The 59,255-nt window shown below is 39.6% G+C and overlaps 2 protein-coding genes across 2 annotated transcripts; both read right to left on the bottom strand.

The window, feature by feature from the left end:
* Positions 1-4,746: 4,746 nt before the first annotated feature.
* Positions 4,747-37,444, bottom strand: PGGT1B (protein geranylgeranyltransferase type I subunit beta; the record flags this gene model as incomplete). The annotated part of the gene is given in 10 exon segments (XM_079548612.1): positions 4,747-4,802; positions 4,805-4,936; positions 7,828-7,936; positions 9,727-9,911; positions 11,434-11,479; positions 13,642-13,774; positions 16,244-16,395; positions 24,102-24,169; positions 32,103-32,221; positions 37,323-37,444. Coding segments are annotated over 10 exon segments (1,122 nt in total).
* A 1,121-nt stretch (positions 37,445-38,565) lies between these two features.
* On the bottom strand, positions 38,566-46,976 carry CCDC112 (coiled-coil domain containing 112; the record flags this gene model as incomplete). Its single annotated transcript, XM_079548169.1, is given in 8 exon segments — positions 38,566-38,608; positions 38,610-38,944; positions 39,775-40,165; positions 40,704-40,779; positions 42,073-42,162; positions 43,954-44,075; positions 46,255-46,370; positions 46,926-46,976. Coding segments are annotated over 8 exon segments (1,224 nt in total).
* Between the last annotated feature and the right edge of the window lie 12,279 nt (positions 46,977-59,255).

The following is a 59,255-nucleotide window of genomic DNA, read 5'->3' as shown; positions in this document are numbered from 1 at the left end:
CCATCCACCTACCACTAGTATTTCCCACTGAACCATGCCACTTAGTACCACATCTAAAAGTGTCTTCTACACCTCCCCGGGCAGACCATTCCAGTACTTGATGACATTTCTGGAGAGGAAATTTTTCCTAATATCCAACCTGAAGCTCCCCAGGTGCAACTTGAAGCCATTCTCTCTCATTCTATCAGTAGTTACACAGGAGAAGAGCCCGGCCCCACCTGACCACAACTTCCCTTCAGGTAGTTATAGAGAGCCATAAGCTCACCCCTGAGCCTCCTCTTCTCCAGACTGAACGGTCCCAGTTCCCCCAGCCGCTGCCCGTAAGACTTGTGCCCCAAACCCCTCACAGCTTCATTGCCTGTCTCTGGACATGCTCCAGGGCCTCGATGTCTTTCTCATACTGAGTGTCCCAAAATTGAACACAATACACGAGGCGCAGCTTTACCAAAGCTGAGTACAGAGGGATGATCATCTCTATTAGGCCTTGTGTTAACACCTTCCCCCTTCATACCTAGTCTAAAGCCCTTTCAGTGAGCCCTACCAGCTCCTGGGCTAGGATCTATTTCCCTCTTTAAGATAAGTGAAACCCATCCACAGACATCAGGCCGGACACTGAGTTAAGCTGCTCCATCAGCTAACTGTCCCAGTGCCCTGATGTCCCTTTTGATAGTTCTCAGGCTTCTCTTAGCAATTTCATCCTAGGGAGTCTCCTGATAACGTCCCTAAGTAATGAACTCATGGGTGAAATGCAGATGCACTGCCATCTCACAGGGCAGTTTGTGAATTGTATGAAAATAGCTTTCTTTCGTGCAGTGGTAATGATGGGAACTGTCACTAGCAGAAGAAGAACTGCCATGCATGACACCTTCTGATGGTTGGAATGATTTTTGACTGATTTTTGCATTCGTCGTTCTGATGGATACTGGCAAAACCAAAAAGATAATTAAACATGTAATACTGAATACAGCTTACCAACAGCAACAAGCCACACCGCACACTGAGGCATCTCCAAGGCTATGTCTCATTGATCCCAAGGAAAGGCAAGCTAATGTTCATCAGTTTAACAGAGAGGTGCTCACATTACTGGAGATGGCACGCTGGTAGAGTCTGCCAAGCGCTCACTGCCAGTGGCAGCTGGCCAGCGGAGTGCCTCCTTGGTGCTGTGGCCATATACCTAACAGAAGGAAGCAATAAAGCATCACCTATCAAGATAAGCAAGATCATTCACGGAGGATAAAGGTACCTGGTTAGAGCTGCAGAGCACTTTCTCACAGATGAGTTTCTTCCAGCTACATGCAGATGTTAGAGGCAGTTTGCTTGTTTTCTCAGGTTAACGTGAACCTCTCCTCATGGGTTAGCTGCCTGTGCAGGCTGTGGTCTGTATTTTTGCGTGTGCATCCTTAGCCTTTGCTTCACATTTCCTGTTACTTTTGGCTGCAGGTGCTCTGGTTAAGGCAAATGCAGTAACATTAAAAGGAGAATTTCAAGTTCACAGTATTTTGGAGGAAGACTTTTTGTTCTGTATTCAGCAAAGGGCAGCTCTGACTTGTCTTCAGCCCTTTTGTCATTTTCAAGTATCCACAGGTATCTATCTATATCTGTATCTATATAATCTGTAAATATCCCTGTATCTACCTGTATAGATACCTTGATATAGTTACAGAGCTAGAACTGCATCTGCGTTACATGAAAAATTGTCTGGTGCTTTCTTCTCCACTGTCCCACATGACACTGGTACAGCCCCACACGCTCCTAACAAGCTCTTTAAGGAATATGGGTCAAGTATCCAGACTACTATAAATATTTAATGTATTGAGTATGCTATTACATATTTATACAGAGTCAGCTAAAGTATGTAATGATGCATACTATGAATAAATAATATAATTGGCATTTCTGCTACTACATTTAATCACGTTTGACAACATAATTTCAGGTATCTACGATTTTGACAAAAATTAAAACACCTGAGTACTAATTACTGGTCTTATTGGTTTAGATAATTCATCTAATTAAATCAGAGACAAGGAAATTGGGTGAAGACAAGGGAAAGATGAGCCCTACTGACATCTGTCTCTGTGGTGCAGCAGCCTGGCAGGGGCACGTTTCCCCTCTGATGCAGCTACAGTGCACTGCTCCCACCAAGTCACAGCTGCTTTCCTTTGCTGGGAAGGAAAGTCCAACAAGGCACGTGCATGTTGCTCTGCAGGGGGAGGATGCTTCCAGAGGCTTCCTCGAGACAAACGCTTCTCCCACCTGTTAGAAACGTTGCATTATTTTCTGCCTACTATTTTAATCTAGAGCTGGGATGGATGAAAAAAACTGTGAAAAAAAAGAGGACATTAATCAGCTCATGACTAAGGTCTTCTCTTGCCAGCATTTGCAGCACACAGATCTTCAGCAGAGCAGCTGACATCACAGCACATTTTACAGACAGAAAATAAAAGGCTTCCTTTACTACATCCCTGCTTGCTCCAGATAAGGCTAGTGTCAGGAAGCTCCTTCAGCCAACCACACGCAGAAGCATGGGAAAACCCAGTGCCTGTACTGGAAAGCCTTGCAGCTGAACAGCCTACCAGCAAAACCGTCCTTCACGTGAGCTTACAGACAGAAGGGGAGAAACAAAGAGCGATTAGGCAGAATGAAAGAACTTTCATTGGTAAAAACACTGGCTACAAGGGCTCTGTAGAATCTGCCAAACTGCCCCACGGCAGCATAACCCGCGTGTCTGCACGTTATTCTTGGCTGCTAGTCCAATCCAACATGAAACAACAGCCCTGCTCAAAACCATGTACTTTCCCTGGGCAGGAGGTTTATACAGATGCCTATCAGTGTGATGCTCCTCCATGACGAGGCTGAAGATAAAGGAGGCTTCATGATAATGGTATGGTAAGCAGTACAAAGGCTGGATTCAAAATTAAAATGTAACTTTGTTGAAGGAGCCTTATTTTGTAAGGTATGGTCATAATTCCAAAAAAGTTGCTAAATGAAGACTCATGGAAGTTTAACACCAAATAAATACAGCTCTTTGCTTAGGAAGATCTCCAAATTACCCTAAAGTAGGAAATTTCAACAGCATTTCAGTATATTTAGCTTCCCAGGCAGTATAACTACCATTCCCACTTAGCACTGAGGTAACAAACATAAAAGATGTGCCTTGCCTTCAAGGCATTTTCCTTTCAAGTTGTGCTTTTGTGGATTCCTTGTAAAATGATAAGGATACTCTCTCACAGGGCAGAGCCTGTGTAACACATGCTGCTGGATAGAAACTCAGCAATGGCTCTTATAGAAATATCTGCACGAAGGCCTCCAGGCTGTCTTATAAGGGTATTTTAACCCTGGCACTGCTAGCTCACTGCTGTTCTAACCTGAGAGTAGCCTCCTGGTCCCAACACCCAGACTCTGGTTATCACTGCTGTAAGAGTTCACAAGGAAGCCACCTTCACATACATCACTGACAAAACACAAGACTCTGCATACTGCTCCTTTCTCCTGCGTGTGCATTTGAACAGCCAGGTTTAGCAAATGCTCTTTCTTTGCCACAAACCTTTCCCCTCCCATGCTTTTGGAATTCTCAAAAATTGGAGGCTGAAGACTGCTCTTACTCAGATTTTCTCTTCTTTGAAAAAATTCCTGCTTATTAAGACACGCCTTTTAATTCCTTGGGATCACACTCATTCTTCAGTTACCTACAATTACCACTTTTTGTCCTCTGATGAACTTTTAAAGGCTGGTCTAGCACTGCAGTTACCAAAGAAGGCATTTCACCACTGCTTCAGAAACCAAGCAGTAGTGTGGGATTTTTGTTGCCTTTGGGGAGTGCAACGGGAGGATTTCATGCTCTGTGCTCTTTGATGCTGTTGCTGTGTTGACAGTTCTTCAGCCAGGACATGTGACAGGCTTGCAAAAAAAACCCCAAAACCAAAACACTAATATTGAAATCTACAGCTCAGTAGAAAAAATAGTTTTCTTGCTTCACAAGGCAGTGGGTCCTTGACACTTAATAAATTCAGAAATGAATTAGACCAATACAGACCAAGAAAACAAAAACTCAGCAACTATAGCTCGTGCCCTGTATCAATACAGCACACTCTCACTAATATCCCATGAAGACAGAATTTCAAATGAAGACACCTGAGCTAACAATCCATCGCATCCATGCAGCAGGCACTCAGGAGACTTGTAAAACTCATTTAGTAAGGCCACACAACTTTAGAAGTCCAGAATATTGAATAAAATAATTTTATTTGTACTTATTTTTTTTTTTAACAAAGTTTATGGAATCTGAAAGTAGACAGTAAAAGGTAACTTTTAACTGAGATTTAATATGGGAGATTCTCTACCCAAAAATATGTAAGACATTAAAATCAAAAAGATCCCCAAGGTTTTGTGCTATACTGTATGATATGTAAACAGATTTTGAAAATACTTTGCTATTATATACTTTGACACAGTATGCACAAGTTTTAAAAAATAAAATAAAAATGAATTTCAATTGCCTCAAGGAATTTCTTAGACATAAAGCCATTTGAAGAGCCATTTACAGTCTGCAGCGACAAACTCCTATGTAATCAGAGTATCTCCTTTTTTCCCACATGCAGAGTAACCTGCTGAAGGTAATCCCCTATCAAAGCAATGCCAGCAACACAGATCTGATTGCATGACTCCAGCACTTAAAAGAGCACATTGGTTATACATGGCTTTTAACCTTGGGCTACAATTATGCTACCAGAACTAAATTTGAGTCTAAATCAGTCGCATAGCGATGTGCATGTTGTCTGAACACTGCTTAGAGTCCTTGTTTTCCACACCTGGTGAAGGTGGTGAAGGCGCTCAGAGGTTCTTGTGCTTACATTCAGGGCAGGATGAACTTCACAGATACCAGCTTCTCCAATCAGCGACAAGCCACAGATCCCAAAGTAGGCATGCAAAGCATCTGAAAGCAGGACAGAAAATGAAACATGAAGTCAGGCGCCTTTTTGGTTGTAGCAGACAAGTGCTCCTGGAATCCAGCACCCTGAATAATCCAACCAGGAAAACATCTATGTGCTATGTTCGACGTGTGAGATTTGACATAAACAATTTCTGCTCAAAACCTCCAGCATGAACTCATGCTACACAATCTCTAAGACAGAGATGTTTTATGTTAGAGCAATTTTTGCCCACTACTTAATACCAAAAAACAAAAGAATTTGGAGAGCTAGAAATTATTTCCTTCAACAGAGCAAATGTTTTTTCCCCAAACACAGCAGAGCTTTTTGACTGACTATGGAGTGGACTGTTGATTAAAAAAAAAAAAAAAAAAAAAAAAATCAAAGGCAGCAAAAGCTGTCAAACAGCAAGACTCAGAAATATAAAATACAGAATATTTAAATATATGTACCTGTAAGTATCTTGAATATATATACCATCATTTTACCTGTCTTCTCTTCATGAGCAAATACCCTTAAAACAGAAATTAATGAAGTGGCTTGATAACTGACCATGCAGTTGAATATGTTAGACAGGGAGAACTTGGCTTCAGGAGGTGCAGTATATTAACACCTGCAGACAGCTGCACTTGATGTGCACTAAAAACCATATACAAAGCTAACAGTTGCATATGGCTGTTTGTTGGGTTTAATCAAAAGTTCAAGGGATGTGCAAATCCATTACAACTTAATACTTGACAGTCCTACCAAAAACACCTTTAGAAGTCTGCGTACTCATCTGTTTCACAGTATCACAGAATGGCCTGGGTTGGAAGGGACCTCAAAGATCACGAAGCTCCAACCTCCCTGCCACAGGCAGGGCCACCAACCTCCTCATTCAAACTACACCAGGCTGTAACTTCTTATCATTTACAGAAAACAAATGACATGCACAAGAGTTGCTGCACAACTGCCCAGGGTCATGCAGCAGTATATGTATTAACATAAAAGTTTATTAAATCTAGTCATGATTTACACCTAAGTCTGAAATAGTAAAAATAAAATCAAATGTTTTAGGTATGTGTTCTAGCACTTTGATCTGGGTAAGCAGCTAAACACCACACAGCTGCTTTCTCTCTTTTTCTCCTCCACCACCAGTGTGATAGTGGATTAAGTGAGAAAACTACTCAACTGAGATAAAGGTATCAACAGGCAAAGCAAAAGCAGCATGTGCCAGCAGAGCAAAACATGGCCTTCATTTGCTATTTCCCATTGGTAGGCAGATGCCCAGCCAGTCTCCTGAGAGCAGGGGTCATTACACATAAAGGTTACATGGAAGGCAAATGGTGCAACTCACAGTTTCCCCTTCCTCTTTTATGTCTGAACATGACACTGTACTGCATGGCACACTATCCCAACACAGGCATGATCAGCCAAGTTCATCAGTAAATAAAGAACTTAATAAAACACTGTTAAGTGCTCAGTTTTGTTTTGAAGAATGAATGACAAAGCCAACACCCATGCCACCTCAACAAAACAGCAATAATACTATGCTACCACTGTGATATTCCAAAGGTTTATCAGACAGAAACCATTCCTATGTTTGACAAACGTAGAGATCATTATAAAGAAAACAGCGGTGTTTTGATTCACATTGCTTTTTTCTGACAACAGAGCTTTGGACAACAGCGATGCTGCACAACACAAATGCTTGTGTTAGTGAAGTCTGAAATCTTGGTTGTGGAAAACATACAAACATTGAAACAGACAGCTTGCTTTTCAGTTACTGGGCTGTAGGAAAATCAGTTGTGTATATGACATTGAAATTACGGATACATAGAAAGAAAGAAATTTTGTAAAATTGCATTTATACTCATTCTTCAGATTAGAGATGCACTAACATTTCTTTCCTTCTTCCAAAACATGCACACAGACTTCTGACACCATCTGCCTGATGAAGGAATCTCGCAATAAACATGCTTCTTTTCTTCCCTTGGAAAAAATCCTAGAGCTTTTAAATTCAGTAGTACCAAACTGATTTTTATATCACTGATAAATAAGTAAATAACAAAAATTTCCTGAAGGTGCACAATTTTTTATAAGGCACACATTGTATAGGTTGTCATAGCTACAAAAAAACTGGAATGCCAGCAAAACTTGTGTACATTCAAAGAACAACCTGGTAACTTCTTAGTACCCTAGTTCAGCCCTCCTGTTCCCTTTCTGTTGGGCAGTCAGGACATTCAAGTTCAAAAGCAGATTACTCTTGTGAGTAAAGGTAAGACAAGCAAAAGCTTGTTGTATGGGAAACAGCAGGTGTTCAGGCAGGAATGTCACATTAATGAATGACAAACAGAATTATTTTCTCCAAGTGATTCTGACTGGTCTACATACTACAGAGCTTTAAAAATAGCTAGACCTCAGAAACCCAAGGTGGCATTCAAGGGAACAGAGGGCATCTATCCATCCATTTACCCCCTGTAAAGCAGGTTCCCTATGACAGGTCATACTTTGAGTAGATTATTTTATAGATTATTTTAAAATATAGCAGCTTCTGAATGAACTTCAAAAGGATTACCTTATCAAGGAAATAAGCAGTCTGAAATAGTTTGCTTAAACCATTCATGAATTTATCCACTGAATGTTATTTAATTGAACAGTTAAATACACACAGAAAAGCTTGTCCAGCTCTAAGCAGATAGTGACACTCCTTCAGAAACTAGAAAACCACCACCTGCTTTCCCTTTAAACCATGAAAATCTCATTATAATTCTCATTTTCTTTTTTTTTTTTTTTTCAATATAGTTTTTGAAGTAGAATGGAGAAAAATCTTTCCTTACACCCCTCAGATGTCTGACTGCTGGAATGTACTTTCAGCTTTAAGTATGCTCATAATGATTTTGAAAAGGAATTTTACCTGGATGGCTATCTGGCCACTTGGCAAATCCACCAACGAGGCGATCTTGAGTTGAGAGGATGTAGTTTCTGTTTTTCTCAAAATTTGTGTATTGGAATAAGTTCAGGAGCTGAAAAGAAGTTAGACAGTAAGATACCAAATCTTAGTGTAATATTAACATTAAAATACAGTACCTATGTAAGGAGATATGTAGGGCAATTTAGCATTAACTTGGTAAGACTGTTTGCAAGATGAAAGATCTTTACAGATCTATGCACATTTCTGTACTCATGCCAAAGATAAAACTCCTCCTTGCAAAGAAAAAATATCATGTTTAAGGATAAGGAACTGGAGATACTTGTCAACAGTTAGTGAAACATGAGCCAGCAGTGTGCCTAAGTGGCCAAGAAGCCAACAGCATCACAGAGCCATCACAGAATTGTTTGAGTTGGAAAGGACCTTTAAAGGCCATCTAGTCCAACTCCCCTCCAATGAACAAGGACATCTACAGGAGGACCAGGTTGCTCCATACAACCTGACTGTCTTCAAGGATGGGGCATCCAGCACATCCCTGTGCAACCTGTTCCAATCCTTCACTACCATTACTGTAAAATTCCTTTTTTCTTATATCCAATCTTTTATCTCCTTCATTTAGCTTGAAATCATTTATCCTTGTCTTATGACAACAGATTCTGCTAAAGAGTTTGTCCCCTTCTTTCTTACAGCCCCCCCTTTAGATACTGAAAGGCCATTCTCATGTCACCTCAGGGCCTTCTCTTCCCTCTGCACAGTCCCGGCTCTCTCAGCCTGTCTTCAGAGGGGAGGTATTCCATCCCTTGGATCATTTTTATGACCCTTCTTCTGGACATGCTCTAATAGGTTCATGTCTCTACTGCACTGAGGATTCCATATCTGGATGCAGAGTACACAGCCAGGATCACCTCATTTGTCCTGCTGGCCATACAGCCCAGGATACAGCTGGCTTTCTGGGCTGCGAGGGCACATCGCTGACTCATGTCCAGCTTCCCATCCATAGTATCCCCAGGTCCTTTTTGGAAGGTCTGTACTCTATCCTTTAGTCTCCCACCTTGTATTGATAGTAGGAATTGCATAAAACCAGGTGCAAGATGTTGAATTTGGCTTTATTAAGCCTCATATGTTCTCCTGGGCTCACTGCTTAACCCTATCTAGCTGTCTCTCTGGATGGCATCCTTTCCTTCATGGGGATGAACAGGCACTACCACCTTTCTTCCAGTTACCATGGACTTCTCCTGACTACTGTGACTTTTCAAATATCATTAAGAGTGGCTTGATGACTGTATCAGCCAATTCTCTCAGGATTCTGAGATGCATCTTGCTGGGATACCCAAACTCTTCAATGTTCAGGTTCCTCAGGTGGTCATGAACCTGATTTTTGCTTTCAATGGGAGGGACGTCGCTCCCCAGTGCTCCCCTTCCAACCCATGTGCTCAAGGCGTATATGAAGAGTAGCTGCCAAAAAAGCTGTTGAATTCATTAGCCTTCTCCTTGTCTATTGTTGCCAGCCTGCCTATCGCTCACTGCTGGTGAAATGCCTTCTTGGACTTTTCTTTTCTGCTTGCCTACAGAAACCTCTCATTTCCATTCTGTTCTTCATTGCACTCCTTGTAAAGTCCAGTTCTAGCTGGGCCTTGGCCTTCCTGACCCCATCCCTACACAGTTTAGCAGAAAGGAGTACTGGAACAAGCTGCTCAGGGAAAGAGTGGCGTTACCATTCCTTGAGGTGCCATGTAGATGTGGCATTTATGGACATATTTTAGTGGGCATGGAGGTTTTGGGTTGATATTTGGACTTCATGATCTCAGAATCATTAAGGTTGGAAAAGACTTCTATGAAATGAAAACAATTTCATAATGGTCCTTTATTTGTTTTGTACACTACCTTCAATGTTGCTCCCACCCAAAAGGAATAGCAAGTGTCTACAGGTTTGTTGGGTCGTCCATGGTAGCCATTTTGTTGTCTCATTACACACCACCTTCCTATTCTGCTTAGTTCTTTTTCTGAAAAAACTTCCTCCAGTTTACCCATCAAGCACAGTGATGCAATACCACAAAATGTAGACCCACCTGTGAAGAAACAGATGTTGCAATGTTTAGATGTACAGGTTTTCACAGAAGCCTGTATAATCTCAAGCAGAATGAAGTAGTGTTTAGTAGAACTTGCAGAACTACAATCAGTAGTAAAAATTAAATCAATGGATTCTAAAAGTATGAAAGTCTAAAACAGCATGAAAGTCTAAAACCTGACAAATAAATGCAGTTTACTTCATCATACATACCGAAGGAAAAAGATACACCAGAGGAAAAAAATACTGCTCACATAAGCCTGAATCAATTTTCTTAAAGCCGGAGGGACTCTCAGTGCTGTGCAATTTGGATTACACAGCAGTTCAAGAACAAATAAATGGTAATGCAATAGAAAACATTTTTTTAATATTAAACTTACAGAAGAAAAGCTATTGAGAAGTTAGCAATCAGACTGAAGCAGAGACGTCAAAAGCAGTGTCAGAATACAATCCCTAAGAGAAGAAAAACAGAACTGCCTGATGAAGAGCAGAAAGCCCCATATATATATTGAAAAAAGAAAAAAGAAATTGGAAAAAAAAAAAAGCACTGTTAGTACACTATTAGTACAGTTGGTAGCAACCAATGCAAGTTATGTTTCTAAGTAAGAAATTAGAAAAGAAACTCATGTTGTTTGTGTATCACTGTCCTCTGAGTCTGTTATCTGTAATGACAAAATTACAGCCTGGGAAGTAACAAACACAAACTGCTGATGTAAGATTTGGGGGCCAATGTTGCTCACACTGCTTTGGTGTCAGAAAATCCCATTCACTCTACAGTTCCTTTCATTCTGATGCTGAAACACCGTAACTGAAGCAATGCTATCACTAAATTCTACTGAAATTCAGTTCAACAACTAGGGGAATAACTTCAGTTTTTCAACTCTATCCTCTCTGAATGAAGAACACAGTTTGAATACTACAAAAGTTCAGTTCCAAGGATAAATCTAGAAAACACTGGATAGACTTAATGTCACATAAAAATAAAAAGCTTCTTTATCAGGAAGAGATAACTATTTCACCACACACACAGCTACTTTGCTTAGAAACATCTTGGAAATTCCTATCTTCACAGCTACCATTTGTGTACAAAACTTAAATGTCACTTCAAGATTTGGGGCCACAGTCTGTCAAAGGAAATGTTTCTGGGTCTTACTAATAGCTGCTGAAATTGGAGATTATCAGGTGCAATGCATAAAATCTCTTGCTGATAAATCCACAGAGTCACAACAGTACACGCAGAAAAGATTTGCTCTGTCAGCAAGACAGAGAACACAGGCAACATCGTTCAAGGTTCTTCAAGCGAAAAATAATGGAGCTGATATAGGAAGAGTCCATCTGCTCTGATACTAAGCAGAAACTAAGGGAAGAAGGACAGTATTCTGAGGCATGTTTTTTATTTGCTCCTCTTCATCCCACTTCTTCAAAAGCAGAAAAGAAATAAAGGCATGACATAACCTGAATTTCTTACAGCATTTCTCAATTATAGTTTTAAAAAGAGGTGCAGAACATTCTGACATTCTTACCATGAGATTCGAGTCCTGCTCCTTGTGCCAGGCCATTATCATAAGACTGAAGAAAAAATTGTAATGAACCAGTTACTTCAGAGACAAATTACTTTTAAGGACATTGCAATTTCTCAGTTTAACAGCAAAATCATCATCAGACTACAACTACCATTTAAAATTAGCTAAATTCTGAGCCTACGCCTCAAAATGCTCTCAGCACAAGACAGTTAACAAATGTTTCAGTTCAGTGAAGACAGATTTAAGACTGTAATTGAGCTCATTTTAGTTACAATATATGGTAAAGGTCTGAAATGAACAAACATTTCTTTGTCAAAAGAAGTAGAGCATGTCATTAAATAAAAAACAAACAAGCAAATATCTTTTTGTCTTTATATAAAGGGAGAATTGAGAGGTATTTCCAATCAAAATGGAATGCATAAATGAAATCTTGTCTTTAACTGAAAAGCTTTTAAAGCCTTTTTATTTAAGAAGTGTTCATACAATATTTAATAACCAATAAACTGTCACTGGACAAATACCAAACTTTAATGAGCTAGAGGAAACACAAATTATCGAACATTTTATGTTTAACTTTCAAAGTTAAATTAGAGTGCTCCTACTGGCCAACTAACGATTGGTTCATGTTCTCATTAAACAGATAGCCTTTTTTTCTTTTTTTTTGCCAAGTTCCAACTATAAATTTCTCATGCTTTCTTCACAATGTTTAGCAGAGGCTACGAGATACAGAGCATCTTGACAGAGCACTGCTGACTCCTATAGTCATAGCTGAAGAACATTTAGCACTCTTTAGGTTTAACCTAAAATTATTTTACAGATCTGTTGTCAAAGATCCCTTTGGGGAGGAAAGAAGAAACAGAAGTAGATGCAGAAGCTGCACACATTTAAACACATTTCTTAGTTTTTGAGTAGCTGTTGTCAGTTTAATGAGCTAGAAAGACTAAAACATAACAGACAACCTCTAACTGCAACCTCACCTTGCAGAGTATGAACTAGTCAATTTTAAATAATAACCACCAACATCTGAGTGTTAAAATACAGCATAAAGTTACTTCAAACTCTTTGCAGTGCCTGTTGCAATGGCAATCCAAATATGCTTTCTTACCCCAGTGGTTCACTACTTGCTGAACAAAGGCAACCTCAACAGCAAAACTGTACTGCTAAAGCTAACTAATACTACAAACAGTGACTGTAAGAGGAGGCCATTTGCTTAATGCATACCAAAGTAAATAGCTCTGGAGAAAAAAAACAAGACAGTGGCTGTAGGTTACTGTAGCATGAAACCTGCATAATAAAATATATATATATATATAAAGTATATATATATAATAATAAAAATACTGCTCTCAGAAAGTGCATAAGCCCAGTTAAGAACAGTTCTTACTCCACACTCTAAACTTTCACTCTGCTACACAAATAGCTATTAAATCATAATTAAATTATATCTACAGATTTATACACATGCATTTTCAGATGACACTATTATGTAAGAAAAGAAAGACCAAATGTTACACATAAAAATTCTTTCAATTTCTCTACCAAATTTGAGGTAAAACGAGAAACTTTAAGAACTGGAGCATTTTAAGAGTCCATTTTTGCTGAAGTCATTCAAAATTTCAGCATCTGAGTATCCATTCTTTTTGAACTGGTGATAAATCTGACTTTTGAATATTAAAGCCAAAACTGAAGCAAACTAATAGAGATTATGTGAATAAAGCCTGACAATTCCAATGACAATAAAAACAGATTTTTCTTTTTCTCTCCTCTGTTATCAGAACTGCATTAACGTGGAAGATCTTAAACAAGACTGGGCCCAGTATTGACCCCTGGAGAACTGCACTAGCTACAGGTCTCCAACCAGACTGCGCTGTTGATCACAACCCTCTGAAATTGCTGTGACCTTCAGCTGTACTGAACTGCATCTCAGAGTTTTGACACTGTACCACTAAAGAGAATAAGTTAGTGAAAAAAATAATCTAAGGAATTAAAAAACTTTGTATGAAGATTACCTTGTCTGAACAGCCATGTTATTCTTCATCCAAATAAGTGTTTGTGTGAATTGGAAAAAGTCTGTGAACTATGCTTGCTCCATCTATTTGCCAGTGATGACATATAGCAGTAAAACAAAACCACACATCTAGCAGCTTACTGAAACAGAGCTAGTAACTTCCAAATTCTGTACGAAAGAACACTTCTGAGAATACTCACCATGCTTCTTCTAATATAGTCTATAGCTTTTTTCATATCCATGCCTGACCAGTTATCAAGCATGTAGCAGATGCAGGAAGCACAGTACACAAACCTCATATCATTCTCACTTCCTTCTAGCACTGCACAGAAACTGTAAAGAAAGATTTTTCTTATTAGTGCTGTGTAGGTTTTTATATCAGAGATTACAGAAAGCATTTTGGAATTGAATAGTTTTTCCTTTCAAACTTTATTACCTACACCTGCTTACAGCATACACACAACTATAACAAAAAAATACACCTGATTTTCTTTCCAGAAGATGAATTTTTAGCTAAGATGAACAAAAGGAAGAGAACATTTAGAACATTAACATTTAGAGGCTTGCACAACTCTACTTCTAGCAGTGACACTGCTCTTTATTTAATCAGAGATGTCAACACTTAACATTCTTCCACTTATTACACACATACTGATGCGTAAGTTTCTATCCTAACACTTACTGTCCTTGGCAGAATTCTTTGCGTTCCTTGAAATCTTCATAGCCTACATAACTTTTCTGACCTTAATTTCAGGATCAGATATCCTTGCATGTGTAAATGTAACTCCATCACCATTTCTAGCAGAAGTACTTAGAGCTACACGCAATACCCCTTTCAATTTCTTGTGGCTACGTTCCATCTCTGAGAAAAGTTTTGTTTCATATAACACTGCCCTGCGCAATTTACTGCATAATCTCTGCTTCCTGAGATGCTTATAAAGAAGACAGGTGCTGTGATTTGCTACCTGCCAAGACTCTGTTTTGCTCAAAGAACCAGATATTTTAACCAGCATTTCAGATATTTTAAAAGTTAAACCGCAGCAAGAAGCCAGCACAACAAATCTATATTTTAATAAGTCCACTGTCTGATCTATTAAAATAATAATAAAGGTACTTCCGGCTCTGGAGACAGTCTTTCAAGGACCACTAGGACACTCCTCCTTTGGCCCCAGGATTCAATTCTGTAGTCTATCATCCTGTTGCATACAGAAACTTCCAATATATTAGGATATACATTTTCCTCTACTAACCCCAGTGGTGCCAAGCCATCTCCTCTGCAGCTCAAATCGGGATGAATGCTGTTGCTTTTTGGATATGGCAAAGATTTGGGGAACTAGGACACTTCTGAAGATGTGCAAGTGTTGTGGCATAACTTCATCCTGTACTTTGGTAACAAAGGCACTGAAGGTTATCCAAATACTTCAAATCACTTTCAGCAAAGGCCCATTCTTTTCTTAATAAAATAAACTAAACCTGGCCCTAGAATACTTACAATGGACTAACGTCCACAAAAATTTTTTCCTTCATTCAGCTTATTTGATATTTCTATCTGGGCAACATAACCAGTGCCTTTGCACATCCTTTCTCTTTGGTACTTTAGAAGTGTTTTTCATAGATATCAAAGTGTGCATGACACTAGAAGTTGACGCCTACACAACACTTCTACGCCAGAAATAGCAAAGAACTCTTGTTTCTTCTGGGGTCAAGTTGGCCTTCTTTAGCAAGAAGAATGAAAAATGGCATCAAATGTAAGAGTTATCAGTCTGCACATTAAAACTATATGTGTTACAAATACGTAGGAGTTAATTGCATGCAGCTTATTACTGTAGTCAGGCAAGATTACAAGCAATTGCTTCAGGACACTAGTGTGCTAGGAGCACCTCATCCATTACTCTGTCCTTTGGACATACTTCAACAGCAACAGAGATCCAATATCTGTAACAGGAATGTTCAATGGAACAGGCACCTCCAGGTGTTTGAAGAAACTGCTGGCCAAGACAGACCAAAAGAAATGTGTATACATATAAAGCTATATAGCTATATCTGTAAATAAACGAGAGCTGCTCTGGAAGTAGTGGTTTCATTGTGAAGTAAAACATGGCAAACAACATTTCCACAATTCCGCACTTCTTAAATATTCTTTCAAAAATGATATTGAGTAAAATTTCTCAACAGGAACAAACGTCTCCAAGAAGTTTTCATCTACTTTAGTCTGCATTTACACCTGCTACTGTTTAAAATAAAAAAGGAACCAGATGTAGATTAGGCAGTATATCTGGTCTATTAAAAAAATGCATGTAAAAAGGATGTATCTGAAATTAAAATTTAGTAATATTATACTCACATTTATAATTAAAGTTTAGGCTAATTCATCCTATATATTGTTATACGGAATCTCTCAAAACTGAATCAAGTTTACCGCTTCAGAAAGCAGAGCAAACATCATCTTAACACTGTTCCATGTTATTGCAAAAAAAAAAAAATCCAACCAGAGAATATGAATACTGAAAACCTCACCTACATGAAAGATACAGCACAAAATACCCTATTCGTAAGATCAATTAACTTTTCAATAATAAATATGCATGGTTGTAAGCAAGCCTCACAACGTTAAGAATGAAAAGCAAAGACACAAAATATTGTTTGGTCTTGTACCCTATAGGTGTTCTTACTGACCTCCACCAAAATGCCTACTAACGGAGAGGAAATACTGTAATTTTCCAAGAATCGTGTTTTTCATGCCTCACTCTACAGCAAGGTTTTATATTCACCTTACAAAGAATTATAAGATATGTCTTTTACCTTCCATCCTCTAGCTGGAGAGCTCTCAGTCCTGCCAGTAAGGCATCTTTATTTACTCGGCTTAAATCATCTCCAAGAATAAGCAGACACGACAGACCTGTGTAAGTCATTGCTATGTGCCCACTATCATAAGGATGAGATACATCTGAGCCCTAGAAGAAAAAAAAAAAAGCAAGAAATAAAAGACTGAAACATTGCCACATCTTTTGTCAGGCATCCAACTGGAAAAGGAAAAAAAAAGGAAAAAGAGGTAAACAGTTAATTTCTCTTCACTGATTAGGCTTAAACTGAAGACATTCCATTCAACTCTTCTGAGTTAAATCAAGTACTTCACAGTTCTGCCACCTTTATCAGTAGGTCAGTATGAAAGTTCAGAAGAGATCTTTTGTGAAGCCTGATATCTATGCAACAGTTAAGCATATAAACTAGATCAAAGTTTATCTTGGGACATCAATGGACATTAGCTTCCTTGCAGTAGGGTAAGCTGACTGTTAAAGAGCCTGGAGATCCTCCCCACAGGTTTTAGAATCTAATCTACAAGAAGAAAGCAATGCAGGGCATTATTATCAGTCTCTGTCATCTGAAGCAATAAAAGATTACCATGTCACTTATTTTCATTTATACTTTAAAACAATAATCAGAGCTTAAGCAAAGTATTTAAAGAGCAAATAAAATCAACTGAGAAGCTTAAATGAAAGTTAAACAATGACAGCATAAATCACAAAACGAGGGACAGAAGACAATAACACACCTGGGTTTTTATTTTTGCCTGTGATGTAAACAATCCAGGATTGCACCACTGGATGACAACACAAACCACAAATAACAAGATGGTTTTGGGTACTTAGGCTTGTTCATTCTGCAATATTTTTTTTGTTTGTTTTTAAACATGATGAAAGCTATACTGAGCAGCCTCAACAAGCAAATTTTCAAATTACAATTTGTCTCAACAGAGCCCATTTCTGCCCCTGAGGTACCAGTGCTCCCATCACTCTCTTAACGACGCTCACATCCACAGTCACAAAAACACAGCACGACTGATGTTTGCAGGGACTTCAGTACGTATCTGATCCAAGCACTGCTCAAGCAAGGACACCTAAAACACGGTGTCCAGGAACATGTCTAGCTGGCTTTTGGAGATCTCCAAGGAAGAGGCTGCACAGCCTCTCTGAGCAAACTGTGCCAGGGCTCTGTCACTGCACAGCACTGAAGTGCTTCCTGCTGGTCAGAAAGAACCTCCTCTTTCAGTTTGTCACCACTGCCTCTTATTGTGGCACTGCACACCACTGAAAAGAATCTGGCTCTGCCCTCTTTTGTACCCAGGAGGAGCAAGTTGGCCAACCATACCAATACAGGCATTCTAACAGTACCCAAAATCTTCTTTTCAAAATATCTTCCCCATAAGATGCGCACTGTTAGGGGCCCAATACTTGTGACCCATTAGCTTATTCCAACTACAATAAGTCCTGCTGCAAAAATCCAGATGTACAGGATAATACAAACTTGCTTTGACACAAAACAAGTTTTCAGTTTAAAGCAGCTGATAAATTTACTTCTAAGCAAAGGAGGTGTCTAATCCAAAAACCCACACCTGGACCAGTTCTGAAACAGAAAGAATTCTCAATATTCCAGTTCTGTAATTAAAACTGCTCAAATTTTGACAAATAAAATATGAGATACGCAGCAGCAGCAGAGAAATATTCTGAAAGGTTCTCTGCCATTAGGACTGACTGCAGGTCCAGTTAGTAACTACGAAGAAAACTAAGCTTTCAAATGTCCCTATAATTGAAGTCAAATTGTAATGAGAAGAACAATTAATTTTGCCTTACTCAGAATAACATGGAGTAGGGGATGTGCAGAAGATCCATCTGTTCATTTCACACAATGTAGGGTACAGAGCCTGCAAATCAATGTTAACTGTGCACCACTGCTCTGCTGACATGTTTGTAAAGCCGTTTGTCAAGCTAGTCCATCTCAACAGCAGTGCTGACATCAGGAGCAATTGAACGGATATTGTGAAACACTTAAACTTTACTTTAAAAAATATAATTTTCACAGGAAGACTGTATTTACTAAGCAAGTTAGCTTTACTCTGAAGATATTCTAACTTGACTTTTTACAACAACACTTATGAAAATTCTATCAAAAACTTCTAATACAAATGTCCTGGGATATTTGGGAAATTTTTTAAGGCATCTGTAGTTTCCAGTATTCTCCTAGTAACAATTTTTCACATAACATCTACATAAAATAACTTAAAATTCTTTGTTCACCAAATTTTCTTTATTGTACATTTCTATATCCGCATCAGTTCCACAGAAGCTGTAGAGCTTTGGTGGCCTACAGACATTTAAATAATTGGGTCCTTTGTTTCACTCACTGCAGTAAAAATGGGCTGCTGAAAAAATGTTATAAGCATATATATAAGATACATAGTACGATCTTGAAACTGAACTGTACCATTCTCTCCTCCGAACTGGATCCATCACTTTAGCATCTGCACAAAGCTCAAATTCCACATCCACATACTTTTCCATACAAACATTTCAACATGTAGCAGTAGCACAATGTTTTTCCAAGCAGAGTATTAGCAAAAATGTGCAAGTGAGGTAGTTTTAATAAGGAGCACAATACGTACTTGTGTGATGCATATAAAGCAAACAGTAGTATCTTTCGGCTACACTTCATGAAATTAATACCTAAATTAGTACTGCCACCTTTCTCTATTATCAAGCATCCACATAAACACTCAGGTACGGGTAAGGCAGAAAAGATTGTTGAAGTGCATAATTTCCAAGTGTCATTATATATGGAATCAGGGAGGTGCTCTCAAGAACAGATGCTATTAGGTTACACAGCTACCTATACAACTCATAGTCCTCCTTCAGAACAGGATTATTTTCTGGCAAGTAATTCAATTCTTTACACAATAAATTGCAATACTGGTAGATATTTTGATACGTAATTAATAAACGTCAATGGAAATGACAGAGAGTCTGAAAGAATACATTTGCCTTTCAGCCAAAAATCCCAATAATTGCATCTAATATTACAATAAATTTGAATTAAAAAACAGATGACTCAGAATCATCAACAGAATTACTAAAAGGCATACTGGCAAAAGCCAAGATAGAGTTTCATATGTATAATTATGGTAGGATCTTAGGAGCTCTTCATAGTCTAACAGGTGATTGTTTTCAATATACAATTATTGTAAAATATACAACAATATAGATATTCACCAGAAAATGAATGCAACCTGTTCCTTAATCACAATTACTCAATTTTTAAATGTATTGAAATTCACTTTATCTTCTAGAATCCATGTAATTATTTCAAGTTCACTGTGATACTACTCACCACATTTGGTTTTGTACCTATACGTACCAATGCATGCTTTACACACTAATGAGACAGACACAACTGAGTAAGAATAAAAGATGCCTTTGATAGGACATCAATCAGAAGAACTGGAAATTATAGGAGGAGAAAGAAGTAAAACCAACCAAACAAACAACTCCCTTCTTTCCAATAAAACTGTATTTTTTTTTTCCAGTTAAAGAGGAAGTTGAGAATTCATAGGAGTTGAAGGAACCAGAACTGAGACAACTTGCTATCACAAAGTAGGACTGCAGTGGCTCCTCTAAAGAAAGGCTACAGCGTGTCTCAAAGGTTTTATGAGATGACTGCTAGTAACTCTAAAATTTCCATGGATGGGAGGAAGTGCTACTCTACTGTCTTTGCTATGAAGAATAAAGTCAGCCAGACCTTTTGTAAAAGCCTGGCCTATGTTTAAGAAAGATGCTGTAGTCAAAGCAATTGATATTTAATGGGTACCTTGAGATTTGATGAGAAGTTCTTCTTAAGATCTACAAATGAAACTAGAAATGGAACTATTTCGGCTTTGTAGACATTATAAGTCAATGCAATAGGAGCAGCAGCAGCTAAGCAAGCTACCATTCTCAGCACAAAAGGAACACTGCTGTCACCACTGGAAACTGTGAGCTTCATAGGCCAAGGACAAAGACAAACAAAATGAAATTGTTTTAAGAATGGTAACAGTTACTGCTCAAAAAACAGCACCAGCAAATACACAAGTAGCCCACTAAGGCTATAACTACATTACAGAACAATGCAGATCAGTACAGCCAATGTTGCTATCCCAGTGCCCACATCACATGTGCTGCAGAATTGAGGCCAGCTGTAGTATGGCTCCTTGGAGCACAAAGTGCATTTGGGATGTGTTTGCTAGTCAACTTTCATTCTAAGGAGCTCAGTTAGTGTGCATTATTCCTGTGGAGCAAGCACACTGAAGCGTAGTTATGAAGTTCTCTGCTGGTCTGAATTAAAATGTCGTGTAGACACACTGTGAGAAGACAACCACAGGAATACAACCAAGTTATCTATGCAACTCAGGTTTTGTGATAACTGCAGTTTTCAGGTCACACTGGAAACATTAACTTGGTTCTTGTGCGGAGAAAAACAGTCCTACTCTATGTGATTTACCATCATGGTCTCCACAATATGAGGTCTCCCTTAAAATTAACACTTAAAGATGCAAAGTGATGCAAAGCTTTCAAAGATTCAGGTCTTGTTCACTGCCATGATAAAATTCCACAGCACATTCACCAGAACAGCTATAAGCTTAACTCATGGTAACCAGCAGTTTTTAAGACTCACTCTCTGCTTTGAAAACACAGGCAAGATCTTTCTGAAAATCTAAGAAGTGCTACAAAATATTCCTACAGAGGCAGTCTGACTTTTCAAGATTTTTTCTCTCTTGGCATTGGTGTTACAAATATGGATCATTTCGGCCTAGGAAAAATGCAAGCCTGTGTCAAGAAGGCAAAACAGATCTTTTTTGTTTTTCTCCAAGTGAAAGCATATGCTATTTACCTCAATGTTATAAATAGTTCCGGGTACTGGCCTTCAATCTAGCTCCTAAAATACATTTTAACAGTTTGAAAATATCTAGACCCATCTGAAACTGTAAGGAGATTGTTAGCCCCGATTTTCAAAAGTTTGTGTAATTTCAGTAACTTCAAAACTGAGAGAACACAGAACCCAGAGCCACCTCAGAAAAAAAAAAAAAAATCTAATTTAAATGGTTCATGTTTAAGAATGTCTTTCTTAAAAAGTGGCTTTCTGAATTAAGATTTTCAAGGATTTTTAAGACTGTGCTGTGACTTGGTCAAGTTTTTATTTTATTTTTTCTTACCAATGCAAAGAGTTGCAGAGAGACCACCATCAAACACTAAAAGAACAACAGCTGAAAACAGAAAGTAAAAAACAAACAAACAACAACAACCAAAAGAACTATCCTGAAAACATCAAGCAAAGTTGAGAGAATCTAATGTATGTCTTGATTCTTCTGTATTATCTTGTAAGGTTCATAGTTTCCAGAGAGATTTGGCTACCTCCAGCAATGGCAGCTTCCCAGAGCTCAAAAATGAAACCACTATAGGGGCATGCAATAAATAAACAACTGCCAATGCAAGTCCAAAATGCTTACCAGCATTTAAAATAATGAATAAAGAAAAATGACAAGGCCTTAAACAGTACTGAAAGTCACTCAACTTGTTTAATCTCTAAGTCATTTCAGAACATTTTCAGCCAATAGTACTGAAAATCCTTCAAACCTTTGTAAGCCTACACATCAACCAAATATGCTTCCTTTAATGTAGAAGCAATAACAAGGTATTATGAATAGAAATCCCAATGCTTTAATAAAAAAGCACAATTATCTGGAAATGCTTTTCTGGAGATAATGAATGGACAAACATGTAAATGATTTCCACAGGTTACATGATTCCATTCCTTTGTTCCTTCTGTGGACTGGTTGACACATTATGAGGTAAGGATGGCCTGCAATACATTTCCTGAAAGGATAATATTTAAGTCTGAGACATGCACGTTCTATCACGTTCTATTACTGAGCATTAAATTAAAATACTAAAAAAATACCAGCCACATAATGGGCTAATGATAATGTCATTTGTCATTTCTGTGTTTTTGTCTTAAGAAAGCTATACAAGATGTCAGAATTACATGCAGAACTCACCCATTCAGCTTTATTCAGCAAGCAATAGGGAGAACTTGAAAAAGGTTACAAAATACATGTTCAAGAACTACATTGCATGACGCTGACTCAAACCTTTGACAAAATGTGACTGAGCATTTTTATGACCTCGGTCTGGTCTGAATAAAGTTATGTCTTTATTCAGTTTGCTATGCCACTATACCACAGTAAAAGCACAACATAAAACAGTATTATGATGGACAAAATGTCTATCATACAGATAAACAAATTCATAAAGTGATAGGCTTACAACTGGCTGGCAGATCAGGCACAGAGGGGCTATGGTGGGGGTAAATGTGCTATCAGACTGGCAGCTAGTCACCAGTGTAGTTCCACAGGGCTCCATCCTAGTGCCAATTCTTTTAAGTATTTTCACCAATGACTTGGGATACAGGACTTGAACATCTACTAAATCAGTTTGTGGATGACACTAAACTGGGAGGAGCTCTTGATTCTCTTTGAGGGCCTTGCAGAGGACTTGCAGAGATTTGCAAGAGAGATTTGCCTTGCAGACAAACTAGAGAGCTGGGCAATCACCAGGATAACTTGGCTATATGTAGACTGGAAAGCAGCCATGCAGAAAGGAATCTGGGTGTTCTGGTTGACAGCAAGCTGAGTCTGAGACAGAAGTGTGTCTTGGGAGCCAAAATATCCAACTACACCCTGGGGTGCATCAGGCCTTGCACTGCCAGTGGGCAAGAGAAAAGACTGTTCCATTCTGCTCTCTGCTGATGCAGTGGCCTCATGTTGAGCACTACATGCAGATTTGGGCACCACAGTATAAAAAGATAAAACTATTTATCTATTTAACTATATATAAGAGTGTTTGTAGAAGGCTATCAGGATGGAGGAGAGTCTAAAGGGGAAGATGTATGAGGAGGGGCTGAAGTCCTTTGATTTGTTCAGCCCAGAGCAGAGGAGCTGAGGGAGGTTTCGTGGTGGCTGCGGCTTTCACAGGGAGTGAAGGGGCAGTGCTGAGCTCTGCTCTCCAGTGGCAGCAGAAGGCCCAAGGAAATGGCATGGAGCTGCCTCAGGGGAGGTTCATGATGGGTGTGAGAAAATGGTTCTTCACTGGAGATTGGTCTGGCACTGAAACAGCGTCCTCAAGGTAATGGCCATGGCCCCAAGCTGATGGAGTTCAAGAAGCATCCAGACAATACTCTAAGATATAGGGTTTGAGCTGTGGATGAAGGCAGCAGCAGTAATAGTAGTAGCAGCAGCAGTAGTAGCAGCAGTGATCCTTCTGAGGATCAATACCCTGACTTGGGATATTCTGTGACTGTGTGGACTGGTGAATGATTAACTGGTTCTGTTCTGACTAGATCAGTCATTTTTAAATATACAAATATACTGACATGACTGCCTACTATTTTCTCTTTAAACTTCAATTATCAGTAGAAATCCTACAGTATTTAGGCTGTAAGCAGTTTTGCTTTCTTCCCTTCAACTGATCGCTACTGAGATTAATTCCAATTAAAACAGAGGATTAATTCATTTTACTATAGAGCTCACTGCAGACACCATCTGTAGTGTAAAAACAAATAAATATCAAAGCAAATCAAGGGACAGAAGTTTCTCCACTGCCTCTGAAATAAAAGCACCACCATTTCAGAAGTGCTGCATGATTCTTAAAAGCGCTGCAAACGTTTCAATGTGTTAACAGCAGTTAAACCCCTACTTTCAAGATATTGCACAATTCTTCAGATATTGTTATAAAAAAGACACCAGATAACTTACAGCCTAATTGATAAAGCACCTCTCCAAACACAAATAACTGACCTTGGAGGGATTGAACGGCATCCCTAAATATGAAGAGCCTCTGAATCCACAGCGATTCAAGTTTGATTCTGGAGAAGACAAAAAAATAAAGATTCAACCAGTTTGCTTTGCTGAAACATTCACTGTTAACCATAATTCTCTATTCAAAATCAAGATCTGTTAGTGCAACATCATTCACAGTACTATCAGAATTTACACGTGTGCTACGGTATGTTCCCAACTTCAGTCTATTATCATTCTGATTAGTACAAACAATAACAAACACGAAACAACATACCAACCAAACATAAAAAAACCCAAAAGTTAAATCAATTCTTCTGGCATAACAAAACAACAGATCTTTCTTTTTCTTTCCCCACTTGGTGGAGACAGCTGTTCACATTAGCAGAGAAGTTTCCACCAGCCTCCCACAAGACAAAGAAAAATAAAACGATTACTTCCCTGTATGAGAGCACCAAGTTAATAGAATATTTTCTTCTCTGATTTCCTGACTGTCAATACCCTCTGTTCCCACATAGAATTGTTTTATGATACTTAGCAACACGTACAAGAACAAATACACTATCTGCTGTTTCAAGCTAGCACTGACTTTACTGTTTGAGAGATAAAGTTAAATCAAGGTGAACAGCAATTTTTAAATTTAAGCCATTCCTCCCCCTCATTCAAAACACAGGTGAAGAATATTTTCACTACCAAACACCCCTACTAGTGATTCTGTTACGATGTTTTAAACATGTCAGAATACCTAGGCATGTATTACAGAAGTGCATTAGGCATGCAGAAGTGCATGAGAAGTACTTTTTAGAGCCGATCATTGTACAGCTTCTGCAGCAAATACTCTTATTTCTTTACTCCTCAGAATCTGAAAGTAAAGTCTAGTAACTACTGTAGTTCCACAGTGCTCAGGTGTTCTTAAGTTATCTTTCCATGGTTGCTTTTTTTTTTTCCTTCAGTCTTGGATCCAAAAACCTTCATTGAGATTAGGGAAATTTGCACTCTGCTACAATGGCTGCTCCAAAAGTAATACCTTCTATTTCTGTTGGCCCACAGCTTCAGAAATGGATATTGGTGGTTGAACTTTCCCACCAATACTGTTACGGTCTGTTGCTGTGACAGGCAGCAGTGCAGGAATGGCGTTACCAAATGCCATCTGACATGGAAGCACATATAAAGGTATCTAAACAAGCTCCTTCTTGGGAAAAAGCGTCATGCACTGACTCTCACAGGCACTTGCTGAATGTTTGTGGAGACCAAATAGTGTTTGTCAGATGGTAAAGTAGTGAGTGGTGCACTTCAGCAGCGCGGATGGCAACAGTGGGTCAACTCTGCTGGCGCACGTTTTTATAAGTGTGGCATGCAGGCTCTTGTCCATCAGTGGTGAAAATGCATAGCTAATGGTGGTAACTATGTTGAAAAGTAGTGTTTAGTAGTTGAGATTTTGCTCTATCACTCAGTGTTCTTTTCATCTGTTGTATTTTCCACGGAAATAAACAGGAAGCATTACTTTCAGAGTGACCTACATAACTGGACAACAACAGACATAATGCAGTCTACCAATTACGTGCAGTTTATCACACACAGAGGAACAATCAGTTCCCCCGTCCTCTGCCACCCCAATGTAAATGCAGCCCAAGATACTGTTGGCCTTCTGGGCTACAAGCACACACTGCTGGCTCACGCCCAGCTTTCCGCCCACCAGAAACCAAAGCCCTGCTCTGCAGGGCTGTTCTCAATGAGTTCTTTTCCCAGTCTGTACACAGATATGGAATTGACTCAACCCTAGTACAAGAACTTGCACTTGGCCTTACTGAATTTCCTTAGGTTCCCATGGACTCACTTTTCAAGCCTACCCAGCTCCTTCTGTATGCTCTTCCCTCCTTCTATTGTATCAGGTTGGTGTCATCAGCAAACTTGCTGAGGGCGCCCTCAATCTGTTCCATGTTGCAAAAGATTCTGAAGCACACAATAAATAGTAATCTGAAGGAGTAATTTAAGGTCCCGAAGCCTGGTTCTCAAAAAGCATCGCAGTTCGGAAAATAATACAACATGAAAAACTCTGGAAGGGGACAACTAGAATTCCTATTTCTTAACTAAGAGACTTCCTAGGCAAGAGTGGAAGAAATTGTTATTCACATGCCCCCTTTTCAGTAAAATATAACCCAGGTCAAATATGCTTAAGTAAACTATAAAATATACTTTCAATTAGCACAAATACGGAAAACCTTAATCCAGAAGGCAGTTTTTACCCTGCTGACATGTAACTAGTCTGGGCTGCTAAAAAGAAAGTCGTACTACAATTAGGACAGCTTTGCAGTCAAACAGAACTCAGATTCTAATTGCTAGGTGAAAGAACTCCGCCTGGAAAAGCTGATCCTTATCATGAATAATATTACATTATGAACATAGAATGGCAATATGAAATCCAGGCACAGTTGCTGTTGGTGAGTTACCTTGACTGGCTTTTTACATGACAGTCAGAGACAGTTACAAGGCATAATAAAAAATGAACTACTTGAAGGAAATCAGAAGCCATTATTCCCTTTAGCTGTTCAGCTTCTCTGCAGTGTTTTAAAACTTCTATAGCACCACCAAACTGCTAACAACTGGAAACCACTAGGGGTAATACTCAAATGCTGTCAGTGATCTAAAATTTTGTTTGAACAGTTGCTTTTGGTTTCCAATCCCAGGCTTTACACACTGGCTCCTAGAAACACAGTGGTTTGACTTTTCAGCATCCTCTCTACTATGTAATCTCAAAAGTGAAATTTTATCTCCTCTTCCAAAAAAAAATTAATAAAAAAAAAATAACTGTCATGAATGTGGTCACAACAGATTATTCTCAGAGCTTCAAGACTACAAATGAATGCTTAATTTACAGTTGCAATTCTTGAACTAAAAAAAATACAGTGCTGAGCTAATAAAAGGAACTGTTAAACAGAAAGTGAAAACAGATAATTTTTAACCAGATAACTGCCACACTGACCTCATGTGTCAAGTTTTTTAGCTTCCTGTTGCACACACAAGTTCTGAACCAAGTGGGAATCAAAGGAAAATTATGGAAAAAAACACTGTCTTTCAGTTTAAGCACAACATCTCACTTTCTGCAAAGCTGGTTTTACAACTTTAGTAAAAGCTATCTGCATTTCTGATCTTATGAAATAGATTAGAGTTTGACTAGCATTACTTTCTTGAGGTGCAAATAGCCAGTCAGTAACAGAATTATAAAAAAAACATACTCTAATTAATAAAAATGAATCATAATTTATGTGTTTTGTAAAAAATTGCTGGATCCATCAGTTCAAGCCCCCAGCCATCAGGTGAAGTACTGAGTCTAACTTCTATTAAGAATTGGTACCACCTGATGTTCACTTTCAGAGTTAAGCATACTTCAATACTTCCTGAAATAGCCAAAGATAAACAGCTTAATAAACTTTACATCAATCAATGCACATGTTACAAGCTAAGCAAAAAAAAAAAAAACACACGGAAGAAAGCTTCATAGTGACAACACAAATAAATTTAATCATTTCTCAAACCAAAAGACTCCGCATTTACATAAGGAGCTGAGATTTTACCTTGAGGAAAACCACATCATTTAAGTATTTCCAGGCCAGAAAGTCCTTATGACATCAGAACTCCAAGTGATAACCAGGGGTGACTTATTCTAAGAGCTAGGAGCTTTCTTTTTACAGAAAGGACACTTTTGTTATTTATCTTCTATGATCAGCCTTAGATGGAAAGAATGGCACATTTTACTATTAGTTCTTCGCATTCACATCACCCATCTTAGAAACCTTTAAAATCTTAAAATGCAAACCAAGAAATTACAGCTTCAGATAGTCAAAGACAGTCAGCATACCCAGCTAAAGCAGGTTACAACTTCTTATGTTGAGAAGAAGTTCAAAATTTGAAATTCTGCTCAGATCCTGCTTTAGGAGAAAGAAAGTAAGCTCTGACAGAACAAAAATCTGATGAATCCTTTGGAAATTTCACTAGAACTTCCAAGAAGTATGTCTTAGTCCAAATACATAATTTCTGATAAGGCTTGTAAGAGACCTTTCCTCATCCACCTTGAAAAGGAAAACAAGAAAGAGAAAAAGCATTTTCAAGATTTCAACTTCTCTCTAAAAGAAAACAGTGAAGTCTTAATGAGAATGCATTGAACACACAAACGAAACAAACACCATGGATTAGCCATGCACCTAAGCAGAACATTTGCTACATGTGCAGGAAAAGTAAAATCACCAGAATCTACAGAGACAACATCTCTACATATATTTTGATAGTTACAGAAGACAGCAATAAGTTCAAGCAATCATCTAGTAACAGTAGATTTCTGTGTGAGGATCAGTTACGATGTGTGACACACCACTCTCTTCTCCTAACTGGTACTGGGACAGTTTCTAAAACACATGAGCTGAAAGCAGTTACAGTACTTGAAGGGCATCACTTGGATGCATCTTTATCATATCTTTATTGATATTCATATCTTTATTGATGACCTCGATGAGGGCATCAAGTGCACCCTCAGTAAGTTTACAGATGACACCAAATTGGCTGGAAGTGTGGATCTGCCTGGGGGTAGCGAGGCCCTACAGAGGGATCTGGACAGGCTGGAGAGCTGGGCTGAAGCCAATGGGATGAGTTTCAACAAGGCCAAAAGCCGGGTCCTGCACTTCGGCTACAACAACCCCAGGCGACGCTACAGGCTTGGGGCGGTGTGGCTGGAGGACTGCGTAGAGGGAACAGACCTGGGGGTATTGACTGATGCTCGGCTGAACAGGAGCCGACAGTGTGCCCAGGTGGCCAAGAAGGCCAATGGCATCCTGGCTGGCATCAGAAACAGTGTTGCAAGCAGGAGCAGAGAGGTGATTGTTCCCCTATATTCAGCACAAGTGAGGCCGCACCTCGAGTGCTGTGTCCAGTTTTGGGCCCCTCACTGCAAGAAAGATATTGAGGCCCTGGAATGTGTTCAGAGGAGGGCAACAAAGCTGGTGAGGGGTCTGGAACACAGGGCTTATGAGGAGAGGCTGAAGGAGCTGGGAATGTTCAGCCTGGAGAAGAGGAGGCTCAGGGGAGACCTCATTGCTCTCTATAACTTCCTGAAGGGAGGCTGTAGTGAGCTGGGGGTCGGCCTCTTCTTTCGTGCCATTAGTGATAGGACCAGAGGGAATGGCTTCAAGCTACGGCAGGGGAGATTCAGGCTGGACATGAGGAAGTATTACTTTTCAGAAGGGGTGGTCAGGCTCTGGAATGGACTGCCCAGGGAGGTGGTGGAGTCACCAAGCCTGGGGGTGTTCAAGGAAAGGCTGGATGTTGTGTTGAGGGACATGGTTTAGTGGGAACTATTGGTGACAGGTGAACGGTTGGACTGGATGATCTTTTAGGTCTTTTCCAACCTTGGTGATTCTATGATTCTCTTGTTTCACAAGAGCCCCAGGAACCGTTTCTCAAAGCCACAGAAGAACATAGCTTACCCAGACAGAACTTTAGCTTTGTGTAGTACATTTCAGTTAGGTTCACAAGGAATACATTTGCTTTCTTAGTCAGCAAGATCAAGATCTTACCATTTTGCATTAATGAGCTTTACTTTCACGTAAAGATTTTAAAAGCTAAGAACTGAAGCTTTCCTTAGCCATCAGGCAAATCACATACCAGTAAATAAAAACACACTAAAAAATATCACAGTATGTGGTGAGATTTTAACTAAGTCTTCTTATAAACCAAAGTCTGAATTTTCTACCAAGTTCTGTAATATTCCTAAATATCCCCTCAGCCACTCACTTACGTACTCATTTTGCACAAGAGGACAGGCAGACTGAGGCAGAGACAATTAATAAGGTGAAGAAAAAGCTGTGTGTATTAAGGAAAGCACAGAAGGAATTTATTCACTATTTCCCACCAGCAGGCAGATATTTTGCCAATAATCTTAAGATTACTGGAGTTTGTAACTCCATAAATGACATGATTAAACAATGTTATAATTAAAACGTTTAAAAATCAAACTTTCTCAGAAAAAGGGATGTAACAGCATGCATGTCAAAGAAACTGCAAGAGTATCTCTTTAAAAGCAGATTTTTATTTTTTTTTTTGATACTTGGAAAGATTCTGATGCAGCAAGCTAGCTGTCATTAACTGGAGATGGACAAAAACTTTTAAAAGAAGCTCTGGTGCTGCAGCCTACTGAAGTTCAGCTTTTTTTTTTTTTCCTCCCCCCCAAAGAGGCCAAAAGAAGGAATCAGGGTTCTATTGCTGGAAGGATGCCCAATAACAAATACTAAAACCAATACATGTTATTGAAGGCACGTGTTACAAGAGAGTGCACATTCCCATTCTGAACATTTGGTCATCCAATATCCATTTTGTTGTTGTTAATGTTACTTACATTTTATGTAATGTATTTATCCATCAGGTAACACAGAAATGGAATAATGTGGAAACTTTAGCGGTGAAGTGACCGCACAGAGCACTGTAATCAGCAAAAGCAAGATAGCCTGATATTAGATTTCTCATAAACTGATGGATAGAGGACTGGAGGGAAGTTTGGTCTTTTGCAGAAAAAAAAGAGACTTATTTAAAAGCACAGAATGCTGCACCAGTGGCATCTTCCCCAAAGCTACTGCCCTGTAATATTATATTTTGTTAAATGCTAAGCAAAAGAAAAAAAAGACATCTTTCCTGGATTGTTGGATTCTGTGTTTGTCTCTGGGAGTTATACTGACCTACTGACATTCCTAGAAGATTTCTGACTATGGGAGTACCCCAGATACTGGCTAGGTAGAATAAAAAAAACCACCTCAAACTCTATCAAAGACGAATTAAAAAGAATTAATCTCTTTTCCTGAAGCTTCACTGTTCTGTTAGAATAGAGTCCTGAAGACTGGGACACAACAGAAAGTGTTCAACTCCTACAAATAAGGAATGTTCACCTTGGAAAAAAAATTACAGCACTACGGGACAGGAGCCTTCTCTTGTGGGAACAATTTTCTGTAATTTGTCTCAGAGTATAACAGAAGAAAAGAATCTATTAATGTTCAAAGTGGATCTCGTAGTTTCTGAGTTGCCACAACAAGAAAGAGAATCTCTTTATGAATGTAAATATCTGTAAGCAACCTTGACTTCCACATGCTCACTTCATAAAAGTCCTTTTCTTTCACAGAAGAGCACCTGGAATTATCTCTGCTCTAAGACCAGCCTGGAGTGATCCCCAGTTTAGTGCTGAACATGCAGTACCTGTCATCATAAAATAGCAGTGTCTCACTCGAAGCTCCCTCCATTCCATCTCCTCCACTGCTATTAGCCACTCACCTGCACCACCACTGAAAAATGCCAGAAATATCCTCTCTCTCAAATTCTTTCAAGTCACCTGTAGAGGACCACTTCCCGTGAGCTCCCTCCCCAGCTTGGAGCTGTTGTGCACCTTCCAGTTTGGGAACATCTGGGACACACCAGCAGCATTACTACCCCAAACGTGAGGTAAATTAAAATCACAATGCTAGAGAACAGATTTTTCATTTCAAAACTGGAACTGTATTTATCCTTTCTGCTTCTTAATCTCCCTTTTTCCAACAGTTGTTCCAAATAACCATACCTGTGCTCGCTGCTTCTGGCATGGCTACAACTGGGGCAAGTCAATATAACCACTTCTAGATCCATACAGCTTATTCAGAATGCATTTCTTTAAGGAAAAGGTGAAACATTTCTCTGAGATGCTTAACGGTGCAGCTTCATTATTATTATTTTATACTGTCTTACCTTGAAATTCATTTCATAGCTTCACTTTAAATACATAAAGAAGTTAAAACTAAACACTTCTACTTTTACTTCATAAGAGGATGTTATTTGTTTCTAAGAATTGCTAGATATTGCTATTTGAAATTATGAAGGTCAAGTTCGAGGTTTTTTGTTGCTTTTTTTCTTTTAAAGTCATACCACTATTTATGCAGGTGAAAAGCAAAAGTAAAATTATTATCAATAAATAAAAACTAAAAACTCACTCACTGTCTTCTGTGGGAAGGACCTGAAGGGAATAAATCCATTCTATTATATCATCTTTGTTCACCACATCTAAGGAATCCAACATATCCAGACCAGAGAGCGCGAAAAATGCAATTGTCAACCTAAAAGAAAAAGATAAGGCTTACACTTCCCACCATAAATATAATGGGGAGATTAACAAATGGTAGCAGAAATAGAATTATCTACAATTCTCAGCCTCTTAGAGCGGTGCAACATATACAGCCTAACTCAGCATGAAATTTATCTGCTGAACAGAATAATGCTCTTTGTGTTGTAACAGTTTCATTGTCTCAGCAAGACTTTTCATGTAAGCTACCCCTCTTGTTATAAGGATACAACATAATGATGATGATTCAGACGTTAACCGAAAAAGGTCGTTAACAATTGACAGACAGTTCTCTTCAACAAACTATCCTACAAGTATGCAGTAAATAGAAGATAAGCTGGAAAGGATTTAAGTTGCCTCTTAACATCTTCCAAACCCAACTTCAGATGCTCAGAAGCTAGCTATTAAACAGCAACAGTTGTTTTGTAACCAATCACTACATAAATAGGTGCACAGAATAATTACCTTCTGTAGGTATTTAGTTCTTGCCTTTTGGTACAAAAGAGCTTAGATGACTGATTAAATTCAGCATCTAAAATTGAGAAAGTTAAATGCAAATATCCAATACAGCAGTGAACTCCATAGTACCTAGCATGCTGCAGTTCCTTCTTGCCCAAAACTCATTTCCATAGATGTGTGCTGCCATAGATCTTAATAATGCTACATTTTCAAGCATCACCTTACTGGGGGTTTCAGTTTCAGTGACTTTGCACCATCCCTCAAAACAGCTGCATGAGTGGCACTGACTGAGCACCATGGGAGCAGCACTGGGGAATGGAACTGAGATAGCTTATATCTTAAGACAGAGAAAATATTAATGTAATAGTACCTTGAACATTCTATCTCAGATTAAAATTAGCTGGATACCTATTTTGTCATTCACAGTATCATCTGCATCTTCTAGAAATTCTTGCTCTTCTTTTACCAGATACAATGATGGACTGTGAAGCAGCTGCTAAACAGGCAAAAAATATTGCTCAGCATGATCACGAAAACAGACAAGTTAATGCCAGCTTTCTTTAGGAGACTGAGTGATAATTTGCAGTTACCTCCCAGGCTGCTGATCCACCTTGGCCACTAGAAGTTGGTATATCTGAGGACAGATGTGGACAGAAGTCTCTAAAGCTATTCAACCTGTGCCTGTGGTTCTGCATCAGAACCACAGAGCAAGGCAAAAAAAATAATACATGGTGAAGTGAGTCAGCCCAAGACACAGCTCAAAAAGAACCCTTATAATTAAAACAGTATATAATTAAAGCAGCCAACGATGATGCTGTAGACATTCCTTTCAACACCGTGGCACAACCTCAATGACTGATTTTCCTGCTTGTGGACTCACCTGCTGCTACAGTCACACTGTCATTCAGAAGTATTTTCTTAAGCAAATTAGTTCTCCTTCAGAACTGGCATCACTTAGAAATACATTTCACAAGCCTTAGACAGAAATTATCTGAAAAACAGTGACTGGTTAGCTAATGCTACATCATTCTACACTATATTTTAGTTTGACTCTGAGCTTACATACCAGCCTTACACAAAAAGGCTTTATTTAACCTGCCGTTTGCTTGCTACTAAGCACTAACATCTCCCATTCAAAAAAATTCCCTCATGCACCTCCAAGTCTTAGTAAAAAATATCAAACACAGAACAGCATACAGATCCATTACTGAACAATACTACTGCAAGTATCCTTTTCAGAAAGAAAGTATAAGCCTGCTTTGCAATCCCTGGGTTCTAAAACATGTCTCTTTCCTAGTGTAACTACTAATAATGTTTTTGATTACACAAAGCATAAAAACTGTGGTCTTTGCACACCAAGATCTGGAACAGAATTATTACTCCAGTCATCTGATTGCTACCAAATATTTCAAAGTGCAAGATTAAAACTTTAAGAATTATATAAACTTTTGCCATTAATCAGATCTGTGTAAGCCAAATTCTGATTCTGGACAACAACCTGTTACTTCAATCAAAGCCACTATTTAAACAACAACTCTAAAGATAAATGTTTGGGCATAGTACTTTTTTTTCTTTTCTTTTTTTTTTTTTTTTTTTTTTTTTTTTTTTTTTTTTTTTTTTTTTAGAGAACCCTATATATGATATTTTCTGATTTTCATAGATGTTAAGTTCAATAATTTTTTACTACAAACATTTAATGGCCTTTTCACTCTATGTTGCCTAACTGAGGTAAGCTAAGCTACTTCTAGAGAAGCGCAAACATGTCAGCTCCAAGGCTAAGCAACTGCTTTAAATACAGGCTCAAGTACAGAAGGGCTCTAGATGCAGAAGATATGACATTAAGCCCAATTTGGACTAAAAAAATGAATACATTGGATAAATGAATGTAAAAAGTTAAGTCTGACATTATTGAGGTGGACTGTGTTAACAGTACCAGTATTGCTAAGGAGTGGTCTATACAGTGCGCCAGAATCCACACAACATGGGCAAGAACATCCTGCACCACTGAGCACAGAATGCTCCCCATACAACCATCTGGATACCATACCTTACTCTGTGTGCTGTCCCACCTCACAGAGAATTAAAAGACACATGCTCCAGAGCTAAGAGACAACTGCTAGCACACCTCACCTGACATGCAGTGTGAAGTCTAAAAGCTTTATATACACCAGTTTATGCAGTGCAGTGAACCAAAGCCAATCTCACAATGCTTTTCACAATCTTTACTTTAGCTGTATTTCACAAACTCACTTGCCATGGAACCACACAAATGCAGAAATGAAAGAGATAAAAACAGAAAAGTAACACTCTTCTTCCAGCTGCAGCACTAGTTCAGCAAGTCTACTGAACTCAGTGACACTGCACCTGTCAAAAAGGTGTATCTGTGACCCTCAGGGTCAAATCTGGGATGACACATTCATGGTTCAAACACTCACCTAAAGTTCCATCACAGATGCACACGTTTCTCCAGAATATTAATACAAGTTAGTATCTAAGAACTGAAAAATTTCTGGCTGAGATTATGAGTTAAAAAAAAAAAAAAAAAAGAAGAACAAGATGAGATTATTGTGATTTCTGTTCTCATTAAAGGATTGAACTTGACTGTGCTCATCAGTCGAAAATGATGGTGCTCTGAAAGAGTTTCAAACTGACAACCCCAATTTTCAGAAAACAGGGTTTTTTCAGAACTGTACGCTTTCTATACACAATACACTGACACCAGGTATTTAGTGGCTACATGCCGAAATTCAGTCAAATTGTTAATTCCTACAGAGTTCTCATAATCATTATTTGTTACAACTGGGGAAAATGTAATGTAATCTAGAGCCTGCTTCAACTATGTGGCAAACAGCAACATCTTGGCAGAGTAAATTGTGGAACAGAAATGCTTAGGCTGGCAAGGACGTCTGGAGATCACTTGTCTCACCTTCTGCTGAAAGCAGGGGCTTACATTAGATTACCCAGGGCCTCAATGGGCCAAGTCCTTAGGAGAGATCCCACCACTTTCTCCAAGCAACCTATTCATAATTAACTACTCTAAGTGGGCAGAACGTTTTTCTTACATCCACGGCTTGGAGTAGAAGGGACTGTAAAGATTCAGTTTCAACATGTCTGTCTGATTCAGGCAACTTACCATTCAGCTTGGCCCTAAATGACACCAGGGATGGGACATCCACAATTTCCCTGGACAACCTGTGTGTCACCACACTCTCAGTGAAGTACTTCCTCCTAACATCTAAGATAATGTACCCACTTTTAATTTAAAACCATTCCCCTTTCTCCTGTCGCTACCAGACTGTGTAAAAAGTCAGCTTCCATCTTTTATCTAAGCTCCATTTAAATATTGAAAGGCTATGTGAAGTCTCCCCAGAGTGTTCTCCTCTGCAGGCAGGATTCTCCCTGAAGCAACTTAGTCTCATAGCCCCTTGTCAAGTCACTGTGCTCCCTTTTGAAGGCTGCACCTCCACCTTTCTCTGAAACTATTTTCTAGATAATGGAAGGCAGTGATCCTTCTTGAGTTCCCTCTTTTCTAGCCTGAAATTTCATATTTTCAGCATTTCTATGCATGCTAATGTGGTTAATGGTAGCCCTTCATGCTATGATTCCAACAGACATTACACAATGGCTTTCACGCCTAGATAGAGCTTTAAAAAAAAATCACTCAGGCTTCTTGCTGCTATTTAAATTAAATGACAAAGTACACAGAAACATAAGCTAACACTCAACATATTAGAGCATTGCTTCTCTGAGATCAAAATTCATAATGCTCTTCTTGAATATAAAGTTCCATGTTATTATGCACAACAGCCCACAGTAGTTCTCTTACAGTTGAAAAAGAAGCATGTTTGTGTGAAGTGCACTCTGAATTGAAGGAAGGCTTGATTTAACAGGAAGGCTTGGCCAAAGTCCTTTGACTCCTCACAGAACGACTTCTAGAGATTATGAAGCGTGAAGCGTTTGATTTCGTTGGTCAAATAAGATGCCAGATCCTTTACATGTAAAGTTTTTTGTTTTTTCTTCACAAGTTCTGACTGTGAAATTATTTATCTCCCTCTGCCTCAGAAATAACATACTACTTTATGCAAAGAGCTCAATTTGAAACGAACGCATTCAGAGGCCGTGAACGGGTGAATGCTTGGCACTGACATATTTCATTTCTGTTTGAATGCTTTACTCTAGCGAGTGAACACTTAAACGACTTTTGTCACGCTAACGAGCCTCCGCGCTGACAAAAGCCTGGAGTGATTTATCCTTAAATCCGCTTTCAGGGCGGATGAGAAGAACGAGGCACATGCCTGGAAACAGATTACAAAGGATCAACAAGTCTTCCCTCACGGACGCCGGGGCGCTCAGCCCAGTACCGGCCGAACCTGTCCGCTTCGCGGGCTCAGCGTGCCGCGCAAGCCTTCCTCACCTCACCCCACCCCACCCCACCTCACCCCACCCCACCCCACCCCACCCCACCGCGCCCGCCCCGCCGCCCCGCCGCCCCGCCGCCCCGCCGCCCCGCCGCCCCGCCGCCCCGCGCAGGGTGCGGAGCCGCAGCCGACTCCTCCAGCCCCGCACCTCGCGGGGATCGCCGCCCGGCCGCGGAGGCGGGCAGCCCCGTCCGTGCCCCCGCGCGCAAGCAGGACTACCTGCTGGTCTCCAGAGACGAGTACCGCTCCGGCAGCACCTGCAGGCAGCGCTGGAAGAAGCGCACGTGCCGCTCCTTCAGGAACTCCAGCCTCTCCGCCTCTGCCCAGCTCGGCGCCGCCATCTTGCCGACACGCACTGCCGGCGCGCTGCGGCTGCGTCACGCGCGGCCCCGGAGTGACGTCACGGCGGGGGTGGGAGAGGAGCTGACAGGAGCCGGCTGCGATTCCGGCTGGCGGCTTACAGCAAGCGGTGCTGGAGGGTAAAGCCTGCTGCTTCTTGTTTTTAAACACGGAACGGGTGTGTCTGCAGGGTTAATGTTTTCTGGTAAGAGCCGTGGCTTACCATTTCAGATTTTTTTCCTTCGTCAACCCGTTAGAAAGGCTAAAAATTGCTTTTTAGAGTAAAAAAGAGTAAGCTGTTCAAGTGACCAAGTTGACATGTGCCTCAGGTTAAAACACAGAAAGATGGTGTGTCACCTTCTCTCTTAATTTGGCCAATCTCCTTTTTTTCCTTGATTCTCTACTCCTTTACCTTGCTTTTACACAGTTCGTAGCTTAAGTTTTCGTAGATACTGAAACAGACAGAAGAGGATAAGCTAATTCCCTTACACATATTTTGAGTGAAAATAAATGGTACCAAAACACGTACGTATGCAGCAATTTGTCAGCTTTTGCCTTGACCTTCTTTTGCCCTGGTGCAGAATAAATTCACATTAAACAGTACTGAAAAATCACAAAGGCTGTCTGTGAATGAAATTTAGTGTGAATATGGACAGCAATACCAGTTCTCAAGTAACAAATTCACACTGAGACTATAACTAGATATTACAGCTACTGAAAGCAGCAGGATTGACAAACATTTATTTTTATTACTATATATAACAATTGGGTCTCTCACTCTCCATGGAAAAAAAAGTTGACATCAACTCAGCCATTTTTCCCCAAACAGACTGAATTAAACAAAATCATCTCTATATTTAGAAACACAGACTTCAATAATCCTACAGCCAGAACTCAAATATTGAGGAAAAGAATATCTTTGTCCAGAACAAATTTTTTATACTGGGTGTTGACAGACATTGTTACTCCTACCAAATTAAAAACAGATTTAAGTGAGTAGAATTAGAGTGTCAGGGATTTTAAAAAAAATCAAAAGTACGAAAATATTTAGCAGATTGAATCATACAAGGAAATTGGTAAATTTAACATAATTGTATGCATGAATGGAGAGCTAATTACGAATTCACTCTTGAAATTCAGTAATTTCTTCTGCAGCAGTTCTCCTCCTTTTCAGCTTTCTCTCTTTTTTCCTTCTCAAGCTTCTCTTTGTTCTGCAAAGTATTCCTTTCCACCAGTAACTTCATGTGGCATTGGTGCTGGCATTCTTTTAGTTTCTTTTTCTCTTTCTCTTGCTCTAGTTTTACTTGTGATGCTTGTTCCATCGCAGATGTTATTGCTTTCTGTTTTTTCCATGATGAAATTGCTGCCTGTTGTCGTCTTCTTTCTTCTGCTTTTTGCATCTGATCTTCATACTGAAGCCTTTGAACAATTTCTGATTTCTCTTTCTTCTTCAGTTTTTCTTCTTTTTCTCTCTGCTGCTTTTCTTTCCATTTCTTAATTAACTGCAGTAGAACAGCAGGAAATAAAAAAGATCTTCATTAAAAAAAAAATCTTACACATTCCTGTTGATTGCGTCTGATAAAAATATGTGCTACAAGAATACAAACTGAAGATAGCATAACAAATCTATTTAAGGTAAAAAGACAAAAGAGCAGAACCTATTTCTGCCTTCTTACATTCATTTATTTATTTTTTTTATTTTAGGCACCACACAGGGAGGCTCAAGACTGACCAGCTGAAATAAGTTATGGAATTCATATTATCTTGGGATAATTATGACTACTGTTGTCTTTTTCCTCAATGCAAATTTATGTTTTTGTTTTGTTTTGTTTTTTTCTTTCTTCAGAATAGCAATTCCACTTTCTTCTTTTTAATGTATATCTGTATATTTTTTGTTTTTCAAATAAATATAGTTCTTGAAGGAATTGTAGTTTTCTGCATCAGAATTTGACTGGTGTACTGCTTACATAACGGGACAGACATTCTAAAGGACATGTAACAAGAACTGCAGCTTCACATGGCATAGCTTACTGCTCTGAGACTGGCATCTAACATGCTGGACAATTTCCATTTAAGTATTTGTAATATACTCTTGCAATACTCAGTCCATATCAGTATGCTGTCAGGTCTACATTTGTTTGTAACTCTTTAAGACAAAGATTTTGTTAAGTTGAGGATGCTAAAGAAGATTTCAGTTGCTTATCACCAACTGCAACAGAAATCCACTGAGCGCTACCCCTAGACAAGCAAATACAAAAATAACAAGTGCATGTATTTTAAAAATACGTATATTTTCCTTAAAGCTACAAAGCCCCCAGAATAGTCATTTTACCTCTTTTTTTCTGTCTTGTAAAATGAGAAATTCTCGATACCATATGCCATGTTGTTCAACATCTTCTTTTGTTCTTCCACAGATATACTCAAGGGCTTCATCCACGTAGGACAGCTTCCCTTTGTGTTCAGTCCATACTTTAAGAAAATTCTGATGATCACTATCATCCCAACCTCCTTGCCTCCCCCCTGTTTGCTGCAGAAATCTTTCAAACTCTACAACTTCTGCAGGTAGATGATTTCCCAGTGTTTTATTAACTGAGATCCTAGCTGACGGTAACTTCAAAACTTCTTCTGTTGTTGAGCTGCTCGTTGCCCACAGTTCCACTTTTTTCTCAAAGATGCTGAGCTCATTAACTGCAGTTTTTTCATCCTTCAAAAGCTGTTCATATCTAAGAAGAGAAAGAACACTGGAGTGTAAGAATCCAACAGTCAATGCTCACCGAAAATGAACTTTGGAACTGCTCAATGCCACAGAAAAGTTATTCTTGAAAGATTAAGAACTGACATGGTAACACAGATGAGAACATAGTTGTAACGATTCCAAATGAAGCGCAATACAATTTGAATTCAGTTACCCTTTTAGTGGAAGTGTACACATATGGGAGGCAAACAATTCACTCAATCCTCTCCTGACACTGCAGGAGAGAAAGGAGAAAAAAAAGTTCACTTAAAAAAAACCAAAAATCTAAAACAATCTAATCTTTTCTGCAGCTTTTCTCTGAATAGCCTTTTTATAAGCAAATGGTTATGTTAAACCATGCAACAACTATATTAACAGCCTCTTTGGAATGTTAATTTGTTAATTGTTTGAGTTTTGATTGACATACTACAGCAAAAGAGAAAAATAAAAAGAATAGTTTGATTGATACAAAGCTTTCATTGTGTGTCAGGAAAGCATTTTTGTAACTGAAGCAGACATAAACGTACATTTGTCTCTGTTCATCTTTAAAAGTATTGATTGCAATTTCAATTTCTTCCAACATTTCCTTGAGCTCGTCAACAACTAAAAAGGAAAATAAGAACATATCACCTGAGAAGTTTAAAACATTTTAATAGTAATTCTCCATTATCCATAATTGTAGAGAATATAAAGGATTCTGAAATGCCATTATTTCAGAGTACAAAAAAAGCCACAATTCCACTTGTTTTACAAGACTCTCATTTATTCAAAAGGCATGATTTCACAGTGACTTAGTCAACTAAATACAAATCCTGATATAAATGTTTACTTCATTTGAACAAAAATCTTATTCTAGGTAATCTTCAATTCAGAAAATGAGACAGCCTTATCCTAAAGTAAAGAGTTTCCACTTTTGTCTTTAACAATGCAGTTAGTGATTTTGAAAGCACATTCTAATCTTTTTTCCCACACCAGACTGTACCAAGTATATTTAACCTACAGCTCACTGCTTTATTCAAAGCTGGGCTTACAAAGTGACTTCAGAAAGTAAGACTTGTATTCTGTACTGTCAGCATGCTGTAAACCTCATCTGCAGAGGGTGGGTAAGCCTGCTGTTTAGAGAAGACCTCTTGTGCAATGGTAGACAAATGTTTTGGAATGTGTGCGTTTTAAACCTGCAGAACAACCCTACAGATGCAATGAATACAGTTTAACTTGGATCTAACTGACACCATTATATCATCTGTAACTTTTAGTTCCACGTACATCTTGATCTGACATCTTTGCTAATGATTTAAGGAAGAAGATGCCTTTTTTTTTTTTTAATAGTATAGACACTCAATAAATGAAATGACATGCATTTCATCTAGCATCCTCAGCTGCTACAAGAGCTTCAGCTTGAGTTCAATTACACTGCAGTAGATTTAGAAAAGAATTTTTCTTTTAGTGCTTGTTTCCCAAGAGGTTCAAATCAAACTGAACAAGTTGCCTCAGCATTTCATGCAGAATATTTCTGCTTGCGCTTCAAGCTAGATGGTCTGTGGATGGCTTGAAATTAGTTCCATGAAGATACTCTGTGACCTTCTATCAGATGATAAACTGCACTACAAAACTACTGTACATTAAAAAAAGCATATAGAAAATACTTGACTTCCAGCATTCTGAAAAAAGAAACCCATGTAACTTCTGGGACAACATGTATTTCTCAGTTTCTGCTGAGAACTGCAAGAGGTTTTACCATTTCTGACATTTTCCTTCCTTATCTCTCCCTTCCCAGATTCCTGGAAGAGCAAACAAACCACAGAAGCATCCAAAGACTGTAAGAGAATCATAAGCAATATTCAAAGGAACCTGTCCATGAAGGAAAATGTTTTAAAATCTTTTTGCATAACTTACATTCTGATGTATGCTTCACATCTTCCAGTTGTTGCTGAAGTCTCCTCACGTTATTACGTATTTTTGTTAGCTGCTGCAGGATTTTAGTTTCTGTTAAACAAAATAAAGTGCTGGTAGTCCTAATGGTTTCTTTGTCTAATAAATTCCATGCAAGATTAAAAGCAACAAAGCATCCAAAATAAACCAGTAATTTCATTCAAGCAGTAAGTTCTGTTTAATCACATGAAACTGCTGTTTATACCACCCATTTTAACATAACTGCAACTACATGTAGCTGAGTGCGTGTACTATACATCTCCTCATCAGGTTTTAAAATTAGTAGCTTCTTTCTAATGGTGTCAACAGTGTAGTCACATACAGATTAATGCAGTTTTCTCTAATGTTTTTATCATGTAACTGGATTAGGAGAACAATACTGCCTGTAAAGAAAGCAACTCCATCTCAGTTATGAGTCAGACTCTCTCCTATACCTCAGAACAAACTTGGAATCATAATGAAGAAAACAAATTACATAAATCTAGTTAGAAATCATATGGTATTTGCTGTGTTAACTGAAGTAGAATTAGTGTTTGCAGGAACTTCAAGCATGCATGTGCTTATTTACTTTGTTACCATTTAGGAGTTTATGAGTTTGTAGGCACTATTAATTAGCATGAAGCTCTGGGCCATTTTAAGGTACTACGGAGTCCTCTAGCCTAAAAGGATTGGTTTATAGGAAGAAATAAGTAATGGAGTCCAAAATCTAAATGTAATGAAACATAGCTAACATGTGATCCTACTAATTCACAGTAAAACTACAGAACAAGTAGAAACACATAGGTTGTGTTGAAAGACCTTAATGAAGTAGCACAGTAAATGAGAAGCCTGGGAGACGTATGTACCCAGAAGATCCTACCCTAACGCTTTCACATCTCACATCTAGTACCTTAAAACTCTTTTTTATATTTTTATCTTATATACCCATACTTTCATACTTCTCCTTACACCTGAAACATTTTCTGATCTTTTTAGCTTAGTCATTCCTTGGAAATATTCACATTTCTTAAGGATTGTAAGATATAAAAAATAGGACAAGATCTGTCAGTTAAGATATCCATATTGAAATACATACAGATTTGTGAGGAAAGTGTATTTCCAATTGTTTCCCTGAAATCTTCCCCTTATTCAACTTACATAGTTTTGATATTCTGTATCAAAAGACATAGCTTGATTTGATTACTTTGAAAAAATTTAGGTACTTCATCCAGGTTGTCACTTTCTGTCTTTCACCATTTAATTAGTATGGCAAGTGGAAAAGATGATACAGGACACACTACGTTTATCATCTCACAGAACTATTTGCACTACGAATATTTATTATCCAAGAAAGAGAAAAATGCAGCCACAGAACTGAAGAGTTCAAAAGCCTGTTTGTAGGCAGGGTAAGAAAACCTTCTTTTATGTATCTTAGCAAGATTATAATAGATTTTGCAGAAATCTGTTGTAATCCTACAGAGTGATTGAGATAAGACTGAGGAATGATTGACAAAGGAAATCTAAATTAAGCATACAAAACTGCTTCTAAGTTTCTAAAACAGTAAGATTTCACCTAAATTTTTGTGAGTGGTATCTGCTGCATTTAAGTCTAAAAGAAAACAATAATAGAGAAGGCTCAAGATGTTTGTGCTACTGAATTTTGAAAGTGAATCAAGAAATTGTTCTTTACAACCATCAGTAAAATAGTTCAATCATCAGTAAGACACTTCAATCAGAATCTACCTCTCAACCACACTAATCTTTCTAACACTGCTAATTAAAAAATTAAGCAAACAGCTGTAAAAGTCAGCAAGCAAACAGAAGAAAAAAACATATGAAAACAACACCCCCAAAAAGGTATCTTACTTTCAGTTTTCCTATCGACAGACATTTTACATTCCAGTTCTTCCAGAATGCTGTATTCTGCTCTGGAATCACTCTTCCTATTGTAAAGACATCCATTTTTGTCCTTCTGTATATTTGCAAGCCTGAAAAAATAATATTGCCACATTAAGCAAGCAACACTTTGCAAAGCAGCAAGATTTTCCAACATTAGTATATAGGTGATACTGGTCAGCAGAAGCATCTTATATTTTGTACAATTTACTGGTTTACTCCTACTACTGTTCTCAAGGGAAACTCTTCCAGTTATAAGCCTATGCAACGAAGTAACCCAAGAATGTGGACAAGCAAGTTAAAGAGGAAATTATCTAATGGACAAGTAGTGCTTCACACAGTAAAACAGTGAGAAGTTTTATCTGCATGATGAATGCTTACTAGGGAGCCTTATGAGAAGAAAGCACTGATGGGACACAGGCTGTATTACTGCAGTTGCACACATAGATGGAGCCCCAGCAAAGACAAAACAAGTGTATTCCCTCAGGGTTATTTACACTGGCAGTGGTACTACTACTACTGCAACTGAATATTCAAATTCAAGTTCATTAAAATTGGAATAACTCAAAATATTAAAGCTGCTACCGTTTGTCACATACAGATTCAGTCCTGTATATTTGTTTCCTTATCAGGGTAAGAAACTTTCAAATACAACTCAAACTATGTTCTGCTTTTTTCTACTACAACTAGGCAGTTTGCTAAAATTTGACCCAGAGAAGCACAGATGCAAAACCACCACAGAAACTGAAGTCCATAGCATATCTGTGTAATTTGGTGCTACCATTAAGAGATCAGAGCAGTACACACTGATGCTATGCTGAACAGAGATGCAGCAGTTAGCAGTGTCAAGCAGAACTACTGACAACCCAAAAAACCCTGTCTCTCAGAATGAGGTTGTTTCTACAGTAGGCTATAGAAGCTGTGTAGTTGAATCCTCTACACAGCACAGAGATGCCTTCATAGTTTAAATGCTTTGCTGCCCGCTGGAGTTCACGGACCAGACGAGAGTGATAAAATCTACCACAGTGTACAGGAAGCCTTAAGAGCACAACTACAGAAGGACTGAAGTGTGCCACAGTTAATGGCATCCAAAGCTGCTTGAGAATCCCTACATAACTCAGCAGTCAACTTCTGAGCCATTATCCAGACTCCAGGATAATTAGAGGAGCTGATCTAATCAGATGGCAATGTGTCTCCATGAGACCACATAGTTCATTCAAGATTTCTAACTAGAAACTTCTGCCACCTCGAGTTGGCTGGCTAAGCCAGATCTTCCTCATAAAGCTCACCTGTTCAAGGATTCTGTTCTTTCAACCACCAGAACAGTTATTACAGCCCTTATTCAAGACATAGGGAAACACGTTTAAATTACTACTGTGCTTGAGCTGTCCTGAATTCCCATTTTCAAAAGCACCAATATTCTAGAAGTGCTCTCAATTTCCTATGAGGAAGCTCCTTTAATGCTGCCACTATTTCTGCTTTGTTGAGATGTTTTAAAGGCTTTAATTCCCTAGGAAGGCTAGCGCAGCTAAGTAGGAAAACTAAGAACTCAATAATGCTGCATGCACACCCAAGTAGAAAAACAGGGAACCAAGTAATGCCACAGGCACTTCCATTTTTGTCAATCAACTGAGCATTAGCAAACTGAAGGAGACAACTGATCAAAGTCCAGGTGGTAATTAAAACAAGGGGCAACTTCAGAGCTCAGAAGCTTATCCTAAATTACTATAACCATCATAATAATCTACCTGGGATTCTGCAAATGAAATTGTAGCCTCAATACTTAATTACCATGAATTATTACCTTGAAGCATAATTTATATTATAGAGTCACAGAATTACAGAGATTGGAAGGAACCTCTGGATATTATAGAGTTCAACACTCCCACAAAAGCAGGGTCCCTACACTAGGTTGCACAGGAAAGTGTACAGGTCTCAAATCCAGAGGAGATTGCACCACCTCTTTGGGCAGCCTATTCCAGTGCTCTGTTACTCTCAGGATAAATAAGCTCCTCGTGTTTGTATGGAACTTCCTATGTTCCCAGCCATCATCCCTTTTTCACAGAGTCCACTCCCAACAACCTGGCTCTCATATTTAAGATATTTGTAAAGAGTGGTGAGATTCCCTCTCAACCTTCTCTTCTCCACACCCAAGAGCCCCAGGTCTCAGGCTTTCCTCATTCTAGAGATACTACCTTCAGAACAGCATGAAATTACACTCAAGTTTGTTTTTTTGTTTGCTTGTTTTGTTTTGGTTTTTTTTTTGCTTACTGAGTTCTTAAATTTTCTGCTATTCTTACAAATTCTGTTTCCTTAGCTTGTTCAGCTTTCATCTTGCAGTTCTGAATTTGTTGAGCAGCACCTGCAGCACTGAAAAAACTGTCATTCTGTAAAATAAGACAAAACATTCAAAAACAGTATTTTGTTTTTAAATACTGGTTGTTTTCAAGCAGACGATGCTGAGATCATGAACAACACGACTTCAGTTTTACACTGCTGTACTTCAAAGAACTTTAAGTCACGCCGGTACAAAAGTGATGGGATGGCAAACCTAGGTGTGAATATAAAAAGGCATCCTTCAGTAGAGATGGAAAGAACAGCAGCTCACTTTAGCAGAGACAGCTGATCTCACTGACCCTGCAGCCTTGCCTTCATGGCTGCTTTTACCCGAAGATTCAGAGGTAACTCAGCACTTGGTGGTAAGCACACAACCAGCGTTAGGCAGACCGTGCCATCTCGTCCAAGGAAAGCACGCCGGCCTGACTTCTGAAAGCCTCTTAATATTCCTCGCATACTGTCAACTCTTAATTCACAGCAACTTCGCAGCTCTCCCGCCACGCCCCGGCCCTTCCCGCCTCTCTGGACGAGCCGCCCGCGCCCTCGCTGCGCGCTCTGCTCTCCGTGGGCAGCCGGCGAGGCGGGCTTTGCGGTCGGGTCTTTACCTGCTGCTGCTGCCCCAAGGCCGCCGCGCAAACCGTTGCCAACGCAGCCATGTTGGCCGCCGGCGGCCGCCGCCGTCCCGCCCCGCGCCGGGCGTGGCCCGTGGGTCCGTCCGACGGGCGCTGCTGAGCGAGGGCTGCTCGCCGCCCTGTGGGACTGCGGTGTAACGCTGCGGAGCGTTTAGTGCTTCAGACGGGGCGCTGACACTGTAGGGAGTGGCATTCGCTCTGGTGCTCCGAAGGGAAACTCTGATCTGGGGAAAGAGGTCCTGAATTCCTGGGCTGAGGATAGTGTGCAGAACCTTCAGCAGCGTGGCACGGGCGGGAAGTGACTGCCCTGGGCCTGGTTCTGGCAAGAAATAGAGATTTATGTTATTCAGTACAGTCAAGCTATCATCACAGAATTACAGAATGGCCTGGGTTGGAAAGGACCGCAGTGGTCATCGAGTTTCACCCCCCTGCTATGTGCAGGATCACCAACCACCAGACCAGGCTGCCCAGAGTCACATCCAGCCTGGCCTTGAATGTGTATCAAAATCTCATTTTTCACTCACACGTATTCACAAAACTTCCAAGGAGTTGCCATTCAGATTTTCTATTTTTATGCTGTTGCATATGGAAACAACTACACTATACATTTCACTTGTGAGAGAGAAGCAGAAATATATTTACTCATTTAGTACAGATGTAATGCAGTGATCTAACATTGTGTCAACAGGATTCAAGATGGCTAGAGACACTGGATTATTTACCGCATGGAGGGCAGGGTTAAACACAACACACATAGGGATCCTGGGTTCAGCTGAGGCAGTGTAAAAAACACATAGATGTTTTCATTATTAGTGAGTGATAGATGCCACAATGGAGAAGAGCTGCTGCCAGGATGGCACAGCAGCAGGGGATGGGACGGAGCCAGGACAGCCAGCCTGAATCAGGCATGAGGTTATTCGATACCATGTGACATCGTGTGGAAGGCTGGAAAGCTGTGGGGAGTTGGCTAAGGGCATGCTGCTTTTGAGAGTATGCCGGGTGTCAGTCAGCAAGTGGTGAACAATTGTGGATGTAGTACACATGTGCATAGTTCCCATTTCATTTCTGTTTCTGTTTTCTGTCTTATTAAATAGCTCTTATCTCAACCAATGAGTTCTGTTTTATTTTCAGTTCTCTCCCTGGTCCATCTGAGAGTGAGTGAGGAAATGGTTGTTATGTGCACAGTTGCCTGCTGGATTAAACCACTCCTTTCAGCACCCAACATGAGGCTCGAAGGGTTGACATAACAGCACATCTGACCAGTTGGTGTGTGGCTGCTCCCATCTCACCCAGGGTTGTGAGTGCAAAGGAAGGGCACTGCACAGCCAGAGCACTGGGACTGCAGCATAGTCAGAGGAGATGCAGCTAGGATGTTCTCTGCAGCTTTCTCACACCCAAAAAACCAAGGGCCAGCTTCTCATCACCTTCAAGTTAAAGCAGGATAGAAGGAGAAACAAGCCAGAAACAGGCTGGAAAGTTGGACACTGGAAACTAGTGAGGCTGGATAAGGGCAAGAGCAGAGAGCTACATCTGCGGAGGAATAATTGCACACATCAGTAAAGGTTAGGGGCTGACTTGCTGACTTGCTGGGCAGGAACTCTGCAGAGAAGGACTTAGGTATCCTGATGGATAACAGATTGGCCATGAGCCAGCAGTGTGCCCTTGTGGCCAGGAAGACCAGGGGTACCCTGGGATTGCATTCAAAGAGTGTGGCTAGCAGGGCAAGGAAGTTTATCTTCCACCCCTATTCTGCCCTGGGGAGGCACATCTTGAATACTGTGTCCAGCTGTGGGCTCCTCAGTACAAGAAAGACAGGGAACTATTGGAGAGAGTCTAGTGAAAGGCTACAAGGATGATCAATGCCACAGGCATCTCCCTCATGAGATTTGAGACTGCAGCCAAGAGAAGAGGAGCAGGAGGTGATCGTAACAATGCTTATAAATATCAGAAGGTTTGAAGTCAAGTGGATGGGGCTAGGTTCTTTTTAGTGGTGCCCAGCAACAGGACAAGGGATAACAGACACAAACTGGAACACAGTACAAAAAAGTTCCATAGAAACATGAGAAAGAACTCAACTACCAATTGAGCTGGCCTTGCTTAGTCAAAGCTCTTACATACTGTAGAAGGAGACAGAGCCCCTGCTGTACTGAAAAACATGCTGGATAAGACACCAGTGTTATGAGTGCCTTGGGCAAAGGCAAGACTATCAGAGGAATAGCTTTTGAACCTTGGCGAGTGATGCAGGATAATGGTGAAGTCTGATGTGTACCTTAAGGAGTTTTGATGTTGGTGAGAAGAGCCAATAATTTGAGTTATATAATACTGCATGTAATCACTGCTATGGTTGCTATATGCCTTATAAACAGTAGTACTATTACAGTAGTACTGTAAGAGTCACCCATATTAATGAATTTTGACCTTTTTTTTTCCAAACCAGAACTGGCTCCAGCATGCAACAATCCAGCATCATGCATTATGTCTCCTGCCCTGAAGGGCTGTTGTGATAGATGGAGCACAAGTCAGGCTAAATGAATTCCATGGACATTTTACAGGGTTAGCCCAAAGACTATGGAAATGATATCTGTGTAATAAATCAGGATGTCTGGGAAAGCGTGGGACCTGAGCATGATATAAATTATATGGAAAAAGGGTTGGATATTGTCCTGGTTTCAGCTGAGTCATTGTTAATAGCACACCAGTGTTTGGTTACTGCTGAATGATGGGGTCTGCGCTGGGCTCAGCTCCTCAGTGGGGAAGAGTTGCTGTTTTTATGGCACTGTGGGAGGGTGTGAGGCAGAGTCAGGGCAGATGGCCTTGATTTGGCAGGGGACAATTCTGTACCACATGGCATCATATTGAAGGCCATAACTCTGTGGGAAGTTAGATGGGGACTGGATGCTGCTCATGGTCTGGCTGGACATTGGTTGTTGGTGGTAAGACATTGTGTTGCTAGTGAGGTATGAGCTGGCAAACAGTTGCCGTGTTAGCTGAGTGTTGGTCAATGGGTTGTGAGTAATTGCACTGAGAATATATATATTTATATAGTTATAATCACATATTTCTTTCCATTTTCTATTTTTTTTTTTACTTAGAATTTTTTTTTAACTTATGAATTCTATTTTGTCTCCAGTTCTCCTCCTTGTCCCTCTGAACAAATGGCTATATGGTGTTCTGCTGTCTGCCAGGTTAAACCACAGTAACAGGAGCTCCTCCCATTGAGTCAAGAGGTTCAGAGAGGACCTTAAACTCCTTGAACCACAGAGGTAAGGAATCTAGATGTGGCTAGATCCACTGTTAGTTCCAAGTCTGTGGTCAGTGGTTTATGTCTAAGGGATCCTATGCGCACAAGCAATTAAGTGGTAATCTTAGTGAAGATAAGAAAGTTTACCATCAATCTGAGGTATAATCTCAGTGAAACTATTGAAGCTTAGTACAGTTAGTCACTTACTAAAGATCTGCATCGGCAGCATGTCTTGACGCCAAAGCATAAGGGATCTCTGTGCAGTCAAAACCACAGGATGTATCCCTTCTCAAGGGAAGATCCTGCTGTGCAGCCTGCTGCCTTGCAGAAGAGCTTAAGGGGCTTTTGTGCTGCTCATTATTTACAGAGTAAGATGATTGACTCACGATCATGTTTTTTCTTTAAGCACGTACTCAACTGGCATTCAGTGTCTGAACCAGATGTCTGTTACCAGTTCTTTCAGTCCCCCAGTTAGTCATTAACTGCTGTATTGAGAGTGTTTCCTGCACTCTTGCTGAAGCTGTACATGCTCAATGCTTTCAAAGAACTTTTGGCTGGCCTACTTGCATCAGAGAAGTCAGCTCTGGGCATGGCAGTGGTTGGGTTTGGGGAATCCAAAGCAAACTGTGCACTGTCTCTATTTCTTCCAAACTGTGGCTGTCCCCAGGTCAACCAGATGGTGAATTCTTGCGGAGAGGTCATAAGAAGGGTGAGGAACTACTTAGGATAGGGAGCTGGTTAATGCACAGATCTAGCAAAAATTGATAGAAAATAAAGCTAGATAATCCTCATCATAAATACATAGGAGCTAAACAATACTGAAAACTGTATTTTCTATCAAATGATGCATTATGTCCAACCTACAAAAATTCTCAGGAAATTACAATCTGCTGTGGTTAATCTGTACAGTGTAGAGTTACTGACACTGCTGACACTGTTGTAAGATTGAACTGGGAGTATGGAGAGGGATACCAGTGTTGTATTGTGGTTTCTCTCAGTGTACTCAGAGTTGTAGCGCTTTGCGTCTCAGAATAGGCCACATGCTGAAATTTCTTCACGGTCTCTCTTTGAAAAGAGAGATTGAAAATCTGATTGGAAACCACATAAGTATTTCAGAATTTATACGTATATAGTAACATGTTTACTGAAAATGTTTGCAGTGCTATGACAGCTGAGGATGGCAGTGACAGTCCTCAGTCTTGTGTAAAGAAAAGCCTGCAGGAAGAACCTGTGTTGTGACACTATTGTAAGCACAAGGCATCTGAACTGAGATTAGGATTTCAGATAATTGGGTTCATTACCACTTATTTCCTCTGTGAGCTTGTCAGGCATGCTTGTTCTGAGAAGAGAAGGTGCTAACAGCGTTTGCCTTCTTGACAGGAGAGGGTTGAAAAAATAACCACTTAAAAAGATAGAGCTATTCTGGCTTGGATTTGATCTGAGAAGGGCTGCAATCTGCTCTACCGGTCCCCACTTCACCTGCAGTTATCTCTGGCTATGGTGACAGCTGTGATATCTCTGGCTACGAGAGCTCTTTGATGTCATGAGATCTGAGAGCATCTGAGGGGACTTTTGACTTTGCTATCTCAAACTCCAAGAGCAGCCATTAGGTGTGGTGAGGCAGGATATATACACAGGCCATTAGGTGTGGTGAGGCAGGCATGGATATACACAGAAGTAAAACCAGTAAGATCTATGGAAACTGTCTACATATAGAACCAACCCCCCCCCCTTCTTCTTTCCCTCCCCACCCCCCCAAAAAAAAACCCACCAAAAAAAAACAGCAAGCAAACAAACAAAAAACCCTTCCAAATAATTGCAAAAAAAAAGCACCCTTTTTGGAAGCACCCTTTTGTCATCTTGGAAGATGCAATGCCAGCAATCGGAGTATTTGTCACAGCCACATTGCTTTATGGAAGAGGCTTCATCTCTCACAGTATTCATTTGATTTCTTCCACTTTACTGGAATCCTTCAAGTCAAATGAAGAAAAATGAAGCATTATATTCTCATCCATGAGATCCTGAAAGGAATGGCCTGCCCTACCAGGAGGCATCCACATCCTCCCAGTGGAGATGAACTCCGGGAATAAAAGACTTTCCAGAATAAGTGTTTCTTTCCAGGTAAACTCAAGAACACTAAGAACAATTGTAAAATATCAAGTAAAAAGGACAGACTTTTCTAGAGAAACAAACTGGAAGTAATTGAAAAAAGGAGTATATTAGTGATCAGAAGAGACTGAAGTCTGTTAGTACAAATATCTACACGTAAAAGAATTCGTAAAATTGTCTGGGTATCCTGAGGTATGAAAGCACACACTTCCTGGTTACAGTATGAGCTTTCCTCGTGTTTTGATTTCTGAGAACAGTGTTTCCATTCAAGCCTAATCTGATAGTGTAGCTTCCAACTCATGTCAGAAATAACCCAAGAGTAAACTAATAATAGAATATGAAAGAGGATGTAAATGTTTTTTTTTAAAAAAGAGAGAAAAAAAATGTTGTGTTGCAGATACATTGAACATACATACCTGTGTGCTTATTCTGAGATACTGTAATAATGAAGCCTGGGATAGTGAAGACACGTCATTCTTTTGTAATTCTTTCATTGTTCGTCTCCCTCACCTGTTATAAAAGGCAGAAAAAAATATTTCCCACAACTCAATGTGAAAGAAAATAAACAAAAATTGATAGCAGGTATGCTAGTAAGATACAAACTTTTCTTAATCTGTTTCTTATGCCTCAGAGTTTTCTTAAAATCATTCAGAATATGAAGGTGATACATAGCTGAAAGTTCAACTACATCTTCCATCTTAGATCTGGGAAGGAGAGGATAGAAACGTGCCAAATTACAAACAGCTTTAGGCTTTACCAGACCTCAATACAGCAGTAGATAGGGTGCTCTCCTAGTAAGCATTTTTGTATTCGGTCAACAACCTTAGCAGCTGCTTGCATTTGAAACTGGCACACTGCATAGGTCGCAGTACTGATAGCATCAGTCACTGGGGCTTCAAGACCTTACTGAGCAGCTGTCTATGCCAATTCTTTCGCATGGTGGGCTTTTAATTTATCAGCTTCTGTGTTACTTTTCTGTAACTGCTTACTATTGCAGCCAAGTGTCATGCATTTTCTTATGTTCTCCCTTTCACTGGCCTTTTCTCTATCTGCTTCCCACTTTGGGCTGTCTGGAACTTTTATTCCATCTGTCCCATTTAAGGCCATTCATCCACTAACTCAAGTCATTTTCAGCTGCATTCCAAAAACTTCAAATAACTTAAAAGCAGATAACTGAGAATGTGATAACATCATGATCAAGGTTCTCTGGGGAAGTTTCCTGGATGCATAAGGAAAATGTCTGGCTAGCAGAGCTGAGCTGTGCAAGGAGCGAACAAAATGAACAAAAGCAGAATGGTTTTTAATCAATAGAGAGAATAACTCAGTCAGTCATGACGTAGCAACAACAAAGTTACTTCATCTTGCTTAGGTTTTGGGCAGGTTTTCGGGCCTTTAACACTGCCTCCAGGTTTTAAGACTACTTGCGATTAGGTATCAATCACAAATGCTGCAGAAGCAACATTTGCAAGTAGTGTGAGAAGAGAGATTTCATTTACAGTATTGTCTTCAGTTTTACTTTTCCTGAATTTTAAAGCAATACCTAGACCCAGAAGAGCTTCAGTGGGAAAACTTTACAAGCAGAAGCAGGTAAGACATAGGAGAAGGAAATAACTGTTGGAAATACCCAGATAATTTATCAGGACGGTATCTCTGGTAAAGCAGAGTGGCAGTGGCAGGCCTCCTGCAAGCAGGAGGGCATCCAGAAAACAGTGTTATGTCTTCTATGCGCTATTACTGGACACTTAGCTCTTTCTCCCCTGTTTCCTCATTGGCTGAATACTTTAGGTTCACAATCTTCTCGACACTTTACTAAACATAGGGATACTGGCTAAACATCAGTTGTCGCTAGCTAAGCATATATCGCTAATTATTTAACTTCTCACACTTGCTCATTCAACACTTGTTTCTGGACATCTGCTCGTCCTTGCATAGAGATAAGCTTGGAAGGAGGACAGAGGGGAGTATCTTGATGTCTGCCTGTTGCATCCCAACCTACCCACAGGGCGAGGCAATTCAGCCTTGTGTAGAGGCCCTGGCTTCTTTGATGTTTGTTAAGTCTGTTTTTCTTTTGCTGAGGGTCTCTTATCCAAGCAGAATAGCCCTACAATATGCTTTCTAGTCCATAATACTATACCTGTACTGTTTGGAACATTCAAAAACTATTGCAGTTTTGCAAGCAAGAATTAATCACATAATTCAGCAACTATATTTCTAAAATATGTTACTAACATATATAGTATTTCTACTTTATCACATCAGCTATTTCTGGGGGCAAGTTACAAAATACAAATACATTATGCTCTACTTCAGATAAATTCCTCCTTTTCTATATCTAATGCAGAAACAACATTCAATTCCTACACTACCTTTTATGTACTGAGGGCCTGATCTCATAGCCTGCTTCATTAGCATTCCCACAAAGCTTTTCCTGAAGCTGGACCTTTTGGCGTCCATGACATCAGACTTGCTGATTCCCAGCACCTCAGGGGAAGCTGAGGCTGTGATGGGAACCTTAAAAACGTTTGTGTAGATGGTCTGCAGACTTCGGTTTGAAGAAACTGAATACTACTTGTGTAGCTGGTCAGTACAGAGCATAGAGTGTCATGGGTGGTTGGTTTTTTCTCTTGATTACTACTATTAAATAACTGCCTTAGAAGGACGAACCTACATAGTATCAATTTTCTATATGCAGTAGGTAGAAAGTAGAAAAGATTTGAAATAAGCCAGAAAGTGAAACTGAATCCAAGGAACATTAGTAGTACTCTTCTGTTGGAAACCTTTGTTCTGAGGCAAATGTGCTAATATGATCAGAAAATACTGTATCAGCACGTATCCCAGGTTCAAACTGGGTTTAGTAATTAGATGGTATTCTAATATATTTTTCTGTGTGTTTATGTATCTTTTGTTTCTTTGTTTGCTTTTCTTAGATATCAGAGTCTTGTCCCTTTCAAAGTAGGAAATGCAGAGCACTTTTGAAAAGTCCCTGCATGTTGGAGAGCAGCAGAATTTTCAGTGAAAAGAATGGGCTATCAAGATGTATGAAATGTAGTCTTTCACATGTAAGTGCTGAATGTTTGACATGCATAATGTGATACCAAATATGCAAGGCATTGGAGGAAGTTATAGTGGAAAAGCTTATGGTGGAGGCATAGCAAGGGAGCAGATGTGAGGCCGCAAAAGGGATTCAGAAGATGCCTACCACCAGCACAGCCACTGATTTGCTAGGAACCATGAGGCAAGGCTCAAAGGTATCAACTTTCCCTGCCCTGCAAACAGACATTCCCATGCACAGTGCTGTGAGGGCTTGGTTGGTAGCACTGTGTCATTGCTGAGCACTACAGGAGAAACAGCATTGAGAATTACTTACCAGCATTCTGTTAACAATTCACTTTGCTATATGTGAAATTAAATAAGCAGACACATTTGAATTTGTACTTGAGCTGCTGTTAACCACACCTGCAGAGAATGTGATTTAGAAAAAAAACCAAGCAGATGTAGAATCTCAAAATAATATCCTATCCTTGCTAGTTAACAAAGACTACAGGCCTGAAGGTCACAGCAGTCCTTAGATAGATAATTAGCAGAAATATGCTTGGCTGAGAAACAAACAAACATTGTGGAGCAAAACAGAGAAAGTGAGGTATTCTTTGCTTCACGACCTCTTGTACCAGGCTGAGCCATAGATCAGGCAGCTAATAAGGAAATGAAGAAAGCCATAAAATATGCTTTTTTTTCCATAGTGAAATATGCACATAAAGGTAGCTCTGTTGATACCTGTGACAGGAAATCCCTGCCATATGTACTTTTGGAAAATGAGAGGCATGAGGAAGGAGAGGAACCTGTTAGAGAACTCTCTGGCATGCTGGGGGAAAAATATGCAGAGCAGTAAGCTGTATAGTTTCAGAATAGTAAAACCAGGTATATTTGTTATGAGGGGAGTTCACAGGGACATTTCTTTAGGAAGCAGCCCAGGATTATTAGATGTTTTTAGCTATGTTTGAGTAAGCACCAAAATCTAAAGGCCAAGGCCAGATTACAAGTGGTTTAAATGTGGCGAGAGTAATATGCTTACAAAGCCAGACAGCTGCCAAACAGATATATGACAGTGAAGAGTGGATGTTTTTGTTTGTTTGTTTGTTGCAGCATCCACTTCTCACATATTAACAGGGCATTTCCAAACACCATTCATATCAGTAATCCTCAGAGCTGAGGGCATATCAAAGATTGCTTAAAGCCACTTTTTCCCCTGCTACTCTCCTTGCTTCTCAGCTTTTCAATTCAGTATTCACTGGTAGAGAACCCACAACAAGCCATAGGATGTTAGGGCTTTGCTCGTGGCAAAAGGCATGTGTCTGTAAGGCAATGGACATAACTGTACGTGTTCTATAAACAAATAAACAAATGGTAAAAATAAACACATAACAGATTGGCACCCTTTACAGATGTTTAGATGACTCTGTGATAGAGGGGTGTTGAACCACAGAATGTATAGAAATCTATTTGGTAACTTGTTCTCTGTTGGCAAAGAGTAAGTCTGGAAAACATCCCTCAAGCTCGCCATTTTTCTTGGAAACAATTTTATTGCGCAACCACACCATTAAATATGCCATCAAATGCCCTGAAGAGCTTCCTGGGCAATTTTCTCCATTCCCAAGCTAAGTTGTTCCCCTTACCCTTTCCTCCACCCCCAGTGTCATTACATTGTTTTATCGGAGAATTCCAGCAGGACTGATATGCTCTCCCTTCTCCATCATTTCCCTTCTGATGTCTGTGAAGAGCTCTTTCTGTTAATTCTATATTTTTTTAGGAAGAGAAGATATGGATTCTGACCATTCTGCAAATCAGAGCAATGATAAGATTTATTAGGGTTTGCTGCCCTTCTGAGACTCTTTAGTAACCTGACTGTAATCTGAAGCGTTGATGATAATTAAGGTTTATGATAGAGCATAGAACTAGAATTTTCTAATACTTCTGGGGTTTGTTTTTTTAGGTTAGATCTTCTCTATAAACTTTCTTTTTTTTTTTTTTTCAATATTTACTTTTTTGCTTGGAGTTGTTTTTCTGTGACAGTGATACAATGAGTGCTGAAATGAGTGACCGCTTCTTAGGATCCAGAGATAGCTCATATGACCAATGAACATGGGATTAGATATATGGCCTCCCTGACAATGCTATTGTAAGATAATTCTTTTCATATTCTTTTCAATTATTTTCCCCCTCATGAAGAACTCTACTGCAGAGGGATGCATGGCTTCTCCATGATGCTTATATTGCTTGGGTATATACAGAGTGGGAGAGGAACTCCCATTGTTTTATGCTTGTGACTGATTGGCTGAATTTATGTTGGAGGCAACAGATCTTGCTATGCAAAAAGGTCACCTTGTTTCCTCTCAAAGCCTGCTAAAATGACTCCAAAGCAGTTTCCCAGCTGCCAAAGAGCTGTAAGCTCACAAAACATGTCTATTCATAAAATGTGTATGGGAATCCCTGCACCTGGGAAAAGCTGAGATTGATAGGAATGATGCGTTCAATGAGTTACCCCCTTGGGGGGCTTGGTTTACCTACAGCTCAGCATCTTTTGTTTTCCATTTTGCCCTCAGTCTCTGTTTGGCTGCAGTGAATGTGATGTGTCAAAACAATTGATTACTTTTTATGTTACAAATGCTTTTATCGTATTTGCTCTAGTGCAGGTCCCTGCAAAAGTAAAGGGGCAGGCACAGTGGTGGGAATTTGAAAGGAAATGCTCAGGCTTTCAAATCTGTTTCTAAGCATCATCCCAGAAATTAGTCTCAGGAAGATCCAAATGAGAAGAGAGCAAAATGTATTTTAATCCTTTAATTTTATACAGCTTTTACAAAGCTTTGCTTTTACTGGATGAGATTCTACTTAGCTAAACGAGAAGCAGGTGCTAATGATGCCTGATGCCCCACCACTGCTGCTGGGCCATTGGTGTGAAAGCAGAGATGCTTCATGTCAATGGAGACGGCTGTTCAGATTGAGCCTGTGCCTGTCATCATGTATGAGCTGTGTCATGTCACATGCAGTTTCTTTCTCACAAATACCAAAACCCATAACCAAGTGCATGCATAAATAATAAATGGTTCACTAGGTTCCCCCATAAAACAAATATTTGTAGGCTCAGATTCCAATATATTAAGTAGCATGTTATAGAGTCCCCATCCCAGGGATGACAACTAGCCTTAAGATATATCCTTGCAGGAGCCTACTGATGCTTATAGCTGGGTCGCTTTGAAAGTTATGCCTCCTCAGAGGCATTAGAAAGTACAAAGAATAACAATAATACTATTTGATGGAGCAAATTCTCAGCTACAAAACATTATTTTTCAACATAGTTGCTATAATTGGCCGTTTTCACAAGTGATGAACAGGAGCCACAAGGGCACAAGTTGGATGATGAACACCACACTCATAAGATCTGCCTCGCTGTTCAGAAGGCAGCATGTATTTCATGTTGCTGTCACCATTGGTGAAACACACCACCCACTGTGCTCACATCCGCTGTTTGGTCTCCATAAATGTCCAACAAACATCAATAGATGTCACTTGGTATCGTTTTTTCCATACGGATGTATTCAGTTACACACCTCTGTGTTAATACACGCTTCCATTTCAGATGGTATCTTGTCAGGCTTCCCTCCTGCTGCTGTCTGTCTCACTGCAACAGAATGTAATGGAATATTGGTGGGAATGTTCCACCTCTACCGTCTTACCATCACCATACACCACTGACACTGTGGGCCTACATTATAAAACAGGAAGTATTACTTTCAGAGCAGCCCTTGTATATGTTCTCATGGCAATCCCTCCTGAAAATAAGCTTAGCTATTATACCTTATCTAACAGCTTTGTCTTATCTCCCTATATTGTGCAATATCAAGTTGTTTTCTTGTATTGCTACATCTAGCATGCAAGAGTAACTGCAGGAAAGTCAT

The sequence above is a fragment of the Tetrao urogallus genome, assembly GCF_951394365.1.
Source record: "Tetrao urogallus genome assembly, chromosome: Z".
NCBI lineage: Eukaryota > Metazoa > Chordata > Aves > Galliformes > Phasianidae > Tetrao > Tetrao urogallus.
This window is presented reverse-complemented; position numbering and strand designations above follow the sequence as displayed.